This window comes from Nicotiana tabacum, chromosome 20 (assembly GCF_000715075.1).
Source record: "Nicotiana tabacum cultivar K326 chromosome 20, ASM71507v2, whole genome shotgun sequence".
Lineage (NCBI taxonomy): Eukaryota > Viridiplantae > Streptophyta > Magnoliopsida > Solanales > Solanaceae > Nicotiana > Nicotiana tabacum.
In genome coordinates this window covers 84,987,211-85,059,299 of record NC_134099.1, presented here as the reverse complement: position 1 = coordinate 85,059,299, position 72,089 = coordinate 84,987,211, and the positions used below count along the sequence as shown (strand labels likewise).

General features: G+C 38.3%; 3 protein-coding genes and 1 long non-coding RNA gene across 8 annotated transcripts; 3 read left to right on the top strand and 1 right to left on the bottom strand.

Moving 5' to 3' along the window:
• Positions 1-2,542: 2,542 nt before the first annotated feature.
• LOC107775915 (uncharacterized) lies at positions 2,543-14,435 on the bottom strand. Of its 5 annotated transcripts, none has more exons than XM_016595718.2 (10): positions 14,349-14,435; positions 14,004-14,146; positions 13,618-13,899; positions 12,803-12,865; positions 6,221-6,260; positions 4,799-4,863; positions 4,008-4,121; positions 3,472-3,600; positions 3,240-3,312; positions 2,543-2,946 (listed from the first exon to the last, which is right to left on the bottom strand). In XM_016595718.2, the coding sequence occupies exons 2-9, from the start codon at positions 14,079-14,081 to the stop codon at positions 3,271-3,273; spliced, it is 813 nt and encodes a 270-aa protein (XP_016451204.1). In that variant the 5' UTR covers positions 14,082-14,146; positions 14,349-14,435; the 3' UTR covers positions 2,543-2,946; positions 3,240-3,270. The 5 variants fall into 5 exon arrangements, with proteins under 5 accessions (XP_016451204.1, XP_075096875.1, XP_016451206.1 ...); XM_075240774.1 differs by having other exon boundaries at positions 13,618-13,894; XM_016595720.2 differs by lacking the exon at positions 14,349-14,435 and having other exon boundaries at positions 13,618-13,894; positions 14,004-14,287.
• Positions 14,436-20,258: 5,823 nt separating this feature from the next.
• On the top strand, positions 20,259-20,837 carry LOC142174444 (uncharacterized). The gene is made up of 2 exons (XM_075240237.1): positions 20,259-20,379; positions 20,500-20,837. The coding sequence occupies exons 1-2, from the start codon at positions 20,259-20,261 to the stop codon at positions 20,835-20,837; spliced, it is 459 nt and encodes a 152-aa protein (XP_075096338.1).
• A 19,083-nt stretch (positions 20,838-39,920) lies between these two features.
• LOC107784207 (exocyst complex component SEC15A) lies at positions 39,921-43,551 on the top strand. Its single transcript, XM_016605290.2, has 2 exons — positions 39,921-40,274; positions 41,047-43,551. The coding sequence occupies exon 2, from the start codon at positions 41,062-41,064 to the stop codon at positions 43,435-43,437; it is 2,376 nt and encodes a 791-aa protein (XP_016460776.1). The 5' UTR covers positions 39,921-40,274; positions 41,047-41,061; the 3' UTR covers positions 43,438-43,551.
• Positions 43,552-45,381: 1,830 nt separating this feature from the next.
• Positions 45,382-50,292, top strand: LOC142174660 (uncharacterized). Its single transcript, XR_012703598.1, has 3 exons — positions 45,382-48,198; positions 48,811-48,927; positions 49,245-50,292. It is a non-coding gene; the product is annotated as an uncharacterized LOC142174660 (long non-coding RNA).
• The last annotated feature ends 21,797 nt before the right edge of the window (positions 50,293-72,089 follow it).

The following is a 72,089-nucleotide window of genomic DNA, read 5'->3' as shown; positions in this document are numbered from 1 at the left end:
TTCAACAATGTTATCAATTGGAAAACCCTCTTGCCTTTCTGTTTTTGGAGCCTATGGCTCACAAGAGACAACAATCTTTTTGAAAAGAAAAAGAACCTTGCCCCTGTTAAACAAACCATTGCCAGAGCCACTGAATACTACCATGTGGCTGTCCAACATAGGGATAAAGGTGAATCAACTGTAATCCATATCAATTGGGAGCCACCTCCTATAGGATCCTATAAGCTTAACATTGATGGGGCTTCATGCCCAAAATCAAGAGTAGGAGGAACTGTGGGTGTCATAAGGAATAGCAGGGGTGACTGAGTACTAGGTTATATGACAGGCCTGCCACATACCACCAGCTTAGAGGCTAAACTACAAGCTCTATGGCAGGGGCTCACAATAGCACTCGAACGTTGGTGATGACAAAGCTTCACTTTTTCCAATTCAAAGATTTTTGTCAGAACTTTGGGATTTCTCAAAGATTTCGGTTCAGATTTTGCTCGAAATGGGCAAGCTTCTTCTGATTGAGAAAAAAAAATTATTGAGGCTTGTTATGTTTTGGTTTTTACATTTGAGTCCAATAAGTTAGTTATATTATTATTCCTAAGTTTTTTTTTTTTTCACTTTGACCCTAGGTCTTAATTTCCTTATATGTAAAGAAGTCATTTTCAGGGTTATGAATGAAGGTTTTGCTTAGATTTTCTTAACTTTCTTCTTCCTTGGCTTTGACATTGTTAGGATTCAAGAAAAACTTGATGCATTGGCTTCAAAAAACTTTATAGTATTTTTTTTTTTTTTTGGAAATATATTTCTTTAGATTTTTTAGATGTAAACTTATTAGTAATACGTTTATGATCGATTTATCTATATCTATACTATATTAAAAGCATGAAAGCCCTTAGTGAAATGTTATTCGCCTTTTGTATTCCTTAATAATAGAGTTTATACTGGACAAAATAATCAATTTAATTAATTTCCTAATATTTAGGACATTAAAATCAATTAAAATTTTGCTTATTAAATTATTCCTTATTTGAACTATGTACGAAGTCTTAATATTTAGGACTCTAAAATTAATAAATATTTTTACCCTATGTAAATCAACTAAATTTTCAAATAAGTATTCCGTATTCACCAAATTGCATTTGGACATGCGAGAAAGAGTTCCAAACTTCCAATCCTATTGCAAGTTCCACTCGGTCCAAAGTGAATAAGAGGGATGTGAATCCTTAGAATCAATTTGAGTGTTTAGAAAGGTATAAAAGTTCCCATAGACACATAATTTAGTTCTGTAAGCTTTATTAAAATATAATAATTCCATTAGGAATAATTTTGGTCCAATGTGCAACTCTCATTAGGAATAATTTATGTACTAAAATGTAAGTACACATTTTACTAAATACTATAATTAGATATAAACTAACTCAATATTCATAATTATGATACTCTTTAGCTCAACATCAAATCCAACAAATACTTTCAAAATGACACATAAGAATTGAATGTCACATATAGATAGACACGCAAAGCGCGTACTCTAAAAGGACGCTCTTCGCGAAATATTGATCGACATTTTTACTCTTCACAAATAAATTTTACATGAGACAGTCTAGCTAATTGGAATCAATATTCTATCATTTTCCGAAATTTATATTTTATAATATAATTTTATTTTATAATTCAAATATATTAATCAAAAATAATGTTCTAAATTTTTAAATTATATATTTATTAATATAGATACACGCGCAAGGCGCGTACCATAAAGTTAATTATAATAAGTTTGTTTGGATTGATAATATTAATTTATTTAATCTCTCTTGAAACATTGATAATCTCAAGAAAGATTTTATTAATTTTAATATTGAAAATCTACTTTCTGCTGAGGTAATATCATTCTATAAGTAATATAAACATAATGAAGGGAATCAGATCTTTGTATTTGATTAAGTGCATCATTAATTTTCTACTCGTACTATTTTTCTTAAAACGTTTAATTAGAAAATATGTTTAAACCATCAATATGATCGTGATTATCATATTTTAAAGAACATTCAAAGTTATATTTTTTGCATTTTCATCGTCTAGTGATCTCCATTTTGGGGAAAAATTAATATTTACACGTTTTGTTTATAAAAAATAAAATAAAAAACGAGCCCCTAAAACACTTGCTTTAGGTGCTATACCCTCTAGCCGCCCCCTATGCGAAAGATATATCAGTTGATTTGGTTTCTCTTTAAGTAAAATCGAACCAACGGAACCATAGACGCTCCTAGAAGGCTAAAAATCAAAATAAAACAATATCTTGGGAGCAAAACTGCTAAATTTCCTTTCCATATTGAAAGTTAAAGTGTTTATTTTTGAAATTTGAAATTTAAGAAAACCGGAGTATACCTGTGTGAGATTTCTATTATAAGAAGTTTAAGTATTTCATTTTATGAAATATTAGAAATTATATCCAAGGCCAACTATGATAAACTAGTGTGATTTGATAAAGTAGACACCGTAAACTATGACTGTCGGCTTTTCCTGAGAGAGTTTATGGATAACTTGAAATGACCCTTGTCAAACATGTCTAACAATTATATACAAACTTTTACCAAATAATTTTACAATGAGTGGGTGGGTGGGGTGGGGGTGGGACGGGGGAGGGAGAACTGCAAAAAGGCCAACAAAATGCTGATATTATAAAGAAAAGATGAAATGGAAAATAGTATCTGTATGAATGTTATCTTCCTCATAATCTAATGCTCTTTCACTATGTTTTCTTCACTCAGAATCTAATGATATTTCCCTTCTCCTCTTCTCCATTTGCCCCTCTATATATATAAGTGCAGTTCTCGTTCAGTCGAGCATTCCATGGTATCAACAACGGAGCACTACACATAAGACATGTCACGAACATGACACTTCAATCGTGGCCCAACTGAAGTTCCAAATTAAAGATGAAGCATAATCATCCTGTATGACACAAAAACCAAAGTAAGCTTAACTGGACCATGTTTGGACAAGTTCCTGATAAAATATAAGGTGTTGGGGGGGGGGGTGTTGGAGGTTGGAAGACTATTTATGTAGAAGTATATCTGCAGATATGGAAGCAGGAGGTTCTCAATCTCTATCTGCAGATATAGAAGTATATCTGCAGATATTTATGTAGACTTCAACAGCTCTTGAACTCAACCTCTAATAACCTTTTCGCGTCCTATTTAAAAATGGTATGATATTATCGGCACTCTAATCATATGAAAACCTACCAAATAGATAGAGAAATAAGTACGGACATAATCATTGATGGTTCCTCAGTCGCTCCCTTGATCTTATATCAGCCTACACATCAGAAGTACAAGTTGAGTTATAAAATATGTAAATTCACAAACCAATTAGCACAATTTGAATAAATAGTGCTGAGTCCCTATCAACTCCTTCACTACCAAGGAATAATGATGACAACAATGTATTGCTTCTTTTCAAACTTCTTGGACCTACCTGTCGGGTGGGCTCTGGAACACGAAATCTGCAAGTCATCTTCACAGTCTCAATTGCAGTGGCAAGAGATACACGATGACCAACTGAAATGAATATGGGCTTCAAAGAGCCCTGAGATGATTGCATTGCCTGCATAAAGATTTAATCAACTTGCACCTAATTTGGACCTTGTGATGAATACTACGATAAAAGCTCACAATTAGTTGACTCAACCCAAAGTTGGACCTTGTGATTTCTGGAACTAGTAGTTAAAAGAGTATTTTACGTTTCCCGTGAGACCAGCATATCATAATCTTCTGTGTGTAGTAAGATTATAACTTAATATTTCACAGAATATCAACCGGAAAACCAATACAACATACTGGAAACATTAAGTATAATGTGTAGTTGCTAGTTAGAAAACAAAAGGCCTCCAAAATCCACACCTTTTCTGAAGAGTGATTCACGGAAGGATTCATTAGAAAATAATTGAACATTACAGTTTACACCATAATTGTATTATTTCATGGACACAAAATAATTAACTAACTCCTTACCGCTCCCCAGGTACATCCAGAGTCCCCAATTAGGGGTAAGACATTTTCAGGAGAGTCCGCTGCTTGAAGGATTTCTCTTACCCTAGATTGTGTAAGACCATCCACATGGTGCAACTGGAAACAGATAAGAACAGAAAATATCTATAAACCAGTGCACAAATGAGGCAACTAATTATACAAAAATAATGCAATAGCCAAGTTTTAGTATCAATAAGAAGTGAAAACTATATAAACAAGTCAACGGGAAGAATACTAGGAGATATTTGCCAGTTAAGTATTCCACATAGAGTAATAGCCTGTTTGGCAAGCTTCTTTTGAGGCAAAAGCGCTTTTTTTTTGTCAAAAGTGTTTTTTTTCTAAAATTAAGGCGTTTGGCCAAGCTTTTGAAAGAAAAAAAGTGCTTTTGAGGAGAAGCAGAAGCAGTTTTTGGAGAAGCAGAAAAAAGTAGCTTCTCTCCAAAAGCATTTTTTTGAAAAGCACTTTTGAGAAAAATACACTTAGAAACAGTTTTTTAAAGCTTGGCCAAACACTAATTGTTGCTCAGCAGTACTTTTCAAATTAATTAGCCAAACACAAATTGCTTCTCACCAAAAGTACTTTTGAAAGCACTTTTGAGAAAAAACACTTCTCAAAATAAGTTGATTTTTGCGGCTTGGCCAAATGGGCTATAATTGTCAGTTGATCATTTCTGAATCCCAGGGCAAGAAGTGGGAACTAACAAAAGCACATGAGGACTGAATCTATGCAGATTTTCCATGAAACTTCAAGTGGACAAAGAAGTTTAAACTTACATTCTTTCCCACTCCAACAGTAGGAAGATCAGCTAAGACACCAATATGACAAGCCAAACCAAAAGCTGCAGAAGATAATTGGTGTTGCAGCGGCTTTAGCAAAAATAAGTGTGAAAAGGTACTGTTGGAACAATGAAAACAGGAGGAACCCCTATCTGCATACTCAGTCCCCAGTTGATTCATGTCCATATGAAGTCAAATATGCCAAATCTTCCAAGTTGAACAGTCAGTGATACAAAAGCCAATCATAGATGAACTAATCAGTAAAGTCAAACTCACTAGTTCTCTTATTAAATTTTAACAGCTATTTAAAAGCCAAACAGCATCGAACAAGAGCTGAATTAAAAATAAAATCACGCAAGAGGATAAGTAAAGCTGAAATATCTTTTCAAAGCCATGGCAGGAGTAGGGTTCAAACAGTTCAGACCTTGTCAACTAGCTTCAGAATGCCAGGAAACTACTTAAATTCCTTTTCAAAACATGAGAGTACCTAATACCATCTTGTTTGGACACTTGAATGACTTTCTTGATCAAGTTAGAGTTGATCTCGTGCATTTTCAATTTATTACATGTATAAAAGATGTGCAAGAATCACTTAGTTTCTATTGCATCCTGTCCTTCATAAGACTGCAACTTGCCTGAAACACCATTATGAACTATAATTCAAATTATTATCTGGAAAATGCATCTAGTCCTTTACTGAGTTTAATTTACCTAAAAAAGGTACTCTTAGCACCAGCATATGATTGCCTTCTTCAATCCAGTCAAATTATCATCAGGTTCAAGAAGATTATGATTGTCATTAATCATCTCCTATTGATAATACAAATACCGCAGAGTCAACTTAATGCCACAGGTTTAGTGCATTGATCTCTACATGTGAGTGAAAGCCTTAAAGAATGATCAAAACAGTCACAGTAATAAATTAAGCGGAGAGCAAATTAATTCCTAGTCTCTTTTCTTTGAAGAATGCATTAGCCGCACATATACAAAATCCAAGATCTAAAATAGAGAAATATCCAAAGAGAATAATTATTCCCTGATTTATTAACTGAGAACCAACTAGCCAATATGTGTAACGAGCCTACAAGATAGCCAAAAAGGTACAGAGAGATGGAAAACTCCGTGTGTATCAAATTACCTAAGCAAGTCCAATTAGTTATACATTTTTCTTAAAGTGGGTTTTAGGAATAAAAGTTAGTAATTGTTGGAAAATTGACACGAGTTTGGCTATAAAATGCAAAGATGTAGAATATGATGCTAGATGTGATCATGATAAAGGACGATATTTTTAATGTTTCTGAGTATCTTATTCACGAAAAATGGAGCGAGTATGGTATCTTCTAATGACGAGTCACCATAAACAATCTGCAACACTTAGGAATTATCTTTTTTCCAGCTAGAAATAACAACGAAACTTGCCTCGAGGATGAAGCAATCCATTGCCATCAACCATCAGTAGCTGTGAACATAAGCATTAAATAGATGTCAGGTATTAACTTTTTTAGTAGCCAGCTCACCAGAACAAATGCCAGTGGTGGGGGAGGAAAGGGGTCAGGAAGCTGTGGTACCAATACATCCTAGATCTCACCACTACTTTCAAAAGTTTTACCATTTGAAGCCTGGAGGTGGAAGGGGAAGCATGAAATAATCAAAAATCCTCTAACTAATCAAATTTAATGAAAGATGACTGAAAGATAACCACAGGATTCTTAATTCAAGGCATGAATGAATTATTAGCCAAGAATAACGAAAACCAACACACAGCAATTATAACAATCACCAAGAGTGAACTTGAAAGACAAGAAAATAAAGGAAAAGCGCGCGCGCGCGCGCGGGGGGGGTGGAGTAAACTCTCCTGCATTTTATTTTTCGGGATAAGAAGTAAACTTTCATGCACTTTCCTTTTGTTTAGTTAGCAAGAAACCTGAGAACTCGTTTATGATGTAAGAAAACTTCCTTACAATTTTGGTTCCAGAGAGGCTGAAGGATTTGAGGGAAATCCAAGCTAGTAACTTTATTCTAACCGTGAGAAGGCACGGGAGAAAATATGATATATTGATATTGTATGTGATGCAATACAAGAGGTGCTATTTATAGCTACTCTATACAAAGGGGATACTACTCCTATTCCAATGTGGGACAATTACATAGCTATCTCTAACACTCCCCCTCAAGCCGGAGCATATAAATCATATGTACCGAGCTTGTTACATATATAATCAATGCGAGGACTAGTGAGGGACTTGGTAAAAATATCTGCAAGTTGATCATTCGATCTCACAAACTTCGTAGTAATATCTCCTGAGAGTATCTTTTCTCTGACGAAGTGACAATCAATCTCAATGTGTTTAGTTCTCTCATGAAACACCGGATTTGATGCAATATGAAGTGCAGCTTGATTATCGCACACAAGTTCCATCCGACTGATTTCACCAAATTTCAACTCCTTGAGCAATTGTTTGGTCCAGACTAGTTCACATGTTGCCATAGCCATTGCTCGGTATTCTGCTTCTGCACTAGACCGAGCAACTACATTTTGTTTCTTACTTTTCCAGGACACCAAATTTCCTCCTACTAAAACACAATATCCAGACGTAGAACGTCTATCAGAAGGTGATCCTGCCCAATCAGCATCCGAGTACCCAACGATCTGCTCATGACCTCGATCCTTAAACAGTAATCCTTTACCTGGAGCCGATTTTATATACCGGATAATGCGGACAACTGCATCCCAATGACTATCACAGGGAGAATTCATAAACTGACTTACAACACTCACAGGATAAGAAATGTCGTGCCTAGTCACTGAGATAATTTAATTTACCAACCAGCCGCCTATAGCTTGCAGGATCGCTAAGTGGCTCCCCCTGTCCAGGCAGAAGTTTAGAATTCGGATCCATCGGCGTGTCAACAGGTCTGCAACCTGTCATCCCTGTTTCCTCAAGAATGTCTAACACATATTTCCTTTGAGAAATAACAATACTTGAGCTAGATTGAGCAACCTCAATACCTAGAAAGTACTTCAATCTGCCTAGATCCTTAGTTTGAAAGTGCTGGAAGAGATGCTACTTCAGATTAGTAATACCATCCTGATCATTGCCCGTAATAATAATATCATCAACATAGACTACCAGATAAATACATAGACTTGAAGCAGAGTGGCAATAAAACACAGAGTGATCAGCTTCACTACGAGTCATGCCAAACTCCTGGATAACCGTGCTGAACTTACCAAACCAGGCTCGAGGAGACTGCTTTAGACCATAAAGTGACCGACGCAAGCGACATACAAGGCCACGAGACTCCCCCTGAGCAATAAAACCAGGTGGTTGCTCCATATAAACCTCATCCTCAAGATCACCATGAAGAAAGGCATTCTTAATGTCCAACTGATAGAGGGGTCAATGACGAATTGCAGCCATGGATAGAAAAAGGCGAACTAATGCCACTTTAGCCACCGGAGAGAAGGTATCACTGTAATCTAGCCCAAATATTTGAGTGTATCCTTTGGCAACAAGACGTGCCTTAAGTCGATCAATCTGGCCATCGGGACCAACTTTGACTGCATAAACCCAACGGCAACCAACGGTAGATTTACCTGAAGGAAGAGGAACAAGCTCACATGTACCACTTGTATGTAAAGCAGACATCTCGTCACTCATAGCCTATCGCCATCCTGGATGAGACAATGCTTCACCTGTAGACTTAGGGATAGAAATCGAGGACAATGAAGATATAAAAGCATAATGGGGAGATGACAGACGATGATAACTCAAACCAACATAATGAGAATTAGGGTTTAGTGTGGTCCGTATACCTTTTCGAAGTGCAATCGGTGTACTAGGAGCAGGATCCGCAGTAGGAGCCGTGTCAGGTGCAGGACGAGAACCAGATGGGCCTGATGTAGGGCGCGAACGACGATGATAAGTCAAGAGTGGTGTTCCTGTGGCTGGGGAACTAGGAGGGATAACACTGGACTCCTCAAAAGTTGGTAAGGGTGAAACCTCTGTGGTTGAAGGTGGAGGAGGATTACTAAACTCCTCAAAAGTCGGTATAGGTAAGACCTCAGATATGTCATGGTGGTCAGCAGAAGTAACATCAGTTGTGAAGAAAGGGTTAGACTCGAAAAATGTGACGTCAGCTGACATAAGGTACCTATGAAGATCAGGTAAATAACAACGATATCCCTTCTGAACACGAGAATAACCAAGGAAGACACACTTGAGAGCACGAGGAGCTAACTTATCTTTCCCCGGGGCTAAGTTATGAACAAAACATGTGCTCCCAAAAACCCGAGGTGGAAGAGGGTATAAGGCTGACTGGGGAAACAATATTGAATGTGGAATCTGACCCTTGATGGGAGATGAAAACATCCTATTAATCAAATAACAAGCTGTGAGAACTGCATCGCCCCAAAAACGCAGCGGAACACGAGACTCAATTAGAAGTGTGCAAGCAGTCTCAATAATATAAGGACAAGATGTCTGATGAATAATTCCATGAGAAGACATAAACTGCTGAAACTGAGAAGATACATATTCTAAGGCATTATCACTGCGAAAAATGCGGATAGAGACACCAAATTGGTTTTTGATTTCAGCACAAAAACTCTGGAATATAGAGAATAACTCAGAACGATCTTTCATTAAGAAAAGCTAAGTACATCTTGAGTAATCATCAATAAAGCTAACAAAATAACGAAATCCCAAGGTTGAACTGACTCTACTAGGACCCCATATATCAGAATGAACCAAGGAGAAAACAGACTCTGCATGACTCTCAACACTACGCGTAAAGGAAGCTCGGGTATGTTTCCCAAGCTGACACGACTCACAATCTAATCTAGACAAACTGGATAAACTAGGCACCATCTTTTGAAGTTTGGATAAACTCGGATGTCCTAAACGTCTGTGGATTAGATCTGGAGGATCTGTAACTAGACATGTTGTGGAAGGACTGAGCGAGTTAAGGTAGTAAAGACCTTCTGATTCACGACCTGTACCAATTGTCCGTCCCGTACTGCGGTCCTGCATAATAAAAGAATCATCAATAAAATATATACCACAATTGAGGGCACGAGTCAAACGACTAACAGATGCAAGACTAAAAGGACAACCAGGAACATAAAGAACGGAATCTAGGGTGATAGAAGACAATGGGTTGGCTTGTCCAACTCCTTGTGCCTTAGTTTGACATCCATTGGCTAAAGTAACAGTAGGAAGAGACTGTGAATATACAATATTCGATAAAAGTGATTTATTACCAGAGATATGATCAGAAGCGCCTGAGTCCATGACCCATGGTCCAAGAGTACTAGACTGGGAAACACAAGCAAAAGAATTACCAGCAATAGGAGTGTCAGTCTGGGCAACTGAGGCTACTTGTGGAGATGTTTGCTTACTTGCTCGATACTGAAGGAGCTCATTATATTCTTCTTTAGATACAGAAAAGCCCTGGTTACCTGTAGTCTCGCTCTGAGCAACGTAGGCATTTTTGGGTGGACGGCCATTTAAGGAATAACACATTTCGCGAGTGTGTCCAAGTTTGTGACAATAAGAACACTTGGGTCTAGATCTCCCAAAACGACCGCCTCCTCGTCTATTCTCCATAGCTTGAGATGCCCGAACATCCAGTGTCTGGGATGCAAGAACAGAGGAATCAAGTATCTGTGATGAAATCACTGGGTGACTTGGTGCTGCAGCAAGGCGAAGTAATCGAGAGAATAATTCATCAACTGTAGGGACAGTCGGACTCGCCAAAATCTGGTCTCGTACTGAATCAAGATCATGAGGAAGTCCAGCGAGTGTAAGAACTAGAAACATTTTCTGTTGCTGCTCTTGTTGTTTTGACACACTAGCAGAAACTGGCATCAATGTCTTAAATTCCTCCATGACTGCCTGTACCTGACCCAAGTAAGTAGACATATCTAATTCTTGCTTCTTTAAGTTTGTCATCCGTGATATCACATCATAGAAGCGAGATATATCATTAGTGTATAACGTACGAGCCTTTGCCCAAACCAAATAACATGTCTGGAATGGCCGAAACAAAGGCATCAACTTAGAATCAATAGAACGCCACAAGAAGCTACATAATTGAGCATCAATTTTTGCCCAAAGCGCTATCGCCTTTTCATCTCCTTCGCTAGACTGTTTAATCAGATGATCTTGCACACCTTGACCTTTACACCACAACTCGACAGATAAAGCCCAAGCTAAGTAGTTTGAACCTCCTATTAAAGGTTCCGAGGTAATCATAACATTAGAGTTTCCAAAACTCATGCTTTTAGACCCAAAAACATCAATTCCCAAAGATATCTTGTAAATTATTACCAAATAAGAGAAATAATCAACTGTAATCCACTGAAAATAGAGTAAGGAATACTGAACCAGAATAGTAAACTACTGTAGCAGTTGGAAAGTTACTGTTGTAGCCGGAAAATATTCAAAGTGGTCGGAATGAAATAAAAACAGTAGGGGTAGGATCGGAATTACCAGAAGACCCAACTGTTCTGAAGGAACTTTTTCAAAAAATGGCCGGAAGTCAACTTTTTGAAATCACTATTCACGCCGGAAAAATAAAAAAGTGGTCGGAATTTGGTGTAACCTGGATGGGTAGGCTCGAAATTGCAAGGGAAACAATCTGTCCTGAAGAGTCGTCGCCAAAAAATGGCCGGAAGGTGGCCCACGCAACATTGGAACTTCGCCGGAAAATTTTCTTTGGACAGCTACAGTACCGCCGGAGATTTTCACTGGGATTTGGTCGCCGGACAGTGACTACTCTTGTGGTAGTGTTGGATTTTGTGCACAATACTGACCGAGACAAAGCAGACGCAAAACAACTTTGAAAGTCGCCGGAAAAAGGGTTCCGGTGACTGATTTTACTTCCCGGAATCGCTGGAATTTATGCACAGCGATAAATCTCTCACGATAGCTCTGATACCATGTGAGAAGGCACGGGAGAAAATATGATATATTGATATTGTTGTATGTGATGCAATACAAGAGGTGCTATTTATAGCTACTCTATACAAAGGGGATACTACTCCTATTCCAATGTGGGACAATTACATAGCTATCTCTAACACTAACTTTAGGCCTCTTTTCCACGCATACAACGAAAAATTTATTTCTTTTAGAATTATTTCATTCTTTTCACATTTCTCGGGTAACAAGTTTCTATCAACTTTCTTAAAATTCAGAATTTCAGACGCAGGAAAAGGCATAAGATTCTAGCTTCATCACAGCACATGGTAGGGGAAGAATCTCAATCCAACTCAATAATGTATATTGAACCTACGAGAGGACTATGTACAAAAGAAAAGGAAGGGAGGAAACAGAATTAGAATTACCAGTAGGCAACACATTTTGTAGCATAAACACTTTCCTGGCTGCATATTCATTGGAAGTCTAACTCACAAGAGAAAATTGCCCCTTAAGTAATTAATGAAACTACTACTTGCATAGATGTTTTTAGTCATCTTATGCTGCCCATTAGTTGATTTAAATAGGAACCATGAGGCTTTCGTTTGTAGAACTTGACAGTTCCAGCAAGTTAGGAACAAAATCTTCTACAACTACTGACTATTAATTAGGCATTAGCAGGTAATATCTCTTAGCTTTTTTCCCCCTCTCCTTTTTTCCTCTTGAGTAAATAATAGAAGGTAGGATAGAAGTAGGCAGGTCACTATTTTGAGGTAGAGGTTGATGTTGGGTTGGGTGTGGAGTAGAGCACTAACGGTACAAGGAAGGTGCAAGATTTGGTTTAACCAGCCAAAATCCAATTCACTGCCCTTCTTGAAGAGAATTATGGCTTCAATGTTTCTTTTACTTGGTAGATAACAAACTTAGAGTAAGCTTAATGTGAAAAACAACACTTGTATCATAACATTTAGCTGATTTGAGCCAGTATATTGACTTTAGAACAAAATTTGCACCATTTACGGAATGCGAAATAAGCAAGGAGAGAGGGGAAGAGTGGAGGAAATTCATCAACATTCACCTGTGGGTAAAAAGGATGAGCATTTTTCTTCATTTTATCCAAAAGCTCCAGGAGTACAGGGGCCTTAAAGAATCAGTTGGGCAAATATACCAGGTCAGTTCACATTACTCACAAGAATGTTGAGTTTGTATAATTAATATAAGTAAGATTCCAAGATTACTCTCTCACAACAAACATAAAAACAACATCCTACCAAATCTAATCATGTTCTTCTTTTTAACAATTTCAATGAAGATCATCACTATATGTTTCAATTTTTTTTAATTTTTTTTTATAATCAAGAAATCTCCAAGGTCAGTGGCGCACGGTTTTGAAACTCAATGGATTAAGTATCAGGTTTTTGTCTGCAGCAGGGTTTGAATTGTGACTTGCGCCTAACGCACACATCGCCTAACGCACACATCACTTATTACGCTCTTACAACTAGACCAAACTGGGGGCTTATATGTTCCAAAGTTTTAGCAAATTGATAAGTTAAAATGGGAACTCACTGCAGAAATAAACAATCAATAAGACATACTCCCTCCCTCTATGCCAATTTGTCTGGAATTGTTTGACTAAACATGAGTTTAATGAAAAATATGGAACTTTACGCTTAAGCTAAAAACGGATAATATATCAAAAGTACCCTTGTACCAAACGATAGTTTTTACATCCGGTATAACCTAGAGCAAGTCATATCAATGGCAAAATGAATGCAAAATTAACTAGTTTCCAAATATAGAAATGTGTTAATCTTTCTTGATGAACAAAAAGAAAAGTGTCAAACAAATAAGGACTATATTATATATTGACTAAAGATACATGTAGGAGACCTCTCTGAAGGCAAGGAAGCCAGGAAGATATGGAATGTGAAGTCTAACAATAGAAGAATCTTCATAAACAACTTTGAGGGTCTGAAAGTCCAAAACAACAAGTGTACCACAGGCAATCGATGAGTCTTCTTTTGAGAAACTCAAGTCAACCCCACCAACATACTTCAGCAATATTTCACAATTACTTCCTTCTTTTTCTCTTTCATTCATTTTGGGGGGTAATCTCCATTTGAAATCATCTTCAGTGATCAACTGTCTCTTTAAAGAATCTTGAATCCTGAGCTGATTAAAACAGTACCAAGTTGTAAAAGGTTCAAAATTTACTTGTGCGAATTAGTACTACAAAAGCATAATAAAGGAAGAGGATATTGAAAATTGGTACGTACCCAATCCATTTGTTGTGGACTCTGAAATTCAGTAGAGCAATTACGCTCTGAAGAAGTGGCTTCCTTGTCATCGTTCATAACTTTTCCACAATTTCTTCCTCAGCCCGTGAGATATGCACCAAATAAGACATTTCCATCGATCCCTTCATTAAAAATGAATAAATTAATTATTCTAAACATCTCTATCTGTAAATGAAAATGTTGGGTCGTTTGGTTAATCATATTGGAATAATAAATCTCTGCATAAAATTTCCTTATATGATAATATAGTGTATTTTGGCCATATAAGAAAATATAAACTATTGCATAAGTACAACCAAACAGGAATTTGGTTTGACAGTATACCCGCATTAAGTTATGTATGGATCTATGGTAGAAATGGCAATAGGTAAGTGTAAAATTCACAAATAGCCATTGTCTTACAGTTTTAAGTTTTACAAGTTGTCATGAATCTTATAGCCTCGTTGGACAAGCTTCTAAAAGCACCTTATTTTGATAAGTACAGCAATTTGTTATTTTGACAAGTATTTTCTGTGAGAACCAGTTTGTACTTGGCTAATTAATTTAAAAATCACCTTTTATTCTTCTCAAAAGCACTTTTCTTCCTTTCAAAAACTTGGCCAAACACCTTAACTTTTGGTCAAAAGTACAAAAAAAGCACTTTTGACCAAAAAAAGCTTCATCAAACCGGGCTATTAGTTGTGAAATGGACATTTATTATTTTTCAAAGTCAGGGAGTGGCCACGGGACATCTATGTAGCCTCTTTTAGCATCATATTTAAAACATAGTATCTAATTTTAGAAATTATTATAATTTTAGCCAATTTTGGTAAATTTCACACCAATCCAGCTGTTGCTTCTTCATCTTCTCGAAGGTTTGAAGTTTGACACTAGGTAACCAACTTTTAAAAACTCTGTAAATTTTGGCTATTCTTAATAAGCAAAAGGTGAAAAACATGTTTTTGCATATTCAAGCATCTTTCTTTTCTTATAGATATTTGAGGAACGGAGATAATTAGATAACAACATAGCGATTAAATTTGAGTTTAGGTTTTATGATATATTGGATAATCCTAAAACGTGATATCAGTTGTACTTGTCTTTAATTTAAAAAGTATAACTAAAATTTATTTTTAGAGTTAAAAAGTTAATGTAAAAAATCTGTAATATCTTTTAGAATGATACTTAGTTAATTTATTAAGAAATTTTAGGGGAAAATAAGGAGGGGATGAAGATCACATTTTGGGGGATGGGAGTTCGTGGGATGTGTTCCTTAATTTCAGGTTCTTACGCAACCATGGGATGTTTTATTTCTAATGGTAATGATCACACCCAACTCTAGTCCTAAAAAGGATAAGCGTTCGCTGCAAATATAATTCGGTCTAAAAGTTTGAAGTCGAATCCCACAGAGAACTAAGACTTAGCTATATCTGTTTAATATCACTAAGAAGACAAGTTTGAACAATTTTCTAAATTATAAAGATTGAGATTTATATTTCTAACTAATTAACTAGCAAATACTAGAAAGCGGTAAAATTATCAACTAACTAGACAAAGGGTTGGAGACTAAATTAAGGAGGTCTAGAGTTATGACTTCCTCAATTGTCGGAATCCTTCCAGCTATAATCCCAACAATTTCGCCAATGTATTCTCTACTGATCATGAGCACTTTAGGTGTCGTAATTCTCTCTCGAGCAACTACAATAATTTACTAGACATATTCTCTCGAACTACGCTAGTTGACTTCATCTAACCGCTCACTATAACCACATCAAGGCTTTGTTATTTCTAAACCTACCGTTAAACCCACTGTATTGATTTCTCACATACGTTAGGAGTGACGTTGTTCAACAACTACCTAAATAAGTACTCTTTCTCGAGCAGTACACACTAAATAGGCACAGTCAATTGATGGTCATTCAATCAACAGCAACAAACACGTAGTTGAACAAGTAGAGAAATCCAACGACTCAATTATATAAAAACATAACAAGTATTTATCCTACAAAAGGTTCCATCAAAACCCTAGATAACAAATTAGCTATTCATAATAGTATGCAAATATACATTACTAGAATTTATAACCAATAATGAAAATAGGAAGAAGAAAGTGAAAAACTCGTAGAAGAATCCTCCGCCTTGCTTCTAATGTGTTCTTGCCTCCTTAGGTCGAATCTCTGGTCTCCTTAGCCTCCTTAGGTCTAAATTGTATAAAAAGTCTGTCAAAGGTGCTCAAAATACCGTTTTTCTATGTATATATACCAAGTAGGATCGGGCCCAAACAATTATACCTTCTCCTATGTGAAAGGACACTTTTCCACATCAGGACGTCCGCGGTCGTGGATTCAACCGCGGATATTGGCCAGTTTCTACCTCACATACGCGGCCAGTGTGCGGCTGCGCACTTGTCGCACAGTTTTAACCTTGTTCTGTTAGGAATTTGGAAAAACGTAAAACGTAAAAGTTGTAGACCTTAGAATTAGATTTCTGGCCATATATTTTGGAGCTCAAATGGAGTTTTGAGCAAAAAGTTATGTACATGTTACTAGACACTACGCAATATGCCTACTCGATTCTTCGTTCGTTTTTAACTATCATCCATTGATCCTCGAACACGATACCAGCTTAATTCCTTGGGCTTTTACTCAAACTTCAAAGCTCCAAATTATTTGAATGCATTCCATAACATCTACATAGCTCGAAATCACTCTTAAAAGGCATAAAACACACAATTAATGCAAAACACTAGCAATTAAAGCTCAAACTCAATTAAGTGCAGTAAATTAGAATGTAATAAGCGACTAAAATACGTAATTATAGCCTACTGATATTAGGCTATATAGATGATATTTACACCTCAATATTACCATACTTTACTGTGGTTTTATAGGCAAATTGATAACAAAATGCTCTAATTGATATTCTTATGCTTCGTAGGGAATAATCTAAGCGAGAAAGCACTAAGGAGTGTTTTGAAGTCAATAATGTGAAGAAAACGCCCAATCAAGAAGTACCCGAGCATGAAGTGGCAAATTGGACTGAAGGAAATCCACCACGGTCGCGGTGGAACCGCGGTTAAACCGCGGCAGATCAAGTGGCGAGGAAGAATGTTTATTGTTCACCGCGGTCCTACCGCGATCCTACCGCGGTTCTGCCGCGACCGCGGTGAACTGTTCATTTGCCAGAAATTTAAGGGACCAAAGTGCAAAATCAGGAAAACTGGTTCCAAACCCTTATTATACTTTAGAAGCTCGCCCGCAATAGAGCTTATCTGGATTTTAGACATTAAAGGAGGAAGAACAAGTGTGAGAAGATCAACCAAACATTAGAGTTTTTCTATCTCCCTTTTATTTTCTTGCAATCTTATATTATGAACAATTTAGTAGTTTTCTCTTGTTTTGTTATGAGTATCTAAACACTTATCTAGGGTTGATGAACCCAATTGTTGGTTGAAGTTTTGACTCAACTTGTTATAATCGAGCCGGATTTATTATATGATTGTTCTACTATGTTTTATATGGTGATTAATTGAATGGGCCCTTGATTAATCGTGTCTAGTTACCTCTTATTGCTTGAGAAAGAATATTAGGTTAGATTGATGTTGAACAACACCACTTTTGGATAATTGAAGAGATTCATTACTTGAATTTAAAAGTGGGTTTAGAGATAACGAAATTTTGGTGGGATAATTAGAGCTGTACACATTGTCAGCTAGAGTAGTTCGAGAGAATGCTCTAGTAAATTATTGTAGTTGATCGAGAGATAATTATGATAACCCATAGACCTTAATCCTCATAGAATATTACGGCGAGATTATAGCGAAAGAGTCAAGATCTAAAACTAGCAATTGGGGACATCACTGCCTTAGACCTTTTACCATTGAATTATCTTTGCTTAAGCTTATTGTTATTTTTAACATTATTTGAAGTAGTTAAACAAAAACCAAATCTTTGTTGATCAAAATCTTACATCTAGAAAGTGGTTGAGTTGATAATAGCATTGCCAAAAAATTGTGATAGATAGGTTAGTTCTCTGAGGATTCGACTCCGAACTTAAAACTGGATTATATTTGCAATGACCTCTTTGTCCTTTAGAAGACATAGTTGGGCGTGACCAAATTTTGGCGCCGCTGTCGGGGACTAACAGTGTATTTATTACAACTTAGAAGTAGTGTTAGAATTATTAGTTTAAATCAATTTTCGAAGGTGTTAAACAACCTTTTTATTGAAATTCTCACGTTTGAACTCTTGTGAACTTCAAGTGTATGCCTAGAAACTCTTCGAGGACTGGAGAACTGCTTGAAGGATTCTCAGACCCTGAGAAAACATTCAGGGCATTGAACTGTGCCAACAAGAGGATCTACCAATCACAGCACCTACACCAGCTCGAATTTGACATGGGTGATGCAGAGAACATCAATAGAAATGTCGGGGATGTGCCAGCTCCCACAAATGTTGGAGTAGTGGCACCTCTTGTGCCAGAAGTTACACTTTATGATGAGGCACAACCTACAGCTGACAACCTGGCTACTGCCATTGTTGTGCTCCTAATTCAAGCGGAGACTTTCCAGGTCACCAACAACATGCTGCACCTTCTGCAAAATAAAAGATTGTTCTCCGGGTCACACATTGAAGACCCTCAGCAACACTTGAAAAAAAAATTGTCGATTTGTGTGGACCAAAGGCAGCCGAATGTGACCCCAGAAGCTATCAATCTACTACTGTTTCCGTTCTCTGTGACTGGGGAAGCTCAGACTTGGCTAAATTCGCTCCTAATTCTATTGTCACCTGGGAGGAATTAGTCAAGCAGTTCCTGAATAAGTTCTACCCGCCCAACAAAATTGCACGGCAGATTGATGAAATATTGCAGTACAAGCAGCAGAAGACTGAGACCTTGTAGGAAACTTGGGAAAGGTTTAAAGGGATGCTAGTGAAGTGTCCTCACCATGGTATTTCGGATCAAATGCTCGGGCAGAGGTTCTACATGGGGTTAGCTGACAATTTACCAATGTGGATGCTTCAGCTGGAGGTGCATTTTTGAGTAAGACATTCACCGAGTGCAAAGTCCTTCTTGACAAGATGTCCCAAAATTCGGGGTGGATGACTAGAGGTACAACACTAGCACCCATAATGCATTCTGTTCCTCTTGACCGAAATAATTCGCATGCAGAGAACATGGCCACACTCCTAACTCAGATGAGTATATTGACAAAGAAGATTGATGAGTTGGGTACGAAACAGGTGCATATTGTTGACACAACAAATAGAGGACTGTGCACACCCTGTGTTAATCAGTCTTATGTGTTCTTATGGAGTGGAGAAGGTGACAATCAAGGGATAAGAGAAGATATGAATTATGTCAAGAACTTTGGGGGTCAGAGACCAGGAGGACATTAGTGGAGACCGGCACCATATCAGCAATACAAGCCAAATATACAACAGTCTGGAGGTATGCAACCTCAAGGCCAAGTGGTGCCATACCAAAGGCAGCAGGGTTATCCACAGCAGAACTAGCAACAATTGATATATCAGCCACCTCCTCAGCAACAAGATAACAACATGATAGAGATCAGGGGTATACTTCAGCAACTCATTGGGACAAATGGTAAGATGCAGGAAAAGTTGGCAGTGCATGATTCTGCTATAAAGAATATTGAAACTCCGTTGGGGCAGCTGTCTATGGATTTAAACAACCGTCCCCAGGGAACGGTGCCAGCGGACACAAATATCAACCCCAAGGAGAAAAACTAGAATTAGTTGATGGCAGCAAGTCTCCGGAATGGGAGAGATTTAGACAAAGAGCAGGAAATGGCACAAGCCAGCAAAGAGACTACGCCAGCCACGCCAATTCCACTAGAGGTAGATGAACCAGCAGAACTTACTGAAGTGGTAGTTGAACTGGATCAGGGTGAAAAGGGTAAGGAAAAGGCGAGTGAACAAGCTGCAACAGGAAGTGCCTCTTATGCCACAGAACCCAAACAAAGAGAAGCCAGCAAGTAGTGCACAAAAAGTGGTACCTGCATCATTCCCTAAGAGACTGGTAAAACAAAAGAAGGAAGATCAATACAGGAAATTCATGGAGATGTTGTGACAAATTCAGTTGAATATTCCCTTGATGGATGCCTTGAGGGAGATGTTAGGTTATGTGAAGATGATGAAGGATATAATGTCACGAAAGCTTGATTTTCAGGACCTATCCACAGTGACTCTGACGTAGACCTGCGGCGTAGTAGTGACAAGACCTATGTCTCAAAAGATGTCTGACCCATGTAGCTTTACAATTCCATGCACTATAAGGAGTTATGCCTTTGCAAGGGCATTATGTGACTTAGGAGCCAGCATAAATTTGATGTCTCTGGCTGTATACACCAAATTGGGTATTGGCAGAGCTAGACCGACTTCTATGCTGTTGTAGCTGGCAGACCGCCTGGTTAAAAGGTCGACTGGGATTTTTGATGATGTGTTGGTACAATTAGGGAAGTTTGTGTTCCCTGCAGACTTTGTTATTCTGTACTATCAAGTAGATGATGATATACCTATCATTTTAGGGAGGCCATTCTTAGCCACTAGGAGAGCATTGATTGATTGTGAGACTAGGGAACTAAAAATGAGGCTGAACAATGAAAAAGTCATATTCAACGTTCAGCAATCTATGAGGAAACCCAATGAATATGCTAATTGCTCCTTAGTGGAGGCAGTGGATGTGATCCTGCACAAAGATGATGTGACCTTGACTGCTAAAGATCCATTAGAGGCTTGCCTAACAAACTTAGAGGAAATGGATGGTAACGGGTTAGCTGAGTGGGTCATGGCACTTGAAGGCCGAGGATTCTAGAAGAGGGAACCTCAGTACGAGTCCCTTGAGTTAGAAAAAAGAGCTACACCTCCAGCAAAGCCATCAGTAGAAGAACCACCCAAGCTGGAGCTGAAACCACTCCCAGCTCACCTCAGGTACGTTTTCTTATGCCCTGACTCTACTTTTCCTATCATTATATCATCCGGTTTGCTAGATGTGCAGGTAGAGTAGCTCCTACAGGTATTACAGGAATATAAGACTGTCATTGGTTGGACCCTGGCAGACATAAAGGGTATCAGCCCAGCCTTCTGTATGCACAAGATTCTCTTGGAAGAAGGGCACAAACCTTCCAGAGAGCATCAACGAAGGCTGAACCCGAATATGAAAGAGGTGGTGAAGAAAGAAGTGATCAAATGGTTAAATGCGGGAATCATCTTCCCCATCTCTGATAGCAATTGGGTCAGCCCTATCCAATGTGTGCCAAAAAAGGGGGGATGACGATTGTACAAAATGAGAACAACGAGTTGATCTCAACTCGTACAGTCACGAGATGGCGGATTTGCATGGATTACCGGAAATTGAACACAGCCACCCGGAAGGACCATTTCCCTCTGCCATTCATTGACCAAATGTTGGACAGGCTGGCCGGGCGATCACACTTCTGTTTCTTGGATGGATATTCGGGGTACAATCAGATCCTAATAGCCCCCGAAGATAGAGAAAAAACATCCTTCACTTGTTCGTATGACGTCTTCGCCTTTCGAAGAATGCCTTTGGGGCTTTGCAATGCACCTGCGACATTTTAATGGTGCATGTTAGCCATTTTCACAAACATGGTGGAGGATATTATGGAGATTTTTATGGATTATTTCTTCGCAGTGGGGGATTCATTTGAGGATTGTCTTCACAATTTAAGAAGAGTGCTCAAAAGATGTGTGGAGACAAATTTAGTACTAAACTAGGAGAAGTGTTATTTTATGGTACAAGAAGGGATAGTCCTAGGACATCGAGTGTCCAGTAAGGGAATCGAGGTTGACCATGCTAAGGTTGACGTGATTGAAAAGTTGCCATTGCCTACTTCAGTCAAGGCAGTGAGAAGTTTCCTTGGGCACGCCGAGTTCTACCGGCGATTTATAAAAGATTTCTCCAAAATTGCTAACCCATTATGCAAACTCCTTGAAAAGGATCACCCTTTTTTGTTTTCTAATGATTGCACGTTGGCATTTGAGGAGTTAAAAAAGAGATTGGTGACTGCACCCATCATTGTTGCACCCAACTGGGAGCAACCGTCTGAGCTCATGTGCGATGCAAGTGATTATGCTATAGGAGCAGTCTTGGGGCAGAGAAAGGATAAACTGATGCACCCGATTTACTATGCAAGCAGAATGCGTAGCGGTGCACAACTCAATTACACCGTGATGGAAAAAGAGATGTTGGCTGTCGTTTTTGCATTCGACAAATTCAGGTCATACTTAATTGGCTCAAAAGTTATTGTTTACACTGACCATGCAGCAATTAGGTACTTGATAGAAAAGAAGGAGTCAAAGTCACGCTTGATTCGCTGGGTTCTCCTGTTACAAGAATTCGATCTGGAGATACGTGACAGAAAAGGGACAGAGAACCAAGTAGCTGACCACCTCTCAAGGTTGGAAGGAGCTGAAAAGAAGGTAGAGGTTGAGGATATAATAGAGACATTCCCGGATGAATAGTTACTAGCAATGACAATGGAGGAAACACCATGGTATGCTGGCATTGCTAATTATTTAGCAAGTGGTATTGTACCTCATGAGCTCTCCTCTATTCAAAAGAAAAAAAATTCGTGATTGTCGGTCTTATTATTGGGATGAACCTCTTTTGTTTAAAATCTATATAGATAATATGATCCGGCGGTGTATCCCCGAGAAAGATCAAAATTCCATTTTGCAGGCATGCCATGCCTCACCATATGGTGGGCGCTTTGGAGGAATTCGGACAGCAGCTAAGGTGTTGGAGTCGGGCTTGTATTGGCCAACTCTGTTCAAGGATGCCCATACTTGGATCAAAAGCTGTGATGAATGCCAAAGGACAGGTAATATATCTCGCAGACATGAGATGTCAATGACCACAATTCAAGAGATTGAGGTTTTTGACATGTGGGGGATCGACTTCATGGGGCCATTTGTCAGCTCATATGGTAACATGTACATATTGGTAGCAATTGACTACGTCTCCAAGTGGGTCGAAGCAGCAGGTCTCCCAACCAATGATGCTAAAGGGGTAACAGGCTTTCTGAAGGAGAACATTTTCACACAATTTGGCACCCCAAGAGCTATACTCAGTGATGGCGGAACTCATTTCTGTAATAAAGCGTTCGCATGACTGCTTGAAAAATATGGAGTTTGTCATAAAGTGACCACCACATATCATCCACAATCAAGCGGGCAAGCTGAAGTGTCCAACAAGGAGATTAAAAGTGTCCTTGCAAAAACAGTGAATGCAACAAGGACTGATTGGGCAAGGAAACTAGATGATGCATTGTGGGCGTACCGCACAACCTTCAAAACCCCAATTGATATGTCACCGTACAAATTGGTCTTTGGTAAGGTATGCCACCTACCGGTGGAGCTTGAGCACAAAGCACTTTGGGCATTGCGACAGTTGAACTTGGACATGGAAATAGCAGGTACTAACAGAGTCACTGGATTACATGAGCTAAAGGAATTCAGGTTCCAAGCATTCGAGAGTGCTAGATTATACAATGAACGGATGAAGTTGATGCATGACAAGCACATCGTGGACAAAAACTTCAAATCCGGAGAGCTAGTGTTATTATACAACTCCAGATTGCGATTGTTTTCGAGTAAGTTGAAGTCCCGATGGTCAGGACCTTTCAGAGTAGTGCAAATGTTACCAAGGTGGAGCTGTTGAGATTGAATCCGATGATGGGACGAATAAGTTCACAGTGAATGGTCAGAGGTTGAAATATTACCTTGGAATGGAAAATGACAAAGGGTACAAAGAGATAATCATGTTGGAAGAGCTCCAGTACGTGAATGAGGAGTGATGCTCAAAGACTGTGTCATGCCGCGACGTTAAACTAGGCTCTGCGTGGGAGGCAACCCACGAATGTTGTTTGTAGAATTTGTTTGTATGTAACATCCTACATATATATAAAACAAAAATATTATAAATAATAACAATAATAATCTGGGCACCACCGCGGTAAGACCGCGGTGAGAGGCGAGTTTACTGCTTCGCGTAGTCCAATCTACCGCCTTGAAACATAAACATTCTGTTTTGGACTATTTAGCCCACCGCGGTCGTGGTAGGACTGCAGTGGGCACCAGATACTTTTTTATTTTTTTTGTTCTTTATTTCTTCTTCTTTTATTTTACCCTTATTATTTTCAACCCCTGCCCCCCCCCCCCCTTAATAAAACATAACAAAATACCCGCCCCCCTCACTTCTTCTCAATTTCTCTCTCTCTCTCTCTAAACCCTAACTCCTCAAAATCCCTCCTCTCTTCTTCTTCTATCTTCATTCCTTCATCATTCCAGGTATGTAACTCCTTCTCCCTTATCTTTTCTTTTTGTATTTTGTGTAGTTGTATGCATTTTAGTAATTGTGTAGTGATTTTTAATAGTATAGTAATATTTAGTAGATTTTTGTTAGTTTTCTTATTGTTTTCTTTTGAAATTCGTTTTTAGATGTATTGGTGAAGGGGCTGTGTGTATAAAGTGGTAGTAAGGTGGAAATTTGTGGGTGATTGCACTAATATTTGTGGTGTGTAATGAGGTAGTAAATCTTTGATTTGGGGGAGGCTTAGATATGTCATATGGGTTTTATGTTTAAAGAAGTTGTCTTGCCCATAAGGTGTTTGAGAAATTGCCCCAATGGAGTTATAAGGGCTAAGGTGACATGGTTGTGGTGAAGTCTGAGTAACCGCCCATAGTCACACAATTCACACACTCACTGATAGGCGCTACTCTATTTGATGGGTACAATGAATCCTTCTAGGAAGAGACGCAACACCGGGTCCTCCGCTAGTGGACCGGGCAGCTCCTCGAGAGCTAGGGGCCAAGCTAGTGCGCCGCGATTTGACAACACTAGGTTTGTCTCCAAACAGGCGGAGGACAGGTACAATGCCAAGGCAGATAAGAAGTTGCTACATGAGGTGCATATTGACCGAGATGCCTTAGAGGTGGAATGCCCAAATATCTTCAACGAGCTACGGAGGCGTCAGCTGGACATCTTCTTCGAGCTACCGGGGGAGGCCAATATTCAGATGGTAAAGGAGTTCTATGCGAACTGCCTGGAATGTGAGAATGAGGTTGTTACTGTGCGCAATATACCGGTAAATGTATCCCTCGAGACCATCCGTTGGGTGTACAGGCTGCCAGTGTTCAGGGGAGAATATGATGATTATCGTATGTTTAGCCGAACAAGTGCCTTGTGGGGAACTATTCTTGAAACGATATGTGTGCCAGACAGACATTACATATGGATAAAGCACAGGATCACACTTAACTCCCAGTCTCTCAATTGGGAGGCTAAGTGTTGGCTAACTATTATCACTAGTCGGTTGTTGCCCTCTAGCAATACCATTGATGTCAATCTACCACGAGTGGCATTGATCTACTGTTTCATGGCCCACAGAGATTTTGATGTGGTACGGCTCCTCCATGACGAGATGCTGATTAGATCACCGGAGCTACTCAAAGGCTTCTACTTTATTTCTCTCGTCACCAGGTTGTGCCATATTGCTAGGATCCCTGAAGACCTTAGAGTTGATGGGAAATTACCACTCGAAGCCCCGTTCATGGCAAGAAAAATCAGAATTGGGATGGAGGCGATGGTGAATGTTGATAATCATATGATGAATCTGATGATGATGATTCTGAAGCAGCTGAGGTCCCACCACCTATGAGAGTTGAAGAGGCAGGCCCTTCCCAGCCCTGCCGAAGTACACGCCTGACAGGTTTGGAGCAGGATCTGGCTGGGTTGCGTAAATTAGTGATTTGGGTGCCCGCGTAGACGCAGTGGCTGACAAGCAAGTGAAGTCGGAGAAGAAATTTTTAGGCTAGCTAAGAGCTCTGGGTCATGCATGCAATGTGAACCCAGACATCGTCTCCGATCAGGAGTGATCTTCCAGGGAAGTGCCTCTACCTCACTGTTCTTTATATTTTTATGCCATGAGGACATGTCTACATTTTATGTGTGGGGTAGGGGATACTTCAATGTATATATGTGTTTGTAACAATTTAACTGTTGAATTTTTCTTTGGTTTTGCTTTGATTGTTTTTGGTGTTGTGAGTAATAGTTTCATAAAATATATATATATATATATATATATATATATATATATATATATATATATATATATATATATATATAAGGACTTTTCCTGATGACAGATATTTAAGACAGTTTCTTGAGGGAAGTAGTCTAGAGAAAATACCAAAAAAAATATATTTTATTTTTAGGTAGTATAGTAACTCCCCCTTGATTTTTCTTTGGGCCACGGTTCTTTTCCAAGGGTTTATCTTGAACTGGGTATAGGTAGGTTTTGTTATTTTGTCTTTAGTTTTAGTTACCATTGATGGGCTACGAGCTGAATTATAAAGAGAACCCCTTGGTGTTGGTACACCTTAACACAATCGACACTAGAGTGTAACACCTAGTCTCAGTGGTTGACTCTTGCTAAAAGTGCCTTAAAATTGTATGCTTGTAGCTAACTTGAACACTCAAAAGAGAATGTCTTGATAAATCAATCCGGAGTGAGTCATATGTCATGTGTGTGTGAGCTATACTGTATTCCATGCTTGACATTTGATGCCTAGAACTTGCCATGTGTGTTGCAAAGCGAAATAGTAGTTTCATTCAGTCTTAGAAGTGATATAGGCATTTCTTTGTTAAGCCAGATATATATAACGTAAACCCACCTAAATGTAATACATCTTAGTTAACCCCGTTGAGCCTATAAGTCTGTTTCTTTGGCACCCACATTGTGAACCTTACCCAATTATTTGAATAGCCTTCTGTTTGAACCTTTTTACCTCCCATTAGCACTTGAATGACCTTGACATATGCAAAAGTTAAAGTGTAGGGTGGTGGTTTGGTTTTGAGTAGAGCCAATGAAATAGAATAAAGGTGCAGTTTGATGAATAAAAGAAGAAGCACCACGAATATATGTATATATATACGAAAAAAATATAAATAAATAAATATAGTAGTTGATAAGTGGTGGCTTGATGCAAATGCACCTAAAGAAAGGGGATGTTATGAATAAATTGTGGGGAATGTTTGGTTGACATAAGAATGATATGGAATATTAGTGTGTTTTGTATTAAAAGTGCTTAGGGAGGTTAGTCACTATATCCAAATATATCCTACCCATCCCTTAGCTTACATTACAACCAAGTGAAGCCCTAATTGATCTTAGACTGGATAAGCTCGATTAGTAGAGTATTACACTAAGGGAAAACCTATGGTGCATCTCTGCGGCATGTGAAAATAATTTTTTTTAGAGTGAGCGAATTTTGTCCATCTGAGTTCCTAATTGTGTTTACTCATATTATTTGTGGAACTACTCTCTTGTGTGATGTGAGGGCATGTGACTCACAAAGGAAAGGTAAATCTTGACTTCTGTATAGAGTAGTTTGAGTGAGTGCAAGTATTGCATGGTATGGGGATTCGACTTATGAGGCAAAGGTTGTTCACTTCTAGGTGCAACTTTGATAAAATTGTTCAAGATGTGATTCATTAAGGGAAAGCTTAGGGAAGGAACTTTGATAGAGTGTGGTGGATTGCTAGAGGACTAGTAATGATTTAAGTGTGGGGTGTTGATATTAGGCTATATAGATGATATTTACACCTCAATATTACCATACTTTACTGTGGGTTTATAGGCAAATTAATAACAAAATGCTCTAATTAGTGTTCTTTTGCTTCACAGGGAATAATCTAAGCGAGGAAGCACTAAGGAGTGTTTTGAAGTCAATAATGTGAAGAAAACGCCCAATCAAGAAGTACCCGAGCATGAAGTGGCGAATTGACTGAAGGAAATCCACCACAGTCACAGTGGAACCGCAGTTAAACCGCGGCAGATCAAGTGGCGGGGCAGAATGTTTATTGTTCACCGCGGTTCTGCCGCGATCGCGGTGAACTATTCATTTGCCAAAAATTTAAGGGACCAAATTGCAAAATCGAGAAAACTGGTTCCAAACCCTTATTATACTTTAGAAGCTCGCCCACAATAGAGCTTATCTGGTTTTTAGACATTAAAGGAGGAAGAACAAGTGTGAGAAGATCAACCAAATATTAGAGTTTTTCTATCTACCTTTTATTTTCTTGCAATCTTACATATGGACAATTTAGTAGTTTTCTCTTGTTTTGTTATGAGTAGCTAAATACTTATCTAGGGTTGATGAACCCAATTGTTGGTTGAAGTTTTGACTCAACTGGTTATAATCGAGCCGGATTTATTATATGATTGTTCTACTATGTTTTGTATGGTGATTAATTGAATGGGCCCTTGATTAATCGTGTCTAGTTACCTCTTATTGCTTGAGAAAGAATATTGGGTTAGATTGATGTTGAACAACACCACTTTTGGATAATTGAAGAGATTCATTACTTGAACTGAAAAGTGGGCTTAGAGATAACGAAACTTTGGTGGGATAATTTAGAGCTGTACACATTGTCAGCTAGAGTAGTTCGAGAGAATGCTCTAGTAAATTATTGTAGTTGATCGAGAGATAATTACGATAACTCACAGCTCTTAATCCTTATAGAATATTACGACGAGATTATAGCGAAAGAGTCAAGATCTAAAACTAGCAATTGGGGACATCACTGCCCTAGACCTTTTACCATTGAATTATCTTTGCTTAAGCTTATTGTTATTTTTAACATTATTTGAAGTAGTTAAACGAAAACCAAATCTTTATTGATCAAAATCTTACATCTAGAAAGTGGTTGAGTTGATAATACCATTGCCAAAAAGTTTTGATAGATAGGTTAGTTTCCTGAGGATTCGACTCTGGACTTAAAACCGGATTATATTTGCAACTACCGCTTTGTCTTTTAGAAGACATAGTTGGGCGTGACCACCTACTATCAATACCCCACACTTATACCATTGCTCGTCCTTGAGTAATCAAACTACACTTTATATAGATACGACCTTTTTAAATAATTCTCCTAACTCATTACACCAAGAATACTTAAAATAGACTAAGCACAAAAGCATAACATCTTCACCTCAAGATTTGACTTACAAGTACCACGCATTATTCACAACTCACCCACTTACTCTACCATAGAGGTCACTGACATTACCTTTTCTTCATGAATCAAGTGCCCTCACACATCAAAAGAGAGTAGTTCCATAAAATAAAATTTAACAACACTTAGGACTCAAGATAGAAAGAATTCATTCACTCTCAGAAATAACATTAATATGCCACAAAAGATGCACCATAGGCTTGCCCGTAGTGTACTACTCTACTAATCGAGCTCATTCAGTCTAGGATCAAGTAGGACTTTATTTGGTTGTAATGTAGGCTGCGGGACGGGTAGGGTATATTTAGATATAAGAGTGACTACACCTCCCTAAGCACTTTAATACATATACTTTAACATTTAAAATCCCACACTTATGTGGAACCATAACTCCATCTTCACTTCAATATATATTAACTCCATTCTTCTTTAAGCAAAATTACATCAAGAGTCATCACTTATCAAGGAATATTTTTTTTTACAGCAATACAACTATTTTTTCCTTTTATTTATTTTTTTTAAATTCAAGCGGCTCTTACTTTTTTACAACAGTGCACCTTTCTCCTTATTTCGTTAGTTCCACTCAAAAACCAAACCAACGATCCCACACTTTAGCTTTTACACAGTTCATAACAATTCAGGTGCTCATGAGACGTTAGAAGGTTCAATAGATGGTTAATTCAAAAAAATGGATAACGCTTGTAATGTGGTTGCCAAAGAAACAGGATTACAGGCTCAAAGGGGTTAACTACGATACATAATAATTAGGCGGGTAAAATATATATATGGCTCAACAAAGAAATGCCTATATCACTTCCAAGACTGAATAAAACTACTATGTCGCTTTGCAAATACACGGGGCAAGTTCTAGAAATCAAATGCAATGCACAGAATAACACACAAACCTCACACACACATGTCACATAACTCATTCAGGATTGGTTTTATCAAGACACTCTAGTCAAAGCAGTTAAGCAAAGTTAAGCTTATACGATTTAAGATACTTATACAAGAGTAAAAAAAATGTGCCTTAGCGTCACAACCAATGTATTCACTATTCTCAAGGTATAACAAAGTCAAGAGATATTGCTTCAATTCAAAACACAGCAAAATGGCTCATATTCCTAAAAGAAAAAAAAACTAACTACACCCGGTTCAAACAAAATCCTTGGAAAAGAACCGTGACACAAAGAAAAACCAAGGGGGAGTTGCTACACTACCTATAAATAATTTTTTTTTGTCCTTTTTCTTTAGACATAAATCCCTCAAGAAAAATGTCTAATAGATCCATTATCGGGAAAAGTCCAATCTTTAAAAAAAATATTATTCAATTAAACTAACACAACTAAATTAGCATGGAAAGTCACCCAAACAATCTCCTCACCCCACACTTAAAATTGTGCATTGTTCCCAATGCACACCCATAAATACAAAAGGGTAAAAGAGATGTGACGACCTGGCCAGTCGTCTCATGAGTTATCGCTCCATTTCACCCCATTTATGATCTTTATGCTTCTTATCCATGTTTTGTGGTATCGGGTTGGTCGGATCGAATCCATAATGATTTTGGTAAGGTTTGAGACAGTTAGTCTCTTTTAAGGAAGTTTAAGTTGGAAAAGTCAACCAGATGTTGACTTCTATGTTAGAGGGATCGGATGTGAGCTCTGTTGGTTCGGTTAGCTTTGGGAGATGATTTGGGATTTAGGAGTGTGATCGAAATGAGTTTTGGAGTCTCGGAGTATATTTAGGCTTGAATTGGCGAAGTTGATATTTTGGAGATTTCCGGTTGGTATGTGAGATTTTGATATAGGGGTCGAAATGGAATTCCAAGAGTTGCAGTAGCTCCGTGGTGTCATTTGGGATGTGTGCGCAAAATTTCAGGTCATTCGGACGTGATTTGGTTGGGTTTTTGATCAAAAGCGGAATTTGGAAGATTTTTAGAAAGTTTGGCTTGAATCCGATGTGTTTTGAGTGATTTGATGTTATTTGAGGTATTTTGATGATTGGAACAAGTTGGAATAAGGTATTAGGATGTGTTCGTGCCTTTGGTTGAGGTCCCGGGGGCCTCGGGGTGAGTTTTGAGGGGTTGAACGGATCATTTTGGAGTTAAGAAAATTGCAGAAGTTGCAGGTTCAACTGTTGCAGGTTTTTACTCTTCGCATTCGCGAGTGGACCCTCGCGTTCGCGAAGAGTCAGTGGAAGTTAGTGGAATTTTGGCCTTCGCGTTTGCGAGAAGGGCTTCGCGTTCGCGGAGGGTTGGGAAGTGAAGCTTCGCGTTCGCGTAGAGGTATTGGGTCAGCTGGGTTTGAGGTCAAGTTGTTCATCGCGTTCGCGGGAGGGGGAGCGCGTTCACGAAGGTTTGTCTAGGTAAAGCATCGCATTCGCGAGGGCTTGGTCGTGATCGCATAGGAGAAAATTGGTCAAAGTAAATTTGTGCTTCGCGAACGCGAGGGTTTGACCGCATTCGCGAAGAAGGAATAAATGCATGGGAAGAATGTTTTTTAAGCTCGTCTTGTCCGTGATTTTGGGGCTTATTTCTTCCATAGTTGATCATTTTTGGAGATTTTTGAAGGAGATTGAAGAGAGATTCAAGGGTAAACGTTTGGAGGTAAGAATTCTGGACAAAAAACTCGATTACTATGTGAATTCCACCTAGAAAATCATGGAACTTAAGCAAAATATTGAAGAACTAGGGCTTGAAAATTTGGACTTTTGATTGGGGATTTGGAGGACCATTTGAGGTAGGATTTGAGAACTTTTGATATGTATGAACTCGTAGGGAGATAAGGAATCTATTGATGTGAAAATTATCGAATTCTAAGATGTGGGCCCGGGGCCGGGGTTTTGATAATGTCGAGATTTGTGCCCTTTATTGATTGTTTTCGCTTGGGCTTCATTCCCTTAGCATATTTTGACGTCCTCGTTCTAATTTTAGATAGATTCGACGCACGTGGAGGCCGATTCAAGGGTCAAAGGTATCGCGAGCTAGAGATTTAGCCGGTTCGAGGTAAGTAATGATTGTAAATGATGTTTTGTGGGTTTGAAACCCCGGATTGTACATCGTAGTGCTATATTGAGGTAAGATACACGCTTGATGACGAGCGTGGGGTCGTGCACTATTGGGGATTTGTGACTTAGTCCATCCTGATCGATGATTTTACCGCATATTTGACTAAAAATTATTTGCTATCATTACTATTTGTGCTGAATGTCATATTTGGGCCTAGTGCCAACTATTTGAACCCTCCGAGGCTTTTTATTGATATTTCCTCACTGTTTTGACTTTACACTTGAACTCAGTTATGTTATTTTTCACTATTTTCATACTCAACCATATTTACTCAGTTTTAATACTTAAATGACATTTTAAATGATGTTTGGGCTGAGAAACACTATTTTACTATTGCCCGAGGGGCTTGTGAGGATTTTGACTGAGTAAGGACAGGGGCCTATGTTGTGAGGAAACACTGATACTAATTTGAGGCCGAGGGCCTGAGATATGTACGCCACGAGGTGTCTTGATTGATATGAAGCCGAGGGCCTATTTTTGATGCCACAAGATGGCTTGTTATTGCGCTTGGGCCGTAAGGGGACCCTCCAGGAGTCTGCACACCCCCAGTGAGCGCTGGTACCCATTATGATGTGAGATTGAGCCCGAGAGGCTGGTATTATTCTGAGATATTGCCCGAGGGGCGGATTTGTTGATACTGTGCCCGAGGGGACAACTTCTATTTGTTTACCTTACCTTCACTACCTATCAATTACTTGTTTACTTGTTGAAAGAGGATTTTACTTGACTTTCACTGGTTTATTGCTTTTAAATGATTTTACTACTTCATTATATAATGCCTTGTACCTTCCTGTTTTCTTACTTTCAGTCGTTATTTACATTTATTACTCACTGAGTTGAAGTACTCACTTTACTCCCTGCATCCTGTGTACAGATTCAGGCGTAGCTGGTCCCGCTCACGAGTGCTGATTCACTCCAGCTTCAGGCGGATCTCGAGGAGTCTTTTGGTAGCTGTTGGCATTCGCAGCCCGGAGCTCTTCCCTATCTCTTTTCCTTATGTCCATAGTTCAGTGTTAAACTCTGTAGTTAAATTTGAGTATTCAGTGTTGTTAGATGTTCGTGACTTGTGACACCCCGGTTAGGGTAAAAAATTGACACTACAAAAATAATACAATTAAAAATAATAATAAATAAATAAAAGTAAAGCCGGGTTGCCTCCCAACAAGCGCTTGATTTAACGTCGCGGTACGACGTGAATCACTTTCTGCCTCCACTTTGAGCTTATGAATTGAACCCCAAGTTTTGCTTCAAGCTTATGATTATGCTCTTGGGGTGGTACAAATTCTTGCGAGCCAAAAATTAGATAAAGTCTTATGCATTTTTTGACTCTCGGCCGAGGAGTGTCACCTTGCCTAGACGGCCTTGAGAATTTCAAAATATAAGGTTTATCTACCTCTTCCTTGGACTCCTTTTTATGCTCGTAAGGATCCATTCCCTTTTCACCATCCGAACATAATGTAGAGAAGTGTTTGGAATGAAGTCTAACACGCTCAAATACATGAACTTCATGATTTTTGACCTCCTAAATACCAATCATACTAGAGTCAACTAAATTTGTATCTTCAATGTCCTTGGCTGACTCTAGTGTTACTTCTTGGACATCGGCATCCTTAGATTCTAGTTGGATAGATTGTTGGTGTTCCACTCTAACCTCCTCCATTAGCACCTCAATTTCAGTGTCTAATTCATGCTCTTCTTGACTACTATCCCCAATATTTGCTTGTTGAGCATTAAATGCTTTAACTAGTTGACTCACTTGTGCCTTCAGGTTGCAGATAGTAGCATCTTGCCTTTCTATCTGCATGTGTCTTTCATCATTTTGTTCCACAAGGTAATTTAGCATATCCTTGATCTCTTTCAGATTATCATCTCCGGGTTCTTTATTCCTATTACCTTCACAAGAAAAAGTAGAACCATCAAAGTAAGGGGTTGGGAAAAGATAAGAAATATAAGCACAACCATGAAAGTGACCATCTCAACCACCACACATATCACATACATTCCACAATAAGATTGAGTTGGTGCACATAACTCGCTCTCGGGAGTATTTTCACTATTTTGACCCAGGTGGTTTCCGCCACAATTCACACAAGGAAGATCAATAGAAGAATTACCAACATCAAAACTCTCATATTCCAGGATGCCATGTTTCTCAAATTAACAAGTAAAACAAAAATAAAAAAAATCAAATACAACAAAACAAAAATAAAAGTTCAAACTTGCAAGCTAGCACTATGTATACCTACAACTACACCGTTCGTTCCCTGGTAACGGAGCCAAAATTTGATCACGTCCAACCCTAGTCCTAAAAAGGATAAGCGGCCGCTGCAAATATAATCCGGTCTAAAAGTTCGGAGTCAAATCCCACAAAGAACTAAGGCTTAACTATATCTGTTTAATATCACTAAGAAGACAAGTTTGAACAATTTTCTAAATTATAAAGATTGAGATTTATATTTCTAACTAATTAACTAGCAAATACTAGAAAGTGGTAAAATTATCAACTAACGAGACAAAAGGTTGGAGCCTAAATTAAGGAGGTATAGAGTTATGACTTCCCCAATTATCAGAATCCTTCCAAGTATGTTCCCTATAATTTCGCCGATGTATTCTCTACTGATCGTGAGCACTTTAGGTGCCGTAATTATCTCTCGAGCAACTACAACATTTTACTAGATATATTCTCTCGAACTACGCTAGTTGGCTTCATCTAACCGCTCACTATGGCCACATCAAGGCTTTGTTATTTCTAAACTTACCTTTAAACCCACTGTATTGATTTCTCACATACGTTAGGAGTGACGTTGTTCAACAACTACCTAAATATGTACTCTCTCTCGAGCAGCACATAATAAATAGGCACAATCAATTGATGGTCATTCAATCAACAACAATAAACACGTAGTTGAACAAGTAGAGAAATCCAACGACTCAATTATATAAAAACATAACAAGTATTTCTCCTACAAAAGATTCCATCAAAACCCTAGATAACAAATTAGCTATTCATAATAGTATGCAAAAATACACTACTAGAATTCATAACCAATAATAGAAATAAGAAGAAGGAAGTGAAAAACACGTAGAAGAATTCTCCGCCTTGCTCCTAATGTGTTCTTGCCTCCTTAGGTCAAATCTCTGGTCTCCTTAGCCTCCTTAGGTCTAAGTTATGTCAAAAGTCTGTCAAAGGTGTTCAAAATACCGTTTTTCCATGTATATATACCAAGTAGGGTCGGACCCAAACAATTATATCTTCTCATACGCGAAAAAGGACACTTTTCCAAGTCAAGACGTCCGCGGCCGCTAATTCAATCGCGGATTTTGGCCAGTTTCTACCTCACATCTGCGACCAGTGCGTGGCCGCACACTTGTCGCGCATTTTTCACCCTGGTTTGTTAGGAATTTGGAAAATGTAAAACCTGAAAATTGTAGCCCTTCAAAAATTAGCTTTCCAACCATATATTGTGCAACTCAAATGGAGCCTGAGAGAAATATTATGTGCATTTTACTAGATAGTGCGCAATATGCCTATTCGATTCTTTGTTCGTTCTTAACTATCATCTGCTGATCCCCGAACACGATCCACGCTTAATTTCTTGGGCTTTTACTCAGACTTCAAAACTCCAAATCACTTGAATTCATTCCATAACATCTATATAGCTCGGAATCACTCCTACAAGGCATAAAATACACAATTAGTGCAAAACACTAACAATTAAAGCTCAAACTCAATTAAAGTGCAGTAAATTAGAGTGTAATAAGCGACTAAAATATGTAATTATAGCCTATCATCAGGCAACTTCCTAATTATTAATTACTTATTTGAATTGAGTAAATAACTACCCCTTCTTCAAATAATAGATAATTAAATATTTTAATTTAAAATTAAAAACTAATAACTAATTAAATAAGTTTTGTCCTAATAACTAACACATGGCATTCTCCTACGTTGCCACTTGTCATAATCCTAGGCTAGACTTCCTTCTTTTTAATAATATATAGATAGATAAAATAAATAACTTAATATATATAAGCAAAATTTATTTACGTGTAAAGGTGAAAATCATGTTTTTGCATCTTCAAGCATCTTTCTTTTCTTATAGATATTTGAGGATCGAAGATAATTAGATAACAACATAGCGGTTAAATTTGAGTTTAGGTTGGATGATATATTGGATAATCCTAACACGTGAATAGAAGTTGTAATTGTCTTTAATTTAAAAAGTATAACTAAAATTTATTTTTAAATTTAAAAAGTTAATGTAAAAAATCTGTAATATCTTTTAGAATGATACTTAGTTAATTTATTAAGAAATATCAGGGAAAAAAGAAGGGGATGCAGATCACATTTTGGGGGATGGGAGTTCGTGGGATGTTCCTTAATTTTAGGTTCTTACGCAACTTTATTTCTAATGGTAACTTCCTAATTATTAATTACTTATTTGAATTGAGTAAATAACTACCCCTTCTTCAAATAATAGATATTTAAGTATTTTAATTTATTATTAAAACTAATAACTAATAACTAAGTTTTGTTCTAATAACTAACACATGACATTCTCCTATATTGCCACTTGTCATAATCCTAGGCTAGACTTCCTTTCTTTTAATAATATATAGAATATAGATATAGATAAATACCCTTTTATTATTAATTATTGCATAAATTATCCTTAAATTATAATATTTTATAAATAATATATTTACCAAACCGTCATATGGTTTAACTAAATTGGGGATACTTTTTAAATTCGAAAATGGCTCAAATATGCCATCAGAATTTAATAAATGGCTTATTTATGCTATACTTTAAAAGTTGGATATATTGATGCCACCAGCGTTACATTATTGGTTCATATATGCTGTTATTCATTAAAGGAACCCTGCTATTACCAGATTTTTCCACATGGCATTATCTAAATCCTTTAGCACTTACCAGTCCCCTCCCCGCTCACCCTCTCCCACTTTACGAGTGGCATATATGAGCCATTTCATTAAGTTCAGTGGCATATTTGAGCATTTTCCCTATTCTTTAATCGATGCATGACTTTCGACCTTTTAGCATCATATTCCTATATAAAACCTTCGTTTTTTCTAATTTTATGTGCTAAACTCATATTTTTATGTAACAAATTTATAAGGACAAGTTTGTCCGTTATATTATAAAAAACATTATCTTTTTATGAAAAAATTATATTTTCTTATTTAATTTAATTGGACTATGAATCTAATCCTATTTTACATCATTCACAAATTTCTTGTGCATTAGCTCTTAAAAAGACTTAAAAAATTACATAAAAATTATTTAAGAAAAAAAGAGACAAGCTTAAAAGAGAGTACACTAATGAAGTGTAGTTGGGGTATGGAAGTACATATGAGTGTGTGAATTAAGAGTGTATGTGTTTTAATGGTGAATTTGGGGTGTTACAATGGTTAGGACATAGTTATGGCTTGGGAAAAAGTTCAAATACACCATTGAACTTGATAAAAATGGCCAAATATGGCATTGAACTTGATGAAAAGGCTTATCTATGCCACACGTGAGGGGGGGGGGGGTGAGGGAAGGTAAGTGATGAAGGTTTTAGATGATGCCACATGGCAAAATATGGTAGTAGTAGTAGAGTTCCATTAGTGAAAAATGGCATATATGAGCCAATAGTGTAACGTTAGTGGCAAAAATATATCCAACTTTTAACGGATGACATAAATAGGCTATTTCTTACAGTTCAATGGTATATCTGAACCTTTTCCGTTTTTTTAAGCTAAGTTCATGTATATGCCCATTATGAAAACTTTACCCTTTTCTTTCTTTGGGTTGGTGGGGTGGGGTGGGGGGTAGGGATGAGGTTAAACAATAAGGGGTCTTGGATTTGAAGACAAGTAATGGTGAGATTAATTATGTTAAAGTTTAGTGGGATTAATATGCTGGGATAAGAATCCTGGTATTATTTCTTATTGACTGTTTGATATGTTGTTTTAATCCTGAGATTATCAATTTTACTGCTTTATCCTAGAATAACTTATCATGAAAGGCAAAATACATAAGTACCCATCTGACCTATGGCCCAAATCCCCCTTACACACTTTCTGTGGACGATAATAATATTACACACGCAACCTTTCTAAAGTGTAGCTAGTACACACCACTTTTTTCTTGACCAGCTTTTCAAAATATGTGTAAGGTCACGCGCCAATAAGGTCGTGACACGTGTCCTAACTCAAGAAAAAAAAAGAAAATACTAAATTTACACCAACTGATAATATTTAAAAGAAAACAAACAAAAAAGAAACAAAGCCCCCTCCCCCACGTTTCTCAACTTCTTCTGACCCCCCATACCCATCGACCTCCTCCTCTAAACTCCAACAGCCATGGAAAATCTCCACCAGAACAAAATATTAACATGAATCAAGAACCTATCCATATAATTGAAGCACCCAAACTTATCAAATTTTGAAATTTCTATTTACCAAAATTAAAATCAAAATCTGCAACTGTAGATTCAAAATCTGCAACCAAAATCAAAGTCAAACTTATTTTGGCCCTTTATTCCGGTCATACGCTCCTCTCATTATAAAAGAAAAAATAAAAAAGGAAAAGAAAAAATTTAAAAATGACTAGTTTACCGACAAGCTTCTAGAGTAGAGAAAATGATCGAAGTAATTAACAGCGAGATACGCCGTTAATGGCTGGAAATAATAGTGGCGTTGTACCTGCGCCACAAAGTTCTTTCGCCAGAGTATATTTTAGCAAACAAAAGAAATAAAAATATAACATGCGTCGTAAAGTTCTTTCGCCGGAGTTTATTGTGGTATCCAATGAGATTGAGTGAACAGTACCTTGAGGAAAAAGAAATGGAGGCTAGAAAGATATTTTTTGGTAAAAAGAAAAAAGATAAAAAGAAAAGAATAATGTAGGCCATCAGATCGACTTTATTAAATCTGAGCCGTTGGAATAAAGCTGCAGATGGGCATGTTGACAAAATATGTATAGATCTGACACGCTCACTTTTATTTATTAAACACGCGCGCCTCATCTGGCAAAAGTAGTGTGTCTTAGATACACTTTAGAAAGATTGCGTGTGTAAAATAATTTTTGTTTGCAAAAAGTGTGTAAGGGGGATTTGGGTCATAGGTCAGGTGGCAACTTATGTATTTTGCCATCCTAAAATTACTATTCTAATTTTCACCCTTTGGCAAGTATAAGTTACTCTGGTACTATATTTAATCCTTAAATAATTTATTCCAGGATTAGTAACCAAATAAAGAATAAGGCGATACTAAATTATTATCCAAGAATTATTTTTGCTTATCCATCGTACCAAAACGGCTCCTTAATAGTAACAACTTATTTGGATGGTTGTTACCTATCGTATTGTTACTTTAAATATAATGTTTGTTTTGATTGTTACTTTAATTTTATTGTATCGTATCGTTAAATTCATAGTTATGTAACGACGAAAAATGCCACTTTATTAAACGATGGATTTGATGTGGTGACGTCGTTTCTTTGCTTTTTTTCCTCTCATCTTGCCCTTCTTTATTATTAAATAATTATATTTTATTCTTTATCCTACTTTTTTATATAATAATTCTACTCAATATCTTATTTTTTCTTAGTAATATTGCAAGTTTATTCTTGTTTGTGCGTGACATCATGAAACGATACAAACAACACAATCTATTCAAACATTGTATTCATCAAACAATACAATAAAATACATTATGAAATGACACGTAATAACAAGTCAAACAAGCTGTAACATAAATCCCTTACGGTAGGTGTCACACCTAAACATGTGCTGGGAGTTATTGGCTTTGCTTCAAAGGGAAACCATCTCTGCTCCGTTTGACGACATTGATATTCAGTACACATGTTGTCCGAATAAAGAGAAAAAGGAATAGCGAATAAATCAATAATAAGAAAATAATTCCAGCTATTTTAAAATTCATTTTATTTTTATTATTATTCCCAAATCAAACCTAAAGAACATCTGAGAAAACAGAGCACTGCATTAGGTGCCGAACAGAAAGAAATGCCACTGAAGGAAATCACAAGGTAGCAAATCTACCCAAGATTCTTTATTTATATCAGAAAAGAGAAAGGCAAAAACAGCACTTTCTGGAACCAGTTCTTCTAATTTTGGGTAAGTAGTGAAATCCCTTATCTCATTTCAGCTTCGTTCTTGTTTCGTTTTTTTTTTCCTCTCCTGATTTTGTTTTCATTTTCCATCAAGGGTAAGTTTTACAATGTAGACCCATTTGGGTCTTTTTTGCACATTGTATGTGATATGACGATCTTGATTGTATTCAGTGTTTTTTACTCAATTTTTGCGTTAAAGTTAAAAACTTTATATTTTTTGTTGCTAATGGCGTTGCAGCTTATTTGTGTGTTATGTTCAGATTTTGGTTTATGCTTTGAAATTTGATGATTTTGCTGTATTTGCTATTTGCTTGCTTACTGGGTTGAGATTAAGTAAAGGAGGTTATTTGCTTATAACATTGATTGCTTATATTGTTTGTTTGTTTCTTCCTTCTATGGGTTCAATCTAATATAGTGGCTGATATTTTCTTATGTGGACCCAAAATTGAGGTATCCTGGCTTATTTTTTGTGATATGGTGATTTTAGTGTGTTTAGTATTTCTTGTTTCGCTTAATGTTTGAAATCTAATTCTGCGTCGATGTTAAACACTTTGCTAATTGTCCATTTCGCTGCCTTTAAAAAAAAATTAAACATCTTGATTGCAGAGAAACTAGTAAGATATGGATCTGTGCATTTGTACAATTTTTTTATAAGATGTGAATTTGTACAAGTTGTTTTGCAAATGATGTGTTCTTTAAGCTTCTTACTCTGGTGGAATCTTGGGTAGAAACTTAGTCACATATTGACTGAAGTCTCTTGAATTTGAAATGTGAAGGGCGAGGTAGCAACCATGAGTGCTAAAACCAAGAGGAGAACGGCCACAGAAAATGGAGACACAGCCACAGCAGAAGATTCTGTTCTTGTGACTATGATCAATAATGGGGAAGATCTAGGTCCTATGGTCAGGCTTTCTTTTGAAAGCGGGAAGCCTGATGCCCTTCTACAGCAGCTTAAGAATGTCGTCAAAAAGAAAGAAGTTGAAATAGAGGAGCTTTGTAAGCTTCACTATGAGGAATTTATTGTTGCAGTGGATGAGCTGCGTGGTGTCTTGGTTGATGCAGAAGAGTTAAAAGCTGAGTTGCAAACTGATAATCTGAAGCTGCAAGATGTTGGGAGTACCCTTCTTTTAAAACTTGAAGAGTTTCTTGAATCTTATTCAATTAAGAAAAATGTTACAGAAGCGATTAAGATGTCAGGCAACTGTGTCCAAGTGTTGGAACTTTGTGCCAAATGTAACAACCACATTTCTGAAGGTCGGTTTTACCCTGCTCTGAAGGCTGTTGATCTCATTGAGAAAAATTATTTGCAGCATATTCCTGTCAAGCCACTCAGGACTATGATAGAGAAGAGAATACCACTGATCAAATCGCACATTGAGAAGAGAGTAACTAGTGAAGTTAATGAATGGCTTGTTCACATAAGGAGTACAGGAAAGGATATCGGGCAAACAGCAATAGGATATGCTGCATCTGCTCGTCAGAGGGATGAGGATATGCTAGCCCGTCAAAGAAAAGCTGAGGAACAAAGTTGTTTGGGTTTGGGAGACTTCACTTATACCCTTGATGTTGAAGAGATTAATGAAGAATCTGTTCTAAAGTTTGACCTAACGCCTCTTTATCGAGCATATCACATTCATGGTTGTCTGGGGATCCAAGAACAGTTTCGTGAATATTACTACAAGAACCGCTTATTGCAGCTGAGTTCAGATTTGCAGATTTCCTTGTCACAACCATTTCTAGAATCCCATCAAACCTTCTTGGCTCAGATTGCAGGTTATTTCATTGTCGAGGATCGGGTATTAAGGACTGCTGGTGGGCTGCTCTTGCCAAATCAGGTTGAGACAATGTGGGAAACAGCTGTTGGTAAAGTAACATCACTCTTGGAACAGCAATTTTCCCACATGGATACTGCTAGCCATCTCCTCATGGTCAAGGATTATGTGACTCTTCTTGGGGCAACCCTCAGACAGTATGGTTATGAAGTGAGCCCAATTCTTGGGACTCTAAATAGTAGTCGAGAAAAATATCATGAACTTCTTTTGGCGGAGTGTAGGCAACAAATAACTGCTGTAGTCACCAATGATACATTTGAGCAGATGGTAATGAAGAGGGAGTCAGATTATCAGGCAAATGTCCTATTGTTCCATCTACAGACCTCTGATATAATGCCAGCTTTCCCTTTTATTGCTCCATTCTCTTCCATGGTGCCTGAATGCTGTCGCATTGTTAAGTCATTCATCAAAGATTCTGTCAATTATTTATCATATGGGAGCCAAATGAACTTTTTTGATTTTGTCAAAAAGTATTTGGATAAGCTCTTGATTGATGTACTGAATGAAGTCCTACTTGAGACTATTTACAGCGGTACTACTGGTGTGTCTCAGGCAATGCAAATTGCTGCAAATATAGCTGTTTTAGAAAGGGCTTGTGATTTTTTTCTTCAACATGCAGCCCAACAATGTGGCATTCCAGTCCGTTCAGTTGAAAGGCCTCAAGGCAGTTTAACAGCTAAGATTGTCCTCAAAACTTCAAGAGATGCTGCTTATATTGCACTGCTAAGCTTAGTAAATGCGAAATTGGATGAATTCATGTCACTCACAGAAAATGTCCATTGGACAGCAGAAGATGCACCTCAGAATGGCAATGAATGCATGAATGAGGTCGTTATATATCTTGACACCCTCTTGTCCACTGCTCAACAAATTTTACCTCTTGATGCTTTGTATAAAGTTGGGATTGGAGCTCTTGAGCATATCTCCAATTCAATTGTGGGAACTTTTCTCAGTGACTCGATAAAGAGATTCAATGCTAATGCAGTAATGAGCATCAACCATGATTTGAAAGTATTGGAGTCATTTGCCGATGAGAGGTTTCACAGTACTGGGTTGAGTGAAGTTTACAAGGACGGCAGCTTTCGAAGTTGCTTGCTAGAAGCTAGACAATTGATAAACCTCCTTCTAAGCAGTCAACCAGAGAACTTTATGAATCCTGTCATAAGGGAGAAGAACTATAATGCTCTAGATTATAAAAAGGTTGCCACTATCTGTGACAAGTATAAGGACTCAGCTGATGGACTCTTTGGAAGTCTTGCAAGCAGAAATACAAAGCAGAGTGCCCGTAAGAAATCAATGGATGTGCTGAAGAAGAGATTGCGGGATTTCAACTGAAACTTGTGATAAAATGAATAAGAAACTAGCTTTTTCTGTTAGAAATCAATGAATTCTTTATTTCTTCTGAGTTTTCTCCAGAAAGATTCACATTAATTGTATCTTCGTTCTCAATCATGTTAGCACTAGTTTGGTTATTTGGAGAAGCACTCCTCCCACTTCCCTCCCTTTTCCTTTCGTTCCAGATCAGTTTTGCAGAGAGGATGCCACTGACTCTATTTGAAAGTATGTCTTCATAGACCATTTACGTGAGACAAAGTGCAAATGGAGTTAGTGGAACTCCAGATGCATTCCGTATTAGATCAATAACCAAATATCTTCTTGCGTTTACCCCATGATGCAGCTCCCTCTATTAGCGTACTTACATTTTTTTCTTATTGCAGAACTACAAGACTCAGTTACCTGTTTTCCCTGACTAATTTATTTATCTCATTCAGTTTAGAGAATACAAATATCTTTAATTTGTTGTGTACTGAACAACTTAGCATTCAATCCTGGAACTTGTTATTGGGAAACCTACTGTCCTAAGGAGAATCATTACCTACTTCAAGAACTAAACTCATAGTCGGTCAAGCTTCCTTCTCTATTATTTTTATTGTTGTGATTTGTTTTTGACAGTTTTTTTTTGTCTTTACTTCTCTGTCGCCTCTTCTTCTATCGTATTTCATCTTTACAGGAATAATGAGTTCTGTGTGGTTGGAAATGTTCTCTTTGATACAGAAATTAGAATTTGCTGCTGCTTTCTACATTTCTCTTTGGTTTATCAGTAATTTACACTTACTCATGCTGTAAGTGTCACTCTTCAATGTGTTTACTCTGGTGGTCTTAAACTTCCTTCTTGAAAGAGAAGTTGTGCATACAATGTCTTGTTGTTTTGGGAGAGTATGTTGAAGTGCTTGAACCTGTGCCGAACGAAAAGGGGATAGATGTGTCTTGTGCTATTGCAGCAAAGTTCTTAATATAAAGAGAGTTCAAAGATTTCTCTTATTTTTCCTGATATGCAGAAGCTGAATGCTGATCAGTACATTCGCCGTTTATCATGAATTTGCTGCAGTATTTGAGGATCGTGGTGGCGTGCAAAAATTGCTCTCTGTCCAAGAGCTCCTCAGACTTTTTTGTCCTTCCCTCATGCTTATTCACTATAGGTTCAATTCAGGTGTCTGTGTGTATACTCTTTTCCTTTTACTCTTTGATTTAACAGTTTGGCGGTTTTTGCCCTTGGTTTTATCATATCCTTATGTCCTAATATTTAGTGACATATTCTAGATGTTCTTGTGAGTCTTGTTGTTTTAGTTGTTGATTCAGAGAAGCCTTTAACTTCTGACTGTTCAGGGGATAATGGAACGTGCTTGCGCCCTTCAGCTTCTTGAGTGTCCCCAAGATCAAGCCAGGGTAAAAAACAGCCTTATTTTCTGCTGCTGCATTCGTTTTCAGAGCTGCTCTAGATACTTTTGATGCTCAGGTCTGCTTACAGGGACAGCTTAATCTTCTGCATGGTGCTGCATCAGTAAGATCTGGAGTTTCTGGGGCGTTAACTGCTCCAGAAGTGCTGACCTCCTATGAAAAACAAATAGCTTATCACACGTGTCGCACTTGGACAGTACTTCAGAGCAAATCTTCTGTTGCTGGTTCAATTCATTCTAATAAATATGTATGAAGTACTGCCGAAATATCGTGTCTGTTAGAGCTACATATAAGCCTCTTGACATTAGTAATGAGGTTATAGGATGCAGTATTACATCAAATACAGAAAGATCGTGAACTTGGCCCAGCACTTGTAACTTGTAAGGGCCCTTTGGCATGTGGTTGACAAGTTTTTTGAGTTCTAACGGGCATATTATCATGTTGGAATTATGTCAGGTAGTGTATGTATTTTAATGGTTTCTCTGTTGTACTAATAGATGTTCTCTTATTTATTGACTATTTTTCCATTAGGCAGTTGAACTTTATAAGCATGACTTGCTTCAATATGCTCTGGGTGTACTTCATATAGTCACCTTCATGCGTTATATCCGCAAACCGTAAATGCAACATTAAATAATGCTTGTGTGGGTATAGCTGTTATTCTCGATGCAGCATAGCAGTGCTGGTTATGTTGAACCTGAGGTAAGGGCTCAATGAACTAAATTCATTGTTTCCTTTATAGCTATATAGATGCAACAACAACAACAACAACCCAGTATAATCCCACAAGTGGGGTCTGGGGAGGGGAGTGTGTACGCAGACCTACCCTACCCTAGGGTAGAGAGGCTGTTTCCTATAGACCTTCGGCATCCTTCCCTCCAAGAACTCCCTACCTTGCTTTTGAGGTGACTCGAACTCACAACCTCTTGGTTGGAGAGTGCTTACCATCAGAGCAACCCACCCCTGCCCTATAGCTATATATATGCTTATTCATTTTTGTTTTCCGTTGGTAGACTGTTGAACAACACTGAATGTGTTAATTTGTCTCGTATGTCGTTCACCTTCAATCAGCAAGAAACCATCTTTCACCACTCAAGTACGGCAAAATGCGTCCATCCAATCTGCAAATGTCCTGGTGTGGAGACTAGAGACAAATGCAGACTTGAGTGAGATTGGAGATAGAAATGCAGAGCGATGTTCTTTTTTGAGAACGGTAACATTTGTATTTAAAAAAAGGCACTAAGGCAGTGCCTTTCCATATGTGCAGGGAATAATAGATCAATCTTGATCTATCTTAACTACAAAAAGCCTAACATGTCTACCGAAGATTCTATATCCTCTACAAGACTTTCTTTACACCAAAAATGAAATAGAAGAACACAGTACATCTTGACATCCTGAACGGAATTGTATCTGTCTTCAGAGTGATGTGAGACTAGAGAAAGAAGTAAAGAGCTCATCAAGACTAGAGAAAGTAATGCAGAGTGGAGTGAGACAATTGACAGAAATGTAGAGTGGAGCATTCCAAATCGAGGTGTTGATGTTACCACCCAGCATGAACACCGAAATGAAGAATCTGCTTTGGTAGTCCCAGGCAGCACAGAGTTCTTGGCACATTCTCAAGCACAGTCAGTGGTACTTCTCAAGCACCTGTTTCTACAGTAGTATCTTGAACTCAGGTGAAATGATAGTCATATTTTTAGATTTCAGCTGCAAATCCTTCATGAATTATAGGGAAGTAATTGATTTCCATTATGAAAATTCTTGTTGTGCGTATTCATGGATATCTCCAACCAATAGGGTATCTGAAACGGCTACTCTTCTGCACTATTTTTTGTGCAGAGTGGAGATACTAGTGCGTAACATGAAGGATGGAGAAGGACCAAAGTAGATTAAATCAGATGATGATCCGACAGACAAAGAAGGGATGAAATTGAAAGGAAAAAAAAGAAAACTTACTCTACCTCTTCATTAAAATGTATTAATGTGATTAAAGTTTGAAGTCTTGATTAGGAAGAGTTTATTTAAGTTTGATTAGATGTTCCCTGTCTCTCTCTCTCTCTAGCCTGAAGCAGACCTGTGATTCACTTACTCCACCACCAAGGACCGCACATGCATCTTCTCTCCTCCTACCCTCTCCCTCCATCCCCCACTCCCCAAAAAGAACCCAAGAAACAAGAGTATATCCAAAGTTAGGGGAGGGGACGTGGTGGCATTTGTTGTGGAAATGCTTTGGTGGTTTCTAAATGTGAAGAACATCATACTATATTAAAAGCGGGAACACTTCAAGTCAAAAGCTAAATTACAAATTTATCCATCAAAATCTGCGTGATGGTTTTGCCCTTAAATTCAAACACTATTCCAACAACTTTCTTGTACAAAGTGGTAAATATACATTCCAATAAAGGAAAAAGATAAAAAAAAATAAATTAAAAATACAAATATGGGACCCATTGAACACTACCCTTACCCTCCCATATGAATTGCTAATTTGCAATTTATGTCAACAAAAATGATAACGCTGGTGGTACAATGAATCCTTATGAATTCCAGTAAGGACTCTTAATCAAGCATCCCTTCATTTCTATTAAAACATGGGGAATTTGAAGTGTTAGTACTCTGAAAGGTAATTAAAGTGAAAAAGAAGCAATTAGGACTCCAAGATTGTGTTGTGTTCTACATAATCGTTAGGCTTTTTGGTATCTGTTCAAGTGACTTATAGGAGTCTGTTTGGACAGAAGTTTCTTTGCATCTAGATTCAACATATCAGAAAATTTGGAATAGCTACGTCACAGTGTCCGACAAAGATAGCAGTGGAGAAGAGTATGTGAGAACGAGGTGACGGATAAAATCACATGGTATATACAATAAATTTCCAATCTCTTAGATAACCTTTTAGGAGATCAAGGGAAAAAAAGAACTACCCTTTCAGGTTTTCCAGGGCATTGTCTGGTTTCCAGAAGCCTTTCTTTATGTGGTCCATATAATGGCAGCGAATGTGTGTCATATCGCATCTGTACAGGATGTTTGATTGTCCTATGAATTTCATCCTAGTTCATTTTCCAAGTCGATTAGTCACTGAACATTTATTCAGATTTCGTCTAACCTGAATTTCAATATGTTCAAGACCTGCGCTATAGCTGTCTTTGGCCACAGATAAATCAGTTTTATATATAGTGGTCTTCAGTTTTGGACCTCGGTGGTTTGGATCAGGATAAACTTGTTTAATAATATTGTTTGTTCCAGGTTGGGGAAAACTTGTGGAAGCTCATCTGTGATTCAGGTAACCGTACTCCTGGCAGTGAATAGAAACAGTTGCAAGCAGAAGTTGCATAGGTGGCTATTGAGCTAATATGGGTAAGACCAAATATCATTTCTTTATGCTTTGTGAAGGGGCTTCTAGTTTGTGGTTTCCCTGTGCAGTTAAGCATTTCTATTGTTTGGCATCTGGTTTCAATTCCTCCAACTTTAAAATTTTGATCCTAGTGTTTCCTTCTTGTAACTTGTTGTTGGTCCTTTCTATGTATGTTGTTCAGTATACTGGCAATTTTGATGGAGCACCTCCAAAGCTATAGTTGTAGCTTAGAACAAGCTAGTACATATTCGGAGTAGTTTACACTGCTAACCCAGATGGATGACCTAGTTTGTCAAGCATGGAAATTAATTTAGGCAGAAGTGTTAATATAATAACAATGGTATGAGGTTGTATTAGCTTTGGTATTGGCGAGAAGTGAGTGAGTAAACTAGGAAGAAATGAAAAAGAGACACGGGTCAAGTAACTTTGAGATTGAGGGAGTAATGTAGTAGGTTGCTTCTTAATATTATGATAATTTTTATTAGTAGTGTAACAGATTGCTTGTACCAATCATTTTTCAAGTAAACTCTATGGAGTCATTACTCTCTCTCTCTCTCAAAAATAATTGTTAATCCATAGGATGAATTTCTGTAGCATTTTTTTGTGTTTTGTAGGTTGTTACCGATTCTGGGTGTGCCAGTATTAGCTGCTATGAATGCTGCCACCCCAATCTTGAGGCATATAGAGAGAGCTTTTATAGCTGCTGCTACTCCAATTACATGCCACGCGAGGTTGGTGTTTTCCATGATTCGAAATGTTTAACTTCCTTGATGTTCCTTCTTTCCGTCTTAGATATATTTACGGTCTATATTTTATTTTAGATAGTTCATGTGTAGGTTTAGCATCCCACGTTGGAAATTTTTAGAGATGGCAATGGGGCGGGTGCGGGGCAGATTTGAGCTTAACCCACAAAATTTCCAACCTGCGTGATGATAGGCTATAATTACGTATTTTAGTCGATTATTACACTCTAATTTACTGCACTTTAGTTGAGTTTGCGCTTTAATCGCTAGTGTTTTGCACTAATTGTGTGTTTTATGCCTTGTAGGTGTGATTCCGAGCTATATAGATGTTATGTAATAAATTTAAGTGGTTTGGAGCTTTGAAGTCTGAGTAAGAGCTCAAGGAATTAAGCCGGGATCGCGTTCGGGGATCAACGGATGATAAAACAACAAAACGAAAACTCAAAGAGGCATATTGCGCACTGTCTAGTAAAATAGACATAACTTTTTACTCAGAACTCCATTTGGGCTCCACAATATATGGTTAGAAAGCTAACTCAAAGGGCTACAACTTTCATGTTTTAAGTTTTTCCAAATTCCAAAGGGAACAGGGTCAAAACCGCGACCGCGGCAGAGGGCAGTCGCGGACAACTGAAGAATCTGAGAGGGTGTTTGGCCGCGGTTCCGGCGCGACCGCGGTGGAACCGCGGCAGGATGCGTAAATTTCAGGGACCAAGGTGCAAAACACGGGATTTTAAGCCCTAAACCCTATATTAAACCAAGGAAGCCGGCCAAGAAAAGGATAGGACATATTTTTGACATAGATTTGACCTAAGGAGGCAGAGACACAATAGGAGCAAGGCTTCTACAAGTTTTTTCTTTTCTCTTCCTATTTTTTATTGTTGGTTATGACTTTTAGTATTGTAGTTTTACATACTATTATGAATAGCTAAATTGTTATCTAGAGTTTTGATAGAACCTTTTGTAGGATAAATTCTTGTTATGTTTTTATATAATTGAGCCGTAGTATAATCTCTATTTGTTCAACTACGTTCTTATTGTAGTTAATTGAAGAGCTCTCAATTAGCTGTGCCTATTTAGTGTGCATAACTCGGGAGAGAGTGCATATTTAGGTAATTGTTGAACAACACCACTCCCAAAGTATATGAGGGATCAATAACCGAGGGTTTAAAGGCGGGATTAGGGATAACGAAGCCTTGGGTGCGATCTGAAGTGAGCTGTATCAAAAGCCAGCTAGCGTAGCTCGGGAGAGTGCGTCTAGTAAATTGTCGTGATTACTCGGGAGAGATTTACGGTAATAAGAGTGCTCATGATCGGTAGAGAATACTTAGGCGAAATTATAGAAGACATAGCGGGAAGGATTCTGACAATTGGGGAAATCATAACTCTAGACCTCCTTAATCTTGTCTCTAACTCTTAGTACCTTTAGTTGTTAATTTATTATTTTAATTTGTTAATCAATTAGTTAAACACAAGAATCTAAATATCTATAAGTTAGGAACTGTTCAAGCTTGTCTTCTTGGTGATAGTGAACAGCTGTAGCTAAGCCTTAGTTCTCTGTGAGATTCGACTCCGAACTTGTAAACCGGATTATATTTGCAACGACCGCATTGTCCTTTTTATAAGGCATAGTTGGGCGTGATCAAATTTTGGCGCCGTTGCCGGGGAACTAACGGTGTAGCTGTAGGTGTACATATTGCTAGGTTTCAAGTTTGAACTTTTATTTTTATTTTTTGGTATTTGATTTTTTTTTTAACTTGTTGATTTAAAAAAAAACATGGCATCATTGAATTATGAAATTTTTGATGTTGGTAATTCTACTTTTAATCCTCCTTACGAATATTGTGATGAAAACTACCCTTGGCAAAATTATCAAAATATTCCCGAGAGCGAGTTATGTGCACCAACTCAATCTTATGTGTGGAATGTGTGTGATATGTGTGGTGGTCAAGATGGTCACTTTCATGGTTGTGCTTATATTTCTTATCTTCCCCCAACCCCTTATTATGATGATTCTACGTTTTCTTGTGAGGATAACAGGAACAAAGAACCTAGGGAAGCTGACCTAAAGAAGATCGAAGATATGTTAAAGTGCATTATAGAACAACAAAGTAAAATACAGTTGCAGGTAGAAAGGCAAGATGAAACTATTCGCAATTTAGAGGCTCAAGTGAGTCAACTAGTTGAAGCTTTTAATGCTCAATATGTCAATATTATGGATAGTAGCCGGGAGCAATTTGCATTAGAGACGGAAATTGAGGTGCCAATGGAGGAATCCAAAGTAGAACCCCAACACTTTAACCATCTAGATTTTGAGGATGTCGATGTCGTAGAGGAGATACTAGAGTCAATCAAGGATATTGAGGATACATATTTAGTTGACTCTATTGTCATTAGTGTTAAGAATGTAGACTGTCCCAATGTTCATGTAGTTGAGCGCATTGGTCCTCACTCCAAGCATTTTTCCACATTGTGTTTAGATGATGATATGAAAATAGAGTCGTCCGAGCCACTTGAGGAGTCAAGGAATGAGGAACAAAGTGCTTACATTCTGGAATTCTTCTTTCCAGAAAGTCGGGATTACACACCTCATCTAAAGGCCAAGAAGTGCAGAATACTACATTATTTTATTGGGCCAGTCAGATTCGTTCCACTGCCCCATGACCATAATCATAAGCTTGAATCAAAGCTTGGGGTTCAATTCATAAACTCGAGGTGGAGGCAAAAAGTGATCCGCGTCGTGCCGCGACGTTAAATCAAGCGCTTGTTGGGAGGCAACCTAACTTTATTGCTTTCTTTTATTTATTTTTTATTTTTTTAATTGTATTATTTTTGTAGTGTCAATTTTTTATTTTCTAGGAGCATGGAAAGCAAAGGTATTGGAAGGATGCAACAACAAACCAAATGGTTGAAACTAAGTGTGAGGTACCCGCACAAAGGACCAAACTTGGGAGAAGTCTGAGTACCCCATGAGCTGTTAATGTTTCGGCCTTTGGCCTACCAGGGAGCTCTTTTACTCTTTTTATTAGTTATGGTGTGCATTGGGGACAATGTACAATTTTAAGTGTGGGGTGAGAAGATTGTCTGGGTAACTTTCTATGCTATTTTAGTTGTATTAGTTTAATTGAACAATTTTTTTTAAATAGAAAAGATTGGACTTTTCCCGACGATGGATCTATTAGACAATTTTCTTGAGGGATTTAAGTCTAAAGAAAAAGTACAAAAAGATTTTCTTTTGTTAGGTAGTGCAATAATTACCCTTTGGTTTTTCTTTAAACCACATTTTTTTTCCAAGGGTTTTATTTGAACCGGGTGTAGTTAGTTTTTTTTTGGGAGTAGGAGCCATTGTGTTGTGAATTGAATTGAAGCAATATCTCTTGAGTTTGTTATGCCTTGAGAATAGTGAGTACTTTGGTTGTGACGCTTAGGCTCAGTTTTTGACTCTTGTAGAAGTACCTTAAATTATATGATCTTAACTTTGCTTAATTGCTTTGACTAGAGTGTCTTGATGATCCAATCTTGAGTGAGTCATGTGCCATGTATGTGTAAGAATTTGTTGTATTCTGTGCATTGCATTTGATGCCTAGAACTTGCCCCGTGTGTTTGCAAAGCGAAATAGTAGTTTTATTCAGTCTAGGAAGTGATATAGACATTTCTTTGTTGAGCCAGATATGTATATTTTACCCACCTAATTGTTATGTATCGTAGTTAACCCCTTTGAGCCTGTAATCTTGTTTCTTTGGCAACCACATTACAAGCCTTACCCATTTGTTTGAATTAACCATCTATTGAACTATTGTAACCTCTCATGAGCACTTGAATTGTTTATGAACTTTGTAAAAGTTAAAGTGTGGGGTAGTTGGTTTGGCTTTTGAGTGGAACTAATGAAATAAGGAGAAAGGGTGCACTGATTTGAAAAGCAAGAGTCTCTTGAATTGAAAACACCAACCCGAGGGAGGGTATTTGTATGCAGACCTTACCCTACCCCGAGGGATTAGAGAGGCTACTCCCCGCGCCTCTTAATTTTTTTTTAAAAAAATTATCTTTATTTTTTTTGCTTTTCTTTGATTAGTTTACTATTTTGGCGTCTACAGTTATTTTATAATTATTATATTTATATACTTGTATAAATTAAAGAATTGTTTTCTTCATACACACACAAATACCTATATCAAATGTATCATCTTTAAATATGTTTCAATATTATACGAAATTTCATTCTTATTAATTTTGTAAGCTTTAATTAATTCTAGTTAATTTTATATTTGGTGCAGTTTCTAAAAAGATAATTTCCAAAAAGCAAAATTACAAGTTCAAACATTACTGGAAAGTAATGAATTTTATGGCTTTCTGTTTGATTTTATTTTATTTTAATAATTTTTTTTGAAACGTATCAACATTAGCAAGAAAATCTGATATTACATCTAGGTCGAATTTTTCTTCCCATAAGAACCAGATACGTTTAAACTCAATTTAATTAACAGATTGGAGCAAGTTTTCCTCCAAACATAGTCAGTTTCCAAATGTGAAGGGAGAAAACCCACAACCCGCCCCGTCCCGTGTTAGATTTTTTTAGAAAAGGTTCAACCCACACCACCCCGCACCACACCCGCACAAGGACAAACCCGTCGCGCGCCAACCCCGCCCCGCTCCGTCCCATTGCCATCCCTAACATTGGAATAGTTGTATATGTATTGTGTAAAGCATAGATATACATAGGACTCCTTCTTATAATATCAAAATATCATATCGGTAATATATTTTTCCCGTGCTTTCTCATATGATATCAGAGCAGGCAGAGGTCCTGGGTTTGAGTCTCATTGCCACCCAATATCAAAAAGAATTTTCACGTGCTTGACTCATCAAAAAGAATCAAGCCCGCACGTGAGGAGGCGTGTTGAAGATATAATTAAGTAAATAAAAGTGTGCTCTCTCTAACAGCTTAAGTTTTTAGATGGGATGCTTTAGACATTCTTCATGAGACAGGAATGGCGGGTTGTAGACCCATTGACACTCTTATGGATCCGACTGCTAAACTTTTCCTAGGACAGGGGGAGCCTCTTAGCGATCCTTTAAGATATAGGCGTCTAGTTGGTAAGTAGAATAACCATAGGGTGACTTCGCCCCTGGGACCAGTGAGGGACTTTGTAAAAATATCTGCAAGCTAATCATTTTGACTTCACAAATTTTGTAATAATATCTCCTGAGAGCATCTTTTCTCTAATGTAGTGACAGTCAATTTGAATATGTTTAGTCCTCTCATGGAACATTGGATTTGATGCAATATTAAGGGCAGCTTGATTATCACACACAAGTTTCATATGGTCGATTTCACCAAATTTCAATTCTTTGAGCAACTGTTTGATCCAAACTAGCTCACATATAGCCACAACCATTGCTCGATATTCTGCTTCTGCAGTAGATCGAGGACCACATTCTGTTTCTTGCTCTTGTCGGATTTTTTTTTACTTATTTTAAATTTGAACACCCTTGAGGAAGATCCTGGCTTCGCCACTGACTGGTGCTAGTATTAGTTATATCTGCAAGAAGCTCAGTATAAATAATTTATATGCACTAGCTTGAGGGGAGCGTTAGATAGTTTTTGTGTAGGTTTAGTGTCCCACATTGGAATAGTTGTATATGTAATGTGGGGCTCGCCTAATGGAACTTTATGCAATTGTATGTAACTAACCTTGTAAATCCAGCGTATTGGGCTCGCCTAATGGAACTTTATGCAATTGTATGTAACTAACCTTGTAAATCCTCAAATTTTCTTAGTAAATCGTTGACTATTCAAAATTACTTTTTTCTTATTTATAAATCATTAAGTTAAGAGTATTTTATGTCATAATTAAAATAAAAATTATTATATGTTATCCACTAAGACTGTTATGATAGTTAATTTTTAATAAATCTTTCATTTAAAAAGTATTTATGTATTAACTTTTGTTATGTCTTTACTATATAATAGTCCATAACTTTTTTTAATAATTTTTTTTTCTAAATATTACTTTTTTCACGTTTGCAAGATACAATACTTATTAATTTAATAGCTCAGTATTAGCTAGTTACTATTTACAAATAATTAGTTATTATAGTATTGTATGGTGAATTATGTCACTTTATTAACTTGTTGAAACTTAAAAATAAATGATGCTAATCATATTTAAATTGTGAATTATGTTTTATAAATTATCTTTCAAATAGAAAGCATATTAAATAAAAGGAGTATTTTAAGAAAAATATCAAATTATAATATCGAAATTCTTTCAAGATTCATTACCCTTAAGAGATACGTATAAGATTTCGTATCGAATACATTACTTTTGATGTTTGAGTTGTAACGACGTTGTAGCTAATTTGTATATTATGATATATGTCATACTTTTCGTATTATTCATAGTTGAATTATAATTTATAAATATTTTAAATAGATTATTTGTTATAATTTTGTGATTTTAAAGTAATTTTTATAATTATTTTTTATTTTATACTATTTTAAAATTTTTGAAATTAGTAAAATTTAAAGATCCGTAGGACTTACGCCCGCCCCATGTCTCAGGGCTTATGCCTCGCCTCGTCAGAGGTAAAACGCCTCGCCTCACACCCCCGCCTTTTAAAACATTGGAAACAAATAATAATTTTTTTTTAGTTTTTAAAGGGTTGAATCGCTTGCTTTTTTTCTTTTTCTTTTTTGGGTTGTAAATGCCATCAGCCTATCCTCTACGTGAGTAATTTTAATGAATATGAAAATTACATGTTGAATGCTCGCTTGTAGGTTCTCCATAAATTTCCATAGAGTTCGTTCTTGGCACCGTACCAGCTTATATGACTTTTTGGATTTGGTCTAGTGATAAGGTCGCAAGTCCATTATCTAGTTTCAAATGTTTACCACTGGTTGTAAAAAGGAAATTGTAAACATATTTAATTCTAAATCTGTCTTCTAGGATTTCTAAGAGAGGAAGAGATCCTTCTTATAAATAGGGGGAAAAAAGACTCTAGAGCATATCGAATTCAAGACCCACGGATAAATGCTAACCATTCCACAATTATGTGTTAACGTCTTGGCATGATACATATTTCATTTCACTATATAGAGATTGGACATCCAAATTATATGCATGGATCTCTCTTTAAATAAAAACATGTTGTAAATAACTTTGGTAGTCACACTCATTTAACACCATGATGGATATAAATTGCGCTCTTCAATTTATTTACTTACCTTGACGTAGCTTCAAACTCTAATTTTAGAATGATTTTCTTTATTCTTTCATTAAATAATTAATACGTGTACAAGCACCAAGAAAAAACAAAAAAATATATGGTAGATTAAAGTAAGAGATTAACTGTTGGCTCAACATCCTTATGTTTGACGGTTTGAGCGGTGAATAGAAGGGAAACCTGATATGATGTGAGATTCAATGGGCGTAGTAGTTTAACCTACATAAACCACTAGTCCACTACCTTTTAAGGAGCTTTTAACAACCCATAGCTATATTTTATGTATTTACATTTCGTAGTTAGTTTTGGACAATTCGTTGTATTTGAGTGTATTTGAATACATGTTCAGTTGTATCCAACCCTATTTGATGTTGCAAGGTTGAACGTATTCGACTCTATTTGAATGTATTTATACTAAAAATGACGAAATAAAGAATATAATCAAATTCGGTCAAATCTCCGACGAAAATACAAAATACACCATATTTAAAAAGGAAGAATACAATCAAACATGGCCCGATCTCATGACAAATACAAAATACCACTGTATTTACACTAAATAAAATAAAGGATACATTCAAATCCTTTTAACAATACTCTGTATTTACACTAAAAATGAAGAATACAGTTAAATCCGGTCAAATCCTCGATGAGAAGACAAAATACACTGCCTTTAAAAATAAAAAATACAATCAAATCCCGTCGGATCTCCGACAAAAATACAAAATACATTTTATGTTACACCCCATATTTTCGTACGTGAGAGTACGTCGTAAGTCAATTGATGTAAGCTCTGAAATGAGATCATCTTTGAAAGTACATAAAGCAAGTTGATCATGTTAAAATTGGAGGTTACAAATATTTAAGATCATGAACAACAAGTATAAAGAGGGTTGGAAGGTTCAGAAGCTAAAGGAATTGAAGAAAACAATATTTCGTCGAAAGTCGACAAGTTGGGAATGTATAACATGTACTTTTGGGGTGAGACTAGGGTGCTTAACATGATAAGGAGGTTATGTTATGAATTAAGTTAGTCGTATGATAGTCGTGTGTTATGTCATGGGCTGCTTTCCAGACATGCCCCATGACCCCTTGGCCGCGCCCCATGGCGGCCTAGCAAGCCTCACAATGCCTAGCGCCATAGTCGGCCCCGTGGTCTTGGCTGCGCCAAGTGACAAGCGCGCATGTGCCTCTGTCGCCCCACCGATGCCTCTCGCCAGCGCCCAAGGGCTGGCCAATGACAACAGCGCCGCGCGCCCTGACAATGCCGCGCGCGCAGATCCTGATGCCTCACCAGCGCCCAGCTGCAGGCCCATTTCAGTAGCGCCTCGCGCACAGACCCTGATGCCAAGCACCAGTGCCCAGCCGCAGGCCAGCACATCAAGTGTCACACGCGCCCACAGCAACGCGCGCGCAGACCCGCAAGACAAAGATGCTGCCATCGGACTTAGTTTTTCCTTGTAATAATCTAAGTCCTTTTCATTGTAATCATAGACTAGTTTTCATCATTTTCATTTCAGTGTGCTTCTACAGCTTTATTAGGACTAGTCTTGTAATGTTGGTTTATTTTTTTTAAGCATTATTAAGGGGGACCAAACAATCAAACATTTCAATCAGCATTTTCTGGTGTCTCTCCCCTCGACACCACATCATTGTAATCAGCATTTTCATTCAACAATAAAATCATCATCATCATTCAAAACCCAATTCTCTCTCAAGCTTCCGCAATTGCTCACGACATTGGTTTTCCCGCACGGCACTGACAATCTAGTCTAGCGTGCGGCGAGGACCTCATTGGCGGACAACAACCGCACTGACATCGGTTGCTTAGCCTTACGTTGCCCTTCCAAAGATCATCAGGAAGGCGTTGCATAACAGTTGGTATCAGAGCCTAGGCTCGACATCGGACGAGGGAACATTTGCCATCATCACCATTTCTGACCATGGTGAATCATGGGGAGCGTCTAGCATCCCTAGAAGAGACGGTTGACCGATTACGACCCATCGTGGATACGGTGCCTGATCAAAACAACAACCTAGTGCAAAGGTTGGACGACCTGGACCGCCGAATGCGGCAGGCCGAAAATGACATTGCAAACATCAGTCGTGACTCCGACGAGGACCGACAAACGGCAGCCATCGAAACTGCCAATATTCATGGCAAATTTGAGGACCTCCAACAGGAGCGTGCCGACGATTTAGCCCATCAGCAACATGAGGCAGACAGACTAACTGCCATGCAACAAACCATAAACGACTTGACAGACAAGCTCAACGTTGTCAATGCTGCCTTACAGAGCCTACTTCGAGAAGGCGACCATCACATCAGGGGTGCAGCAGACCTCACCCCCATTCCACAAAAGCTTAAGATACCGGAGCCAAAGCCATACGACGGATCCCGGGATGCTAAAGAAGTGGAAAACTTCATCTTCGACATCGAACAATACTTCGATGCCGTGGGCCATTTGGAGGAATCCAAAAAGGTAGCGACTGCTGCCATGTATCTTCAGGGCGATGCCAAACTTTGGTGGCGAGTCAAATACGAAGCCATCAAGGCCGGTGAAGATACTCTTCAGACATGGGACGAATTGAAGGTCGCCATACGCCTGCAATTCTTTCCCGAAAATGTGGAATACAATGCAAGGAGAAAGCTACGGGACCTCTGCCACACCAGATCAGTGAGGGAGTACGTGCGCGAATTCTCCGCACTGATGCTAAACATACGCGACATGGGGGAAAAAGACAAACTCTTCGCATTCATAGAAGGTTTGAAACCTCATGCCCGTATGGAACTACAGCGACAGCGGGTAGACACCCTGCCCAAGGCCATTCAAGCTGCAGAATGCCTTGGCGATTATCATTTGGGAACTCAGAACGACAAGCCCCAGCCGTCTGTCCGAGGGGGATTCAACGGGCACCATCCCAGCAATGGTGGCCCAAGCAAAAGTGGGGGAGATCGGAGTGCATCCAAAACTAAGACTCCTCCCTCCAACAGCAACAGTGCTGCATCCATCAACAACAACCAGGGGAGAAAGCCTCCCTCAGAATGCCGTCATTGCGGCGGGGCACATTGGAACAATGAATGCCCAAACATCAAGGTCAATGCTCATCAGACTGTCGAGGATGAGACAGATGCATCAGACACATCAGAAGACAACCAGGTAGGCGCCTTCAATGCAATTGTTGGCTCTATCCCACATGCCTTAGCGGGGACCAGTGCATGTCCTCCTAAGAAAACATCAATCCCGATCACCAAGAAAGGGAAAGAAAAGATGGACGAGAGCCCTCCTAAACAAGCGAGGACCCTAATGTTCGTCGAATTGAAAGTGAACGGCAAGCCCCTTCACGCCTTGATAGACACGGGTGCCACCCACAACTACTTGTCATCAACGCAAGTAGAGCGCCTAGGTCTTGTTGTACAAAAGAGCAAAGGCCGCGTCAAGGCTATCAACTCACCACCTCAGACATTGGGTGGAACAACTACAAATGTCCCAGTGAAACTTGGCCCATACAAAGGAAGCATCGACCTGCGCATCGCAATCATAGATGACTTCGACATCATAGTGGGTTTGGAGTTCATGAGGCAAACCAACACCATTCCGGTACCATATGCCAACATGCTCCTGATGATGGGAGAAAAAGGGGCCAAGCCCTGCACCATACCATGCTTTCCCATAAAGATGGCTGCTGAAAACATCTCGGCCATGCAGTTGGAGAAGGTAGTCAACAGACATGAACCTCAGGTTCAGGCTACCCTTCGCAGCAACAATCAGCCATCATGTCATCGGCCTCAAAAGACTGGTGACGCTCATCATCGTGTGAAGACTTGTCAGCCATGCCACAAGGACAAGTCGGATCACTCATCACAGCCGGGACCCTCGCAGCCATCACATGTCCCTCAGAGACCATGGGAAAGTGTTTCCCTCAGATTCATCACGGGATTGCCCCAAGTTGGCAATCTTGCATCCATCATGGTTGTCATAGATCAGTTCTCAGACTATGCAACTTTCATAGCAGCCCCGCAAAACATCTCAGCAGAAGATACAGCTCGACTCTTCTTCTCGCACATTGTCAAACATTGGGGCCTGCCCAAAAACATTGTTAGTAGGCACGACTCACGCTTTACTAGCAACTTTTGGACCCATCTCTTCAGGTGCTTTGGGTCAACATTGAGTCACAACACAGACATCCATCCACCATCGGATGGCCAGACAGACCGGTTCGATGACATGCTGGAGGAATATCTCCGCAACTTCGCAACCGGATCACAGAAGCATTGGGTGAAGCTCCTGGATGCTGCTCAACTGTGTTTCAATTCTCAAAAGAGCCATCATACAAACAAGAGCCCTTTTGAAATTGTTACCGGACAGCAACCGCTTCTCCCGCAGACGGTGAATGCATCAACCATGCCGAAATCTCCTCGAGCTGCCAACTTCTCGAGCGAATGGGAGCGCAACATGGAGATAGTGCGGAGCTATCTCATCAGGGCCCAAGAGCGGGCAAAAAGGTTCACCGAACAAAATCTTTGCTTTGCCCAACATCAACCAGGGGACAAAGTAATGCTATGCATCCCAAAGCGGTACTTGTTTGCAGAAAGGACCCATGACCCTCGCCTGCAACAAAAATACATCAGGCCCCTGCCCATTGCAAAACGCATTGGGAAGTCCACATACCAGGTCAAAACTCCATCCTGGTGGAAGATCCATCCAGTCTTCCATGTCAGCCGCATGCAATCATTGCTTCGCTACAACAGCAAGCTCAAAGAACAGAGGGGCGCAGACCTCCCATCCAACAACCATCAGAAACATCATCATCATCATCATCATCATAAGGCTCCGAGGACGGCGCCAACTCAGGTGGGGGAGAATGTCATGGGCTGCTTTCCAGACATGCCCCATGACCCCTTGGCCGCGCCCCATGGCGGCCTAGCAAGCCTCACAATGCCTAGCGCCATGGTCGGCCCCGTGGTCTTGGCTGCGCCAAGTGACAAGCGCGCATGTGCCTCTGTCGCCCCACCGATGCCTCTCGCCAGCGCCCAAGGGCTGGCCAATGACAACAGCGCCGCGCGCCCTGACAATGCCGCGCACACAGATCCTGATGCCTCGCTAGCGCCCAGCTGCATGCCCATTTCAGTAGCGCCTCGCGCACAGACCTTGATGCCAAGCACCAGTGCCCAGCCGCAGGCCAGCACATCAAGTGTCGCGCGCGCCCACAGCAACGCGCGCGCAGACCCGCAAGACAAAGATGCTGCCATCGGACTTAGTTTTTCCTTGTAATAATCTAAGTCCTTTTCATTGTAATCATAGACTAGTTTTCATCATTTTCATTTCAGTGTGCTTCTACAGCTTTATTAGGACTAGTCTTGTAATGTTGGTTTATTTTTTTTAAGCATTATTAAGGGGAACCAAACAATCAAACATTTCAATCAGCATTTTCTGGTGTCTCTCCCCCTCGACACCACATCATTGTAATCAGCATTTTCATTCAGCAATAAAATCATCATCATCATTCAAAACCCAATTCTCTCTCAGCTTCCGCAATTTGCTCACGACATTGGTTTTCCCGCACGGCACTGACAATCTAGTCTAGCGTGCGGCGAGGACCTCATTGGCGGACAGCAACCGCACTGACATCGGTTGCTTAGCCTTACGTTGCCCTTCCAAAGATCATCAGGAAGGCGTTGCGTAACAGTTATTTTGGCATTTTGAGCGTGCAAGCAAGTTGAGCCATCACAAGTTACGTTCATAGGTTTTACTGAAAATTTGGGTTGAATGCAACTGCGATTTTCTTCCAATATACATAGAGTTATGGGGTTTTCCGCCCATCAAATTGAATCTCTATGAGTCTACTTTCTAATTCATTAAACCATTTGTTAATAAGACACCGGAGTAGAGATATATGAGCGTTTTATAAGACTACACAGGCTGTTAGGTGACAAGCAGGTGTATCACCTACTTGCTTAAATGAGAGCCCAAAAATGGGCAATTTTGGGTCGTCCAAAGAGGCCTTTTAAAGGCCTGTTTTCTTCATATATTAGATTGAAAATAGGTAATATAAATCAGATATAAGCTCTGCAAAAATCCTCCCAAAAATTTTCCACAAACCCTAATTGATTTTCTCTCCTTTTCAAGTACTAATTGGAGGTAAAACCTAGAGTTTGAAGAACCAAGATAGGAGCTGAGTTATCCAACAAATAAGGTGAGTTTACTGCTCTCTTCCATTTATTATTTCTGCTGTAAATTTATGGTAAGTCGTTCTATAGTTGTAAGAACTCACGAAACGATGATCGGAAGCCGTGAGTTCGAGTTATTCACTTGTAACAAACTATTTTGTGGACTGTTTTGTGTTGCTGTTGGGATGTGTATTTTACTACTATTTTGTGGAGTTTGGAGGAGGAAGGCTGTGGAGAAACACCATATAACTGTTGGGTGGTGTGTTGGTCGTTCGTCGTAATATTTCCGGGTTATTTGACACTACTACGGTGGTCTTATTGTGTATGAAGAGATTGGGGTGTATTGAGCTATTTTGTAGTATTTGATGGTGTATGTAAGACTGGAAAATAATGTATATATGTTGTTATTCTTGTGTTGTTGGTGTTATTTTGAATTTGGAGGAAGTAAGGATTATAGAGGAGATGCTGCCCGTTTTAATACAAAATAAGCTTGCCGTTCGTTGTGCGATAGTTGTACCTTTCGTAATATAATGATAGTATTATTATCATTATTGTTGATTAAGGTGCAAAGAGGTGAGTTCAACTTGGTGATTGGAAATATTGTGATAAGGTATGTTAAGGCTAAGCCCTTCCTTCATTTTGGCATGATTTCGTAATTACACAAGTTTGATAACGAAGCATAAAGAGAAATTCATATTCCTGAATTCATGTACATTTTTTAGTCTCATAAGTTACAGTATTCTCCCTTATCATATTCAATTGAGTATTGTCTTCTTCCAGTCAAGAGAGCAGAGAGCCTATATATACAGTATTACAGTATTTTCATTACCATCGAGCTATAATCGATGGGCAGGCCCCTATTGGACAACCTCTGATCAGATGGTAAGATATATGCCGAGCCTACTGTAGCCGAGCGCTTATGAGCGAGCCTGGTATGGACGAGATACAGAGCCTAGTATGGCCGAGCGCCTATGAGTGAGCCTACTACGATAGAGCAGTTATATATATCGAGCTTTATAGGGACGGACAATTATTTTACTTACTATATTGAGAGAGTTGAGTTAGTATCAACAGGTAAGCATATCTTCAGATTATCTTTGACCCCCAGTTACTTTCAGTTATTAAGTTATCAGTTCAGTTTCAGCTTTCATGTTACATCTCGTGTTTTTGTACGGTAAAATTTTGTTTTTAATTAACCGACGTAGACTCGGGGATGAGATCATCTTGACGTTAACGTACTTACGCTATTTATAGCAAGCGATACATAAGTATTATGAAGGATAAAGGGGTACACGGATTAAAGAAAACGAGTTTCGTTGAAAGTGGCCAATTTGGAATAAAATGTGGGTCGAGCGATAATACCCGATAATTATGAACTAGTACCATGCAAGGTACCATATGACTATGGTAGTATAATATATAAAGTATATATGAAGTATTTTAAAAATAAATAGAATTTTAAGTAATTTTTGGTAATTTTTAAATTATGCGGATAATTGATTAATTATCGGATAACATGACATTACCCAGTTAACTAATAAGTGGATCAAAATTAATAAATTAATCCCCCACACGTGGCAAGAAGCTACACACCTAGAAAATGACTAAGTAGTCATGATTCTAGGTGACAACCTATGAGTTAAGTTAAGTCTTTCCAAGACTTGTAAAACTTTATCCAATTCTTAGTTTCAATTTATGTCCTTGGCTTGAAACCAAGAAACATAAACATTTCATTCAAATTCCAAAGGTAAGAATTGACACTCCATCTTTCCAATTTCAATTAATCAAACAACATTTGCATTCTTTAGTTTTAAAAAACCAAAAACGTGAAGATGCAGAATCATTCGTCCAAGTATTCAAATCCATAAGCAAGGTTTCGTTCAAATTCAGAAGCTGAAGCTTCATCCTCTCGTTCCAACGTGTTTCACGGAAGCAGAAGCTTCACTTTAATCAAATAATTCAAGGAACATGTATGTTAAGGCCCTCTCTTTTTTCTTTTGGTATGATTCAAATTATATTGAAGAAACGAGCAAATACACAGTTTTCATAAATTATTCTATTCATAGAATTATTAAGGGTGTCTATATTCTTGATTCCCCATAAAAATTATTATTATTATTTACTGTTCATGAGTCTCAGAATAATACGCAGTTGGAAAAGTTTATCCGGAAGGAATATTGAGATTATTACGTATTTTTCATGCATTTCACTCATGTGCATTGACCCATGACCAGATGGAGTTATATATGTGTATATATATAAATATATGTATATGGGATATGGGAAAAAGTTACAGCGTTATATGCGCACCACCACCTGATCAGCTAGTATATGTTGATGATGCGCTCACATTGGCCGAGACGATATGATGGGATGCCCTCAGTGACTTGATGATATTATGTACACCCATACCTATGCATGACACGACATTTATACACACGTGCAATACATTATAAACGTTTCAGAATTTATAAAGTTATTCAGATTTAAAGGTATTTCTATATTCTATGTTTCATCTATGTCCTTTACATACTAATTTTCATGCCTTACATACTCAGTACTTTTTTCGTACCGACGCCCTATTTCATGAGGCCTGCGTTCCATGCCCGCAGGTGCAGGTAGGTAAGCTGATGGTCCCCCTTCTTAGGATCCCTGATCAGCGAGAGTTGGCGTGCTCCACTTGATTCGGAGCTGCTTTGATTTTGGTACGATATATATATATATATATATATATATATATATATATATATATATATATATATGTGTGTGTGTGTGTGTGTGTGTGTGTGTGTGTGTGTGTGTGTGTGTGTGTGTGTGTGTGTGTGTGTGTGTGTGTGTGTGTGTGTGTGTGTGTGTGTGTGAGTGTGGTCTTTGTATAGTTATGTTTCTGTTAGAGGTCTGTAGACAATATGTCTAGTTGGGTTGTATGTGGCCTTGTCGGCTTTCAGTTTTTGATGTATAGTTGTCTATAGCAGCCTTGCCGGCTTGCCCACTGTATTCTGTCTGTATACGTACATATGCCTTGATGGCAGGCTTCTCTTTCATGTATGTTACCTTCGTAATTCAACAGATATTATACAGGTTCATATCCTAGACGCAAGCTTAGGAATGTTTTATAGGTAGGACTCAGGCACCCGTCGCGGCCCGTCGGTTTAGGTCATGACAAAAGTGGTATTAGAGCAGTTCCGTCCTAAGGTTGTCTACAGACCGTGTCTAGTAGAGTCTTGTTTATGGGTGTGTTGTGCACCACACTTATAGACATGAGGCTATAGGACATATAGCATGTTATCCTCTCTTCTTATCTTAGATCGTGCGATATAAACTTTCATGTTCCTAATGATGTGTTACATTTTTAGCGATGTCTCCGAAGACTACAGCCGCTAGCACGGGTTAGAAGGCTATGAAGGTGTTAGAAAGAGATATAAGTTGTACTATGGATTCAGACCCATCGGAGATCATGGGTTCTATTGAGGAGGATCTATCCGGGGATCCATATGAGTCATACATTCGAGCTATTTGACCACTCCGGCAGTAGATGGGGTGAGAGGAATTCCAACCTCACCAAGGTCCTAGTTTCATAGCCCGTTGATCAGGGTATGAGGGGAGTAATGCATGGATTGGCACAGTCGGGATTCCCTCGGGCTCAAAACTATGTCAAGGTATTTGAGGAGATCAGCTCTTCTGAGGTTCCGGATGGTCCACAGTCTTGGGAGTTTGTCAATCAAGGTTCGTCGGTGTATGTTATGGGATACGCAGAGGAAGAAGATAGTAGTCGGGCCAAGATGAGGAAGGTAACTGATAAGGACATGAAGATTTCGCTTCGAAGTGTATCCGATCAAGGTTATTATATAGGACGAGGCAAGGACCTCTACTATAGACTTCCTCCAAGTGTCAGTTTTTGGTTGGTGAGTTCTAAAAGTACAAGGAGGGGGGGGGGTGAATTGTATATTTTTAAACTTAATCATTTATTAGTTGACTAGTTTATCAAATAGTCGACTAGATGTAATAACCTAACATTTATAATGATAGAAAGTAAGATGCAGAAAGTAAGTGCAGGAATTAAAGACACCGAAATTTTATACTGGTTCAGATTCAATATGAATCCTAGTACCGTCCCCTTGGGTTACAAGGGAGTTCTCTTTAGTAAATGCGTTTCTCCGAGTACAGTGGAAATGACTTGATAACACAGTTCCTCTAACACTTGTTTCTTTTTAATACAATGTCTCACCAGTGTTATACTCTCCTTTTTCTCTGACTTGCTACACAACAGATCTTAGTGAACTACAATGTTTGTTTGCAGTAGAACAAAGAGAGGGTTTTTTGGTTCGATCAAAGTATGCGTGTCTAAAGTTTAAGGTTGGGTATAATTACTTTGGTGAAGGTCGAGGCTTGACAACCTAAGAGATTTGGTCCTTGGAAAGAGATTGATTCTTTCCAAGAATAAGATAGCTAGCCGTTGCTCTTCCTTGATATCCTTCCTTTAACAGTTGTATATAATGAAGGCTTGCTCCTTGATTGTTGGTCCTTCTGAAATTAGCCGCTTATTAATCTTTACAAGATCTTCGATCTTCCGGATATGCTGGACTTGATTCATACCTTAAGTTTAGGCTTGCTTGATTCGAAGCTGTCCGTTAATCTTTACTGATTGATTTCTTTCCTTAGGCATCCATATTTGCTAATTGGTTTATAATCTTTGTTGATTGATTTTTTTCCTTAAGCATCAAGATTGACTCCAGTGATCTTGTAGTATCTTCTTGATTCCTTGTTCTTTTGTAATTTATTTCCTGCATAGGTATATTATTTGCATCATTAAAACTGGATCTAACAATCTCCCCCTTTTTGATGATGACAAAATAATATATAGGTGTAAACACCAGTTGACTTCCCTATGTTTTACTCCCCCTCAATGTATGCAATTGACTAGTCCATTGTACTCCTACTCAGTTCATGCAGTTGACTAGTCCATGGTTAGAGTCAACTCCTACCAACGAGCTATACCTGTACAGATACAACATATACTCTTTCTCCCCCCCCCTTTTGGCATCAACAAAGAGGGAACAAGCCAAGAACTAAACAGAATATATAGCATTAAACATGAGAGTTATAGGAATTATCCAATGGTTGAGAAAACAGGCCACAAAAAATAGCACAGCAAAAAATAAATTATCCAAAGGCTGAGAAAACAACCCATAACCAACACAGCAAAAAAAAATTTATCTTAAACAACCACACTAACGACGTAGAAAATAAATAAGGGTGTTGCAGATGGCCTCCTTCAATTGTTCAAAGCTAGCATTGGCTGAGATGCTCACTCCATCCAACCTTTCATGAATCTCCCTGAAGGCTTTGACAGCATTCTCCCTAACTCTGAGAATAGCAACTCTGATTTTGGAAACATCAGACCCTGTTTCCTTAGAAATGGCATGAATGTCACCAATAGTAGATTGAGTGGCTGTGAGAAGATTTTTGATTTCAGAGAGTTGAGAGTCAATGGCACGAAGCTTGTTACCAAGATCAGGACTACTAGGACCCGGATAAGGAACAAAGGGTGAAGGTTTGGGCTCTATAGGAGCATGCTCTGCTTCAATATCGTTCTTCTTAACCCAGGAGACCTTTACACTCACATATTCCATACTAGCAAAGGCTCTAGAATTGTAAGACTTTGAAACAGTGATGAAGGGATAGTCGGACAGGGAAATTTGATGAGCTTCTAGAATGTGAGTGATTGCCATGCCATAGGGTAGACTGGTAATCTTCATCACTCTAGATCATGAAATTGATAACCCAGGAGGAAAGCTTGATTTTGAGTTTGGTCACAAGGAAATAAATGAAGAAGGTGTCTCTTTGAGAGAAAGTTGAAAAGGAACCAGTACGGGGAAGCAAAGTAGTTGCTACAATATGGGCCAAAACCCGAGTTTCGAAATTAACATCACTAGGACCTAACTAGTTTGGAAGGGAGTCAGAGGGACACTCAGCAATACACTGTTTGGCTTGGTCAAAAGAAATTTCAAAGTCATCAGGCCATGTGTTTTTAAAAAGCATAGGAAAACCAGAATAACGACACTGAAAGAGCGAATCAAACAGGGCACAGTAAAGAACAATGTGCTTACCTAACACTAAAGATTCCAACCTATCAGGCTTACTAGAACGGAGATTGGCATAGAACATTTTTACCAGGGGTTCATATACCTTAGGCGGAGGAATAGAGAGGAACTTAACCCATCCTTGATGAACGAAGAGGTCTTTGACCTTGCAATTGAGGGCTTCCATGTCGTCAAGATCGCCAAACCTTCCATGAGCAACGGGCTTGTCCTTCAGAGCAATGAAGAAATGAAGAAATCCCTATTTGGGGAATTCCAGAAGTTGAGGTCAGATGAGAAATCTCCCTGAGAAGAGGCGAAACCCTCAGAGTGATCGGACCCTAGGTCTACTTGTTCTGGGGGCATAGATGAGGGTTTTCCTTTGGAATGAGTGCTTTTTCTGGTAGAGGCAGAGGGATTTCTGGGATGTTTAGCCATTGAAGGGAAAGGGTTTGATCGGAGCTTTGGAGAGGAGATAACGATGAAAGTGACTGAAAAGGATTCTTCGCCTTAAGAAGAAGGTTTCTGACGGTTGAGTACAGAAAAGGAAAAATTGTCAGTTGAAGGGACGCGATGATTGGCTTTCCAACTTTGAATGACAAACCGATGTGAAAGAAGAGAAAAGAGAGGGAAAAACGGAGGTGTAATTAATGCATGAGTAAAGCACAATCATTACATCTGGAAAAAATCAACAGTACATATAGGTCCTAAAGGTTATTAGTAAATAAAGTAATGCTAAGTAACTTTTTTAAATCACAAAATCTCTCCTCTAATAAAGGTTTAGTAAAAATATCAATTAACTGATCAATAGTTCCAACAAAAGATATTTCTATGTCTCCCTTAAGAATATGATCTCTAATAAAATGATGCTTGATATCTATATGCTTTGCTCTCGAATGATGCACGAGATTTTTGGAAAGACAAATAACACTTGAATTATCACAAAAAAATTTGTATAGGCTTAAACGAAAGTTTATAGTCACCTAGTTGATGAGACATCCATAGTAGTTGTGCACATCATTGTCCAATAACAATGTATTCAACTTCAGTAGTAGACAATGCAACTGATGCTTGTTTTTTACTGTTTCGGGATATCAATGCCTTTCCCAGTAATTGACATGTGCTGCTTGTGCTTTTTCTATCATCCTTATCACCTGCAAGGTCATCATCTGAAAACCCTTCTAATTTAAAAGAGTTAGAGCGAGGGTATCATAGTCTATGAGATACAGTCCCAATGAGATATCGAATTATTCTTTTTACTGTGGTCAAATGTGATTCCTTAGGAGCTGACTGAAACCTGGCACGTTTATATACGCTGAACATAATATCCGGTCGACTTGCTGCCAGGTACAACAGTGATCCGATCATTCCATGATATTTAGTTTCATCAACAGGAATTCCCTGTTCATCTTTGTCTAGATTTGTGGAAGGGCTCATTGGTGTGCCAATGGATTTTGCATTGCTCATACCAAATATTTGAATCAGTTCTTTTGTGTATTTGGTCTGACATATAAAGGTTCCTTCTTCAAATTGTTGAATTTGTAGTCCAAGGAAGAACGTTAGCTCTCCCATCATACTCATTTCGAATTTGCTTTGCATAAGATTTGAAAATTCCTTGCACATAAGAGGGTTAGCACTACCAAATATAATATCATCAACATAAATCTGAATAATGAGGTTACCTTCCGATGATCTTTTAATAAATAAGGTAGTATCTATTTTACCTCTTGTAAAGCCATGATCAACAAGAAAGGAACTAAGTCTATCATACCAAGCACGTGGAGCTTGCTTTAGTCCATACATCGCCTTAGTGAGCTTGTATACATGGTATGGGAACTTTGAATCTACAAACCCAGGTGGTTGTTTCACATATACTTCTTCCTCAATAAATTCGTTCAAAAAGGCACTTTTAACATCCATTTGAAATAGTCTAAATTCTTTAAATGATGCGTATGCCAGAAGAATTTGTATGGATTCCAAACGAGCTACTGGGGCGAAGGTTTCATCATAGTTGACTCCTTCCTGTTGTGAGTACCCCTGAGCAACTAGTCTGGCTTTATTTCTTACGACCTTTCCATCCTCGTTCAATTTATTTCTGAAAATTCACTTTGTTCCGATTACAGAAACATTTTCAAGTTTAGGTATCAAATTCCATTCTTGATTCTTACTGAACTGATCTAACTCTTGCTGCATAGCTTGAACCCAACTTGAATCTTTTAGCGCTTCCTCTATCTTCTTTGGCTCAACCTGAGAGATTAAAGCAATATTTGCTTTCTTTTTGAGAGCTCCCCTGGTTTTCATTCCTTCATTTGGATCCCCTATAATGAATTTTTGAGGATATTCAGGCTCGCTTCTCCATTCATTTGGACGCACTACATTGGCAGTTGACTCGATTGGTTGATCTGGTACATTGCTGCCGATTTCACTAGTTGACTCTATCGCAACAGATATATCAGTCGACTCTTAAGATTTGCTTGTTTCCTGAATTTCTTAAGCTTGATCTTCATCACTTGTAGTAATTTCTTTCTCGACCACGAGATTATTTTCATCGAATATAACATGTACTGATTCTTCCACACATAATGTGTGTTTATTATAGACTCTAAAAGATCTACTATTTAATGAGTAGCCTAGAAAAATACCTTCATCACTTCTTGGATCGAATTTTCCAAGATTATCCATACCGTTATTGTGGATAAAACATTTACTTCCGAAGGGATGAAAGTAACTGATATTGGGACGTTTACCTTTCCATAATTCATATGGAGTCTTCTTCAGAATAGGCCTTATGAGGCAACGGTTGAGAATGTGACATGTTGTACTTACACCTTCTGCCCAGAAGTGATTTGGTAGTGAATGATCTAGTAACATGGTTCTTGCCATATCTTGGACGGTTCTGTTCTTTCTTTCTACAACCCCATTCTGTTGTGGTGAGCGTGATGCAGAGAAATTATGTGTGTATCCCTGATCATTACAGAAATCTTCAAATGCTCTACTTTTAAATTCTTTTCCATGGTCACTTTGAATTGTTGAAATTAGATATCCCTTTTCTCTTTCAACCTTTTTGTAGAAAACCTCAAAATTTCTTAATGCTTCATCCTTATGAGAAGAAAGTTACCCAAGTGAAACGTGAATAATCATCAATAATAACAAAAGCATACATCTTTCCTCCTATACTAGCAATTCTAGTAGGCCCAAATAAATCCATATGAAGTATTGCAAAGGTTTTGAAGTAGATACTATATCTTTATTTTTGAAAGAGTTTCTAGTCTGCTTACCCATTTGACATGTATCACAAATATGAGTTCTAGAAAAATTTAGTTTGGATAGACCAACAACTAATTCATGTTTCGACAATTTTTCTATCAAATGCATGCTAGCATGACCAAGTTTCCTATGACACAACCATGAATCATCAGACATAGAAGTTAAGCAAATATGACCATCTATCTTTTCAAAACTATCAAGGATATAAACATTTCCATACCTTTTTCCAGGAAGGACTATTTTACCTGATTCGTCTTCAATAGCACATCCTGTTTTCTTAAAATTTACCTCATATCCTGAGTCGCAAAGTTGTTATACTCAAGAGATTGTAGTTGAGGCCATCGACAAGATAAACTTCAATGATGTCACAGTTGTTATTGAAGGGAATTGTTCCAGTACCAATTATT

Bases quoted from the DNA above. Each gene is read 5' to 3' on its own strand.
- LOC142174444 (XM_075240237.1), top strand. From the start codon at position 20,259: ATGTCTGACCCATGTAGCTTTACAATTCCATGCACTATAAGGAGTTAT. The intron at 20,380-20,499 runs GTATTGGCAGAG...TGTTCCCTGCAG, and splicing joins GGCTGTATACACCAAATTGG to ACTTTGTTATTCTGTACTAT.
- LOC107784207 (XM_016605290.2), top strand. From the start codon at position 41,062: ATGAGTGCTAAAACCAAGAGGAGAACGGCCACAGAAAATGGAGACACA.
- LOC107775915 (XM_016595718.2), bottom strand. From the start codon at position 14,081: ATGAACGATGACAAGGAAGCCACTTCTTCAGAGCGTAATTGCTCTACT. The intron at 4,864-6,220 runs GCAAGTTTCGTT...TATCTTCTGCAG, and splicing joins TGGATTGCTTCATCCTCGAG to CTTTTGGTTTGGCTTGTCAT. The intron at 3,313-3,471 runs GTAGGTCCAAGA...TCTGATGTGTAG, and splicing joins TTCCAGAGCCCACCCGACAG to GCTGATATAAGATCAAGGGA.